The sequence below is a fragment of the Microcaecilia unicolor genome, chromosome 3, assembly GCF_901765095.1.
Source record: "Microcaecilia unicolor chromosome 3, aMicUni1.1, whole genome shotgun sequence".
NCBI lineage: Eukaryota > Metazoa > Chordata > Amphibia > Gymnophiona > Siphonopidae > Microcaecilia > Microcaecilia unicolor.
Window position 1 is genome coordinate 176,537,961 of NC_044033.1, and position 72,089 is coordinate 176,610,049.

Consider the following 72,089-nt stretch of genomic DNA (forward strand, 5'->3'; position numbering starts at 1 on the left):
GAGTTGAGTGGAACAGGTGGATGTGAAGCGTCTGTTCACGCTTTCCAAAAATACTAGGACTAGGGGGCATGCGATGAAACTACAGTGTAGTAAATTTAAAACAAATCGGAGAAAATGTTTCTTCACCCAACGTGTAATTAAACTCTGGAATTCGTTGCCGGAGAAAGTGGTGAAGGCGGTTAGCTTAGCAGAGTTTAAAAAGGGGTTGGACGGTTTCCTAAAGGACAAGTCCATAAACCGCTACTAAACGGACTTGGAAAACTCCAAAATTCCAGGAATAACATGTATAGAATGTTTGTACGTTTGGGAAGCTTGCCAGGTGCCCTTGGCCTGGATTGGCCGCTGTCGTGGACAGGATGCTGGGCTCGATGGACTCTTGGTCTTTTCCCAGTATGGCATTACTTATGTACTTATGTTAAGCTCTGGGACTCATTGCTGGAGGATATGGTATCAGCAGTTAGTGTATCTGGGTTTATAAAATGTTAGGACAAGTTCCTAGAGGAAAAGTCCAAAGTCTGCTATTGAGATAGGCATTGAGAAAGCCACTGCTTGTCCCTGGGATCAGTAGCATCAATTTTGCTACTATTAGGGATTCTGTCAGGTACTTGTGACCTGAATTGGCCACAGTTGGAAGCAGGACACTGGGCTAGATGGACAATTGGTCTGACCCAAGGAAGGATGCATCAAAGAAACATTAAAGCACTGAAAACATAAAAGTCCACATTACAAGATACCGATTTTGAAAAAAATGACCGATGCTCAAAAAAAAGCGCATGCAAATGAGCTGTGTGGTAATACAAAGGTCGATGCAGGAAAGACTCGCTAACCTGCTGACATCCACGATAGCAGTGTTGCAAAAATGAGTACACAATTGACATTTGCTAAGCACACAGCAATCTTTGTAGCTGTTGTACGCATGTCTAAAAAGATCACATCACAGACATGCGTCCTAGGCATGTGAGATAGACTCCACTCACCAGCAGAGCCCCGATCCGCACATGATTTTTTAAATCACTCTCCAGATGGTTACTGTTCTGTGTCACGTTGCTTGCATTTTGTTTTTTTTTTCTGCATGCTTTCACATTTTCGTCAGTGACTGTGAGACGTTTCTCATTTCTCAATTTCACCATTTTTTTTTCATTGGTTGAGGGGCAGGAGGGAGAGAGATGACTGTTGTCTTATCTTTGGGCTGCAAAAATGTTTTCAAGGTGGGGGTTCCATGTCGGAGCACATCCATGTCAGAGAAGTTGGGCTTTCTCCCGCGGGGACCATGTGCAGCCATGGCTTCTCCAACACGGATGTGCACATACACATGAGCGCATGCATGCATAAATAACACATCAATGACAACACTTATGTTCTCACTTTACGGACGTGCTTATGTTGACGGTAGGTGATAGCTCCTGAAGTTAGCAGCAGCCCATGAGCACCCGTTAAATATATCACATTAAAGATGTGCGGCCCTTTCTGTGCATCGCCCGTAAACGGCTGTGCATTATGTGTTGCCTTCATTTGAATGAGAATGTATAAATTACAATATATTTGCACAGCGTTTTTGTTGTGCATTTGCGAGTGCGGTAAACAGGTCGCTGTAGGCTTTTGCGCATTTGTCGCTTGATACTGTGATCGCTAAAGCGGTTTAAACTGGCTCGAAACAATCACTGCTGGCACGGTAACGTTGATGCATCCAGCCCCCAGTATGGCTAGTGTCATGTTCTTATGACACAAAACACTGCAGTTTGTTGCAGTACCTAGTAATCTCCAGCAGAGAGTGCAATATCATTAAAAAAAAGTCTAATTTCTGGCAGCTATCAGAGCTACAGGATTGTATTTCTCTTGGACAAAACTGAATCCTCTGCCAGCTCTGATGCCTTTTGTTGAACTAACACCCAAAGTATTCAAAGATAATGATGTGCATGTGCTTTCCAGACCAGGTAGGCTTAGGCGTAGTTTGACTGTTTCATTTGGGGGGGGGGGGGGCAAAGGATGGGCGGAGCATATTAGCAAATTCATTTGCATATATACATATGCAAATTAATATGCTAATATGGAGGAAGGACTTGAAATTTACAGGCAAAATATCACAGATGCACATTTCAAAAAGCTGACATATTTCAATTAATAAATTCTGAATAAAATACTTGTATCTACCTTTGTTGTCTGATCATTTAGTTTTTCTATTCGCTTTGGTCCCAGTGTCTTCTGTTTTATGCAGTGTCTTCTTTCCAGTAGGTTTCCCTCTGCTCCCCACCCTCCGAGTCCCATCCATCTCTTGCTCCTTCCCTCTGCTCACCATCCCTCCGTCCCATCCATCTTCTGCTCCTTCCCTCTGCTGTGCCTGACCTGTCCCAATCCCATCCATCTCCTGGTCCATCCCTCTGCTCCCCACCCCTCCCAGTCCCATCCATCTCTTGCTCCTTCCCTCTGCTCCCCACCCCTCCCAGTCCTATCCATCTCCTGGTCCTTCCCTCTGCTCCCAACGCTCCCAGTCCCATCCATCTCTTGCTCCTTCCCTCTGCTCCCCACCCCTCCCAGTCCAATCCATCTCCTGGTCATTCCCTCTGCTCCCAACGCTCCCAGTCCCATCCATCTCCTGGTCCTTCCCTCTGCTCCCAACGCTCCCAGTCCCATCCATCTCTTGCTCCTTCCCTCTGCTCCCCACCCCTCCCAGTCCCAACCATCTCTTGCTCCTTCCCTCTTCTCCCCACCTCTCCCAGTCCCATCCATCTTCCATCTGCTGCCCCCCACCGCGAGGTCCAAGATCGTGACTCTGTCTACCCCCCTCTCTTCCTCCCTCCCTCCGGCGCAGGCAGCAGTCTTTTCCAGCATTCCTGGCAGCGGTAGCGATGTACACGCTGCCTTTGGTCTGCCCCGGAAGCCTTCTCTTCAAGTTCCTGTTCCCACCTATGCGGGAACAGGAACTTGAAGAGAAGGCTTCGGGGCAGAGCCGAAGGCAGCGTGTACAACGCTACCGCTGCCAGGAACGCTAGAAAAGACTGCTGCCTGCGCTGGAGGGAGGGAGGAAGAGACAGGGGTAGATGGACACGCTCCTCTCCGTCCACTTGGCTTCCCTGCCCTCTCTGTCTGCGTCCAGCCCGAAAGGAAATGACGTCAGAGGAAGGCGGGACACAGACAGAGAGGGCAGGGAAGCCAAGCGGACAGAGAGGAGCGCGTGCCTGCTTGTTTTTTTTTGTTTTTTTAACTACTGGCGCGGCGGCGCCTCGTCGTCGTTTGGGGGGCACTGCCCCCCCTCACCCCCCCCAGTCTACGCGTCTCTGCTAAAATTAAAAAAAAAGGGGGGGGGGACATCTGGAGCTGGCCCACGGACTCAGCAGCCAGACAACATGCAGACCTAGTTTGATTCCCAGACCATACACCTACTCCGGGGGAGAGAACCCATCCATCACTCAGCACACCCAGGGCCAGATGCACTAAACCTTAACGACCCTCTAACAACCCTTTAAGGAAGGAAATTCCTAACCCTTGCATGCATTAAAGGCCTTTTTCCAACGAAGCAAGCAGCTAACCAAAACGGAATACAAAAGAGTAACTACCATTGTAATGTGGGCGATTCGGGATGCACTAACAATACCGACGATTACACCGAATCATTTACCGCAACATATTAAACGTATGGTCAGAGCAATTGTAAAGGCCTGACCTGTCATCTCCCCACTTCCCCCTGCACCTTAAAATTCCAAACTGGCATGTTGAAAAACAAAATAAACAACACAAACATGTGGTTCTCCGCTTCCCCCTGCATACAATACAAATGAAATGAAAACAAAATCAAAAAAGGACTGGGAGGGGGCAAGGGCACTCGTCAGGAGCGTCTTGTATGGACGGCCTTGCCCCTGCCCCCCCCCCCCGAGTTTGCCGCTGCTCCCCGCTTCTGCATGTATTAAATAAAAAACAAAAACAAAAAAACAAAGTTTAGCAGCCCTGGTCCCCCTCCCTTCCTCTCTCTGTTTTTCTCCTTCACCCACAGCCCTGCCCCCCTGAGCTCGTCGCTGCCATTCCACCCCTCTACCGGACCCCCCTCCACTTTACCGGCCCGCGCAGCACCTCTCACCTCTTTGTGAAGGCGCTGCACGGGCAAGAACAGCTGATCAGCGATCAGTGCTGCCTTCACACAGAGGTGAGAGGCGCTGCGCGGGCCGGTAAAGCGGAGGGGGGGTCCGGTAGAGGGGGGAGCGGCAGTGATGAGCTCAGGGGGGCGGGGCACGGGGGCGGAGCTGTGTTAGAAGGAGAAAAACAGAGAGAAGAAGGGAGGGGGACTGGGGCTGCTAAACTTTGGCTTTTTGTTTTTATTTGTTATTTAATACATGCAGAAGCGGGGAGCAGTGGCGACCTCGGGGGGGGGGGGGGGGGGGCAAGGGCATCCATACAGGACGCTCCTGACGAGCGCCTTTGCCCCTTTTATTTTCAACATGTTTTTTTTTGTTTTGGGTTTTGACGTTTGTGGCATGCGCAGAGCAGCCAGCATAACGCTTGGCTGCTCTGCGCATGCTTTACGGGCAGATTAACAACGGGGATTACACTTCTGTAATGCATTCAACTTACAAATACCGAACCGAACATGTGGGACTTCTGTTTTTAGTGCATTGTTCGTTCTTTCAACTTCGGTAAGGACTTTTATGTTTTTGATTTTTTAACGTATGGTTGATGCATCTGGGCCCCAGTGGCAGGAAACAACCGATGTACATTTCAAAGCAAACATAAACCATGGCTAGCTTAAAAGAGAAGGTAAGGGAAATAAGTGAAAACTACTCCATGCAGTTGGAAATGAAGGCTCCTGGTGTCCATTCTCAGGCCTTGTTGCATATGAGCTGCAAGCCCAGAAGGAGGGAAAAGCTAATGAAGTGCACATTTTTTTAATGCTACTTTAAAAAGCATCACTGAATGCTCCTATTTACTACAGAAAATTAGTTTTCAGAACTAGTCTATTCATTAGCAGTTCTGTTAAAAAAAAAATAGTGATAGGATTGCATTGGACTGCCAAGAAGTACAACAGCACCAGGCTTCCAAGAAGGCTAGGGGGAGATTTGTGGAAGGACCCATGTACCATGGTTAAAAGTCAAACTTCAATGAGCATCACAAGGCTGGATTTTTATTTACATGAATTTATTTTCTGCAGGAGTCTTACTAGCTTGGGTGGCTGTGGAGATTATTACAAAGCTTAGTAAATAAGACATAGAAATGGAAGAGGGTGTTGGTTGAAGTACAAATTGAAACTGAAGGTGGCCAGGTCTGACCTGGGAAGGTGGTAGTTGTCATCACTTTAATAGATTTTGGACATGCTTAGGACAAATATGTGCCACGCGGTAGTAGGAAAAGAGGTGAGAGGTCAAGTACAAGATATGGGGGTGAGGAGCTGGTGTAGAGTAGCATATAGGAATTTGTGCCTATACCCAAAATAGATAAATCTTAACTGGACAGACTAGATGAATCATTCTGATGTTTCTTGGCCATCATTTGCCATGTTACTGTGTCAAATTACTGGAGTGACCTTTTGAGACACTGGATCAAATTTAGATTGTGACTTCTGGATGCCTGCATATGGCTCTTCTGATTACAAGCAGCACATCAGCACCATATTTACTATTACTGTACTATTACTTATATAGTGATATCAGACCAGTGGCTTAGCCATAGGTACACCCAGGTGGGCTTGCACCCATCCACTTTGGGCTAAGCATAAGTAAATACGCATCACCACACTGGGGCAGACCGAAGGTCCATCAGGCCCAGTATTCTATTTCCGTCAGTGGCCAATCCAGCTCACATGTACCTGGCAGGTTCCTAAGAGTAAAACAGAGTTTTTATGCTGCTTATCCCAGGAATATGCAGTGGATTTTCCCAACTCCATCTGAATAATGGTTTGTGAACTTTTCTTTTAGGAACTTGTCTAAATCTTTTTTAAACCCTGTTAAGCTAACTGCTTTCACATTCTCTGGCAATGAATTCCAGAGTTTAATTACACCTTGCGTGAAGAAATATTTTCTCTGATTTGTTTTAAATTTACTATGTAGTAGCTTCATTGTGTGCCCCCTAGTCCTTGTATTTTTGGAAAGAGTAAATAAGCGATTCACATCTACCCGTTCCACTCCAATCATTCTTTTACAGACGTCTATCATATCTCCCCTCAGCTGTTAATTCATTAAGCTGAACAGCCCTAACTTCTTTAGCCTTTTCTTATAGGGAAGTTGTCCCATCCCCCTTTATCATCGTCCTTCTCTGTACCTTTTCTAGTTCCACTATATCCAGGGGTGTGCTGGTAAATTTTTAACAAAGGCAAAAAAGGAGGTAAAAAATCCTCACGACGCCGTGAAGATGAAACAAAAAAGTGAGGAGAATGGATGAGGATACCAACTGTTTTATATTTATTCACTTAAAAAATTCACTTAAAAAATTACATGTGTATAACAGCGACCCGACACGGCCGTGTTTCGGCACAATGGCCTGCTTCAGGGGTCTTTATAACCTTGAATGATGTAGTTTAGAATGTTTGTTCCAAGGGAAATAACAGGAAACAAATCTCTCTGGTCTCCTCTCTTCAAAAATAATATATATGAGATATATATATTTTTTTAAAAAACGAGCATCTAAATACTCCTCTCCTAAGAGTTATCGGCAAATTGTGAAAAAGCTGAATAAATATAAAACAGTTGGTATCCTCATCCATTCTCCTCACTTTTTTGTTTCATCTTCACGGTAAATTTTTAACAACAGGCTCTTTCTCCGGACTTAGCCAGCTCTGCAGTTGGAAGGGCCAGGGGTGGCCGGGGGGGGGGGGGGGGGGGGAGCAACACTTGCCTCTCTCTCCTCCCTCCCTTCGTGTGGGCATGTTAGGCATACCTTTGCTGGCAGTCAATAAATGGACTGCCACCACTCCCAACGTCTTCCTCTGAGCAGCATGCTGGAACTTCTCTCACATGCTGGAGAAGTCCCAGCCTGCTGCCCAGAGCTGGAAACAAAGAGTGGGAAGCAAAGTGTACGCAGCGCTGTACAAACACAGAAGAAAGACAGTCCCTGCTCAGTAGTCTATTTACTTGGCTGGCAGGGCTCAGCATCCCCACCAGCAAAGTAAAAGTGAATTCAGCAGGGGGCCCAAGCCCACATTTTGGGAGCCAGTTGTTAAGGTAGTCATGGAGGGCCCTACTTTAACAACCGGCTCCCAAAATTCTTAAAAACTTAACAACCGGCTCTTGCGAGCCTGTGAGAGCCTGCTCCAGCACACCACTGACTATATCCTTTTTGAGATGCGGTGACCAGAACTTCACATAATATTCAAGGTGTGATCACACCATGAAGCGATACATAGGCATTATAATATTTTCATTTTTGTTCTCCATTCCTTTCCAAATAATGCCTAACATTCTATTTGCTTTCTTAGCTGCTGCTTCACACTGAGCAGAGGGTTTCAATGTATCATCAATGATGACACCTAGATCTTTTTCCTGGTCGGTGACTCCTAACGTGGAACCTTGCATCATGTAGCTATAGTCTGGGTTCCTCTTTCCCACATGTATCACTTTGCACTTGTTCACATTAAACGTCATCTGCTATTTGGATGCCCAGTCTCCCTGTCTTGTAAAGCCCTCTTGCAATTTTTTACAATCTATTTGTGATTTAACAACTTTTAATAATTTTGTATCGTCAGCAAATTTGATCACTTCACTCATCATTCCTGTTTCCAGGTCATTTATAAATGTTAAAAAGCTGCTTCCAGCAGATCCCCAGGGATCCCCACTACATGCCCTTCTTCATTGAGAATATCAACCATTTAACCCTACTCTCTTTTTTTCTATCTTTTAACTAGTTTTTAATCCACCTTTGCTCTGAATGGTGGGGATCCTCAAGCTTAGCCACGTGAAGACATCCTCTGAAGATCCAAGAACTCTCGTCTGCCAAACTCGGTAATCAACAGTAGTGTTCCTCAGCTGCTGATTCTGGCACCCTGCCAATACTCAGTTCTTCTACATGAAAACTAAGCATGCCTGGGATAACTCAGGAGCACCCGCTGATTGACCAGTTGGCAGAGTGGAGTTCGTTGAGGGGGGGGGGGGGGCATTCAGAGGATGTCTTCACCTACCCAGACTTGAAGATCCCTGCCAGCTTAGGTATGTACTTTCAAAGCTGAGGTAGGGAGAGAGAGCATGGGGGAGTGATGGGCAGGTGGGGAGAAGGGGTGGGGCAAAGAGGAAATATCAAATTACCAAAATCCATAAAAACAACGCATGATATAAATAATCCTAACTACCAGTAACAAACTTTACACCAGAATTACACAAATCATAACTCTTTAATCCTGATTGTTCAAGCTAATCTATTACGATTGAAGTTTAATCTAATACCTTTTATTACTTATTATGAAAATGAATTTTCTTTATCTGACTACCTAAACCACTCTGTTACCTCCATTTTAGTATGTATTTCTCTTTTCTGGAATTGGTGATCACCATTACGGAACAATGAAAGCCACATTGAGCCTGCAAATAGGTGGGGAAATGTGGGATACAAATGCTACAGATAAATAAACAAATAAAATATGTCCTTCCCATCCAAATTTTGGACTCCAGCTACACTCCTGTATCAGACATATAAAAGGCTTTGCAGATACATATAAGAAATTCCCTTCCTCGTGGCATTTAGTCTAGTCTAAACACACAGACAAGGCACTTATAGATTCATAAAGGTGGCATCAACTAAGCAGCAGGGGAGCCAGTAGGACCTGGCACTGTTTTTTTTCAGGCAATTCAATCTGCTCTCATATTAATTCTTGTTTCATTCCTGAGTAGAGTAGCAGATAACAGCAGATAATGATTGAAATGGTCCATTCCATCTGCCCATTAAGATATCAGGATTGTTGCTACCACACCGTGTAGGTTATTTTAACCTCTCCCCCTTTCCATCTTCATGTAAGGCTGTAATTGCCACTCCTTAGACGCTACACCCCACATCTTCATTTAGAGTTGTAGCTGCCTGTCCATAAAGGCACCTTTGACATGCAAAAAGCTCTTTCACTGCAGTTTTGAGCTGAAGTGCTCAATGATTGGTTTTTATCTTCTGGGCATCCTTGGTACAGTATGTAATACTCCTTTTAAATTCCATCACCATACTTGTCTACCATCACCACACCACCACCTCTGGGAGGGCAATACAGGCATCCACCACCCTTTCCATTAAAAAAAAAAAAACAAAGAAAAAACTTTCCTGCTGTTGCTCTTGAGTTTCCTCCTTGCATCTTCATATCACTCATAGCTCTATAGCTTTCTTTAATGTGGAAAGGATTCATTTGGCAATTAAAACTTTTCAAGTGCTTTTTTAAAAAAAATCTTTGTATTTATGCTTTTCAAAAATAGAACAAAAGCAAAATACATTTAACAAGAAAAAAAGCAAGCATAAAACCTGTAAGAAACAATTTGAGGCGATGCATTTAAACTTGATCTTCATATAGTCTGAAACTAAATGTTTTCAGTGGAGGGGGGAGGGGTCTACTACTACTTAACATTTCTACAGCGCTACTAGGGTTACGCATGGCTGTACAAATTAATAACTACGGACGGTCCCTGCTCAGAAGAGCTTACAATCTAAAGGACAAAATGTCAAGTTGGGGTAGTCTAGATTTCCTGAGTAGAGGTGTTGTGATTAGGTGCCAAAAGCGACATTGAAGAGGTGGGCTTTGAGCAATGATTTGAAGATGGGCAGGGAGGGGGCCTGGCGTATGGGCTTAGGGAGTTCCAAGCATGGGGTGAGGCAAGGCAGAAAGGGCGGAGCCTTGAGTTGGCAGTGGTGGAGAAGGGTACTGAAAGGAGGGATTTGTCTTGAGAGCGGAGGTTACGGGTAGGGACGTAAGAGGAGATGAGGGTAGAGAGGTAAGGAGGGGCTGCAGATCGAGTGCATTTGTAGGTTAGTAGGAGAAGCAGAGTAAAATTCAATGCAGAGTAAAAGGGAAAAAAAATCAGGAACATTATAGTGTAGATGGCTCAGTAAACAGTTCCATATATGCATGATCTCAGAAGGCTTCAGTGGGATAGGCACTGCAGTCACCTTATTGGAGATAAAAGCTGGCAATTCATAGAGTCAAAGAAAATATATCTAGCCCCCTGATAAATGAAAATGCACTTATAAGGGTACTGTAAAATAAAAGAGGTTCTCGTCTGAAGCATCTTGGGTCTTAACAACAAGAGCTGTGTTCTCTCTTGAGTATAATAGGATATATCGGAGAGCATATAGTTCAGTTCAGAAACATGGACTCTTTACATTTTAGGGATATGCATTTATTTCAAAATGAATGGTAAAATGTGCATTTCATTTCATGTATCTTTAAATGAGTCGGATCATGGCTGCAAGATCAGAATGAGCCAAAAATAATTTCTGTCCATTTGTTTTTGGCATCACAGTGGAGCCAGTTTGGGGGTGAGGAGGGGAACAAAAGAAGCAGGAGTCACTTGACCAAACATGTTGAAACTTTTCATTAAGCAGTCACACAAGCCTATCCCAACCTCACTTCTCTCAAACCCCATGTCAGCAGGAAGCTAAAGTGACTAATTTTTGAAACAGAAAAACGTCCAAAAAGTGGCATATAAAGTATAAAATCAAACAAAAAAACCGCTCAAGTCTGCTAGCTGCCAAAAAGACAATGTTCCCAAAGGGGGCATTTTGTGGGCATGGCATGGGCGGTGTTACATAATGAACATTTGTCAATAATGGATATCAAAATGACTTCCTGGAGGCAGAAAGAAAAACGCCTGGAATTAGACCACTTTTAAAGCGTCTAGGGTAAGGCTAAGTTGTGATTTTGCTGAGTTGGAGAGGTGGAAGTAGTCATTTGTGAGAAATAGTTGAGAGTTGATGAGTGCTTTGTTACCTTTCTGTGTTTGTCCCAGTCTGAACCTTTTGACCCTCACATTTCTAGCCTTGCCTCCTCTGCAACTCACCTCCTCAAATCCTTGCCCACACCTGTTATTCCCCCCCCCCCCCCAGCCACATCCATCTCTTCCTCTGTATCTCACCCCATTCCTTCACCAAACTCTCACTGTTCCCAAACCCCCACACCTCCCTAACTGCTTGTCCTTCATCTCTTGTGTCGACTCCCAGTTTGTCACTGTGCTCTGTGTTGCAGCTGTGTCTTGTGTGTGACAAATGTGTGCTGGTGGTGGAAGAGTGAGTGCTTAATGATGCAGCTGTATGTGTCTGGATGTCTGGACTGTTTGTTGGTGGTGGAAGCAGGGGCATAGCTAGACTTCGGCAGGAAGGGGGTCCAGAGCCCAAGGTGAGGGGGCACATTTTAGCTCCCCTCCCCGGCGCCACCGACCCCCCCCCCCCCCCCCCACAGTTTTGACACCCCCCCCCCCCCCCGGCGCCACCACCCCTCCCCATCCCTTTCGACCCCCCCTCCCGCTGCCTCCAACCCTCCCCTGCCACCGCCAGGTACCTTTGCTGGCGGGGGGGGGGGGGGGGTCCCCAACCCCCACCAGCTGAAGTTCCCTTCAGCGCCGGTCTCTGAGTCCAGCGCGTTCGCTGATCTGGATTCTGTTTCGGTGAGTCCTGTGCAGGACGTCAGGACTCACAGAAACAGAATCCAGATCAACAAAGCGCCGGACTCAGAGACCGGCGCTGAAGAGGACTTTGGCTGGTGGGGGTTAGGGACCCCCACCAGCAAACATACCTCATGGTGGCGGGAGGGGGTCGAATGTGGCGGGGGAGGGTTGGCGGTGGGGGGTATGTGAAAGCAGGGGGGCCAGGGCTAAATCTGTGAGGGCCCATGCCCCCGGGCCCCACCTAGCTACACCCCTGGGTGGAAGAGTGAGTATTTGGGCAGTTGGTGTGTATCTCACGGATGTGTGCTGGAGTGGGTGCGGTAAGTGGAGGTGTGCTCAGTGTCTGGGGTCAGCGAGTTGCATCTGTGGTGGTGGGACACCACCTATGATCAGAGAACAGCGCTCTGATTGATCCAGTTCTGGGCTTATTCCCACTGTCAGCATGAACCAATAGTTTTGCTTTTCTTGAAAAAATGGGCAATACGGGATACCAGAACTACACATCCAGTCAGGCAATGGGAGTAAAACAAGAACTGGATCAAATTATCCAGAAAATTTGGAGCCAGCAGGCACTGAGAATGGAACCCAGGCCCACCAAGCTCTGGTTTTGCCACTCAGGGCTGGGAATGCCAAACTTGTATTTATTTTATTTTATTTATTTATTTATTTATTTATTTATTTATTTATTTATTTATTTCACATTTTCCCACCTTTTTGCAGGCTCAATGTGGCTTACATATTACCGTTAACGGCGTTAGCCAATTCTGGTCTGAACAAATACATGGTTTGGATTAATTCAAAGCGATATTGTGGTAGAATGAGGTACATATATGGTAGGCACAGTTGGGGGGAGCTTAGATAGGAAGAGGGGGGTAGAGTCAGGTAATGTCCATTACGGTCTTTGGTTACATTGTGTCGCAGGTGTCCAGGCATTTTATGTTGGGTCGGTGGGGTATGCTCTTTTGAACAGTTCTGTCTTTAGTGTTTTCCGGAAATTTAGGTGGTCGAGCGTAGTTTTTACTGCTTTTGGCAGTGCGTTCCACAGTTGTGCGCTTAAGTATGAAAAACTTTAAGCATCACTATCCATTTAGGAAAGGGCTGAAGTTGTTTTTATTTCAGAAAGCTTTCACTTAAGCCAAGATGATACAAGGGACATTTCTATAATATGTGTTATATGGAATTTTGTGTCTAATGCATTTTTTATGGTTTAGTTAATTTTATGTATGCTTGGTTGGAACTCAGAATGTTTAGATAATGCAGGATACAATTTTTAATTAAATAAATCAATAAATCACTTCTGAATTCTCTAAAATCCTCCTGGCTGATCCTTGGACATTGCCCACTATGATAAAGTTAAAGGGGTCTGAAGTTTAATGATTAGGAATTAAATGATATTGTGTTTGAGGCTTTGAAAACAAATACACACAGTGATTTCCAGGTCAGCACTCTGTGTATGTTTCAAAGGTATGTAAATAAATTACTTTGCTATTTCAGGCTTTAACTTGGATGTGACTGAAATCTGACAAGATATCGCCCCCGGTTTCACAATTTGGTATTTTGTATCGGACTGATGCAATCACCTGTAGCTTAAATTTTTTTCCCTGGCCCTCACCAGTGGCATCTCTAGACAGAAATATTTGGGGTGGCAACAGGGGGGCAAGCTAAGTATGGAGGGGGGCAAGTCAAAACGACATTTCCACACATCATATCTACCATATCATACACCCCTCTCCAACCCCTTTTTTTTAAATTATCAGTATAAGATACCATGAACTTTTATGCATAAAGAAGCCCTACCCCTTCAGCTAGATTCAGCTACCAGTTAAAACCACTATTGCAACTTCTATGTGGAGTGAAGTCTGGATTCTCTACAGGACTGAACAGAATCTTAATAAACCCTGTACCTCCAGTTCTATATCACAAATTCCATATTCTACAACAACAGAGTTATCCCTCTTACAACACATCATATAAGACAATATTGAAATTGTGATGCTCACCTCAGGAGCAGCACATGCTCCTTCCACTTCCAGACACTTTAATTAAAACTCAGATGAGTTTTTGTTTGTGTGGTGACTCTACAGGATGTGGAGACCATCAGCTTTGAGCATTTTTATTTTGAGTGACAAAATCCTGCTTTCAAATAGGGTCAGACACTTTGCACAATAACACAAAACCCTGCAAAAAGACACTCAAAACCTACATAGGACGTTTATCACACCAGAACAGCCATAACCCACCTATAAAAAGACAGTGCAATAAATATTACACTAGGTCCTAGAGCACCAGTATACCTACTACTGGGAAACTGGAACAAGCTGAATTGTTACAGATCCCTAGATAAAAAGTACATGTTAGCAAAATCCTTCACCTCAGCTTCCCCATCCCAGCATATCTCTCTTTCTCCCCTTCCCTCTGTGACTCTATTATCTCTCCCCCTCTCTTCCCTACTTCCTCATCCAATCTCACTATTCTCCCTACTCCACCCTCCCACCTTCTCATCGATCTCTCTCTCTCTCTCCTCACCACCACCCCTGTAGTCAGGAGTCCGTTTCCTTCCTTTCCCCGTGGGTGCAGCATCTTCCCCCCCCCCCCCACCCCTGCACGGTCCAATATCTCCTCCCACCCCAGTGGTCCTCCAACCTTCCAATAGGTTACCAGCAGCAACAGTGATTGAAGCACCCACTGCTGGCCAACAGTCTTCTCTCTGCCACGTCCTGCCTTTGTAGGAACAGGAAGTTGCATCAGAGGAGGCAGGACGCAGCAGAGAGAAACCTTCAGGAGCCACCAGCAGTGGGTGCTTCAGTCACTGACGCTGCTGATAACCTATTGGAAGGTTGGAGGACCTGCCGGGGGGGAGGGGGGCAAGGAAGTGGAGAGAGACTAGAGAGAAAATGCTGATAGACACAGGAGAGGAACAAATGCTGAACTTCTGGGGAGGGCACATAGAAATCTTGACCCTCATGCTTTAATGAATTTAGGGTGGCAAGCCATTTTTTGGGGTGGCAGTTACCACCCTGTACCACTTCATAGCGATGCCTATGGCCCTCACTGATATGCATGATAGCCACTTAGCACTGTGTCATAAGGGCTAGACTAACCCAACCTGGTTTTAAAATGTATAGACTCACTCATTACATCTTTCACCTGGCTCTCATTAGTGAGTCATCCTGTATTTCCTTCCATGCTCCCAGAGCTATTGGAGCTGTTGGAAAGGTGCCAATATGTTTCAGTTGACTGCTGCCACCACAGTGGTTATGGAACAAGAGCAAGAGTCCCTGAGGTCTTATGCAGCTGCATCTTCTGATGGAGGTCCAGCTGGCCAGTGGCATCATCTAATGGTGATAAGTACATAAGTATATAAGTACATAAGTACATAAACATCGCCATGCTGAGACAGACCAAGGGTCCATCGAGCCCAGCACCCTGTTTCCAACAGCGGCCAAAAGAATAAACAATTTGTCCTGCCCATCCCAGAAATAGTGGATTATTCCCACGTCCATTCAATAACATTCTATGGTGGTTTCCTCCAGGAAGCCGTCCAACCCTTTTTTAAAGTCCGCTAAGTCAACCGCCTTAACCACTTTTTCCGGCAACGAATTCCAGAGTCTAACTATGCGTTGAGTGAAGAAAGATTTCCTCCGATTTGTTTTAAATTTACTACACATGCTTCATCGCATGCCCCCTTGTCTTAGTATTTTTGGAAAGCGTAAACAGATGCTCCACATCAACCTGTTCCATTTCACTCATTATCTTATAGACCTCTATCATATCTCCCCTCAACCGCCTTTTCTCCAAGCTGAAGAGCCCCAGCCTCTTCAGCCTTTCCTCATAGGGAAGTCGTTCCATCCCCTGTATCATCTTTGTTGCCCTTCTCTGCACCTTTTCTAATTCCACTATATCTTTTTTGAGGTGCGGCGACCAGAATTGAACACAGTACTCGAGGTGCGGTCGCACCATGGAGCAATACAATGGCAGAATAATATCCTCATTTTTGTTTTCCATCCCTTTCCTAATAATAACCAACATTCTATTTGCTTTCCTAGCCGCAGCAGCACATTGAGCAGAAGGTTTAAATGTATCATTAACGATGATACCTTGATCCCTTTCTAGGTCCGTGACTCCTAACGCTGAACCCTGCATGACGTAGTTATAGTTTGGGTTTCTATTTCCCACATGCATCACTTTGCACTTGTTCACATAAAACGTCATCTGCCACTTAGATGCCCAGTCTCCCAGTCTCGTAAGGTCCTCTTGTAATTTTTCACAATCTTCCTGCGATTTGATGACTTTGAATAACTTTGTGTCATCAGAAAATTTGATTACCTCACTAGTTACCCCCATCTCTAGGTCATTTATGAATATGTTAAAAAGCAGAGGTCCCAGCACAGATCCCCGAGGGACCCCATTAACTACCCTTCTCCAGTGCAAATATTGACCTTTTAACCCTACTCTCTGTTTCCGATCTTTCAACCAGTGATCTGTTCCCTGTGGCTAGCCCAGACCACCTGAAGCAATGGTAAGCCTAATGACAGGTAGCCCTCATGCACAATGCCTTTTATTGCTCCTTTCCAGGGGCCTTTCAGAAGGAGCCTTCATTTCTCTCAACTTGCTAAGGCACCTTTGAGAGAGGCATTTTTATTTTACTTTTAACACTCTTGATTTAGCAGTTCTCAGAGATAAGAGGCTAATGCCACCAGTGGCTTAAGTTCAAATTAAGTGCTCCCAAGCAGGTACATTTTGGTTGGGGGGAGGTGGGGGGAGGGGCAAGCTCTCCAAGTCCTAGATCCAACCCCAATTTCTTAATCACATTTTAATGCAAATCATATAGAGGATACTTTTATACCAGGTTGTCTAGGTCTAGAGGGTAAGCAGGCAACTACTTTTAAAAACACATAGGAGCAGAAAACTCCCCCAACAATAGGTATGGAACAGAATGTTTCTCTTTACAATTCAACATTACCCGCTAATTTACGGTCTTTATCTACCTATAATACGTTTAAGGAGGGTTTCAAGACTTTACTGTTCTCCGAATATGTGATTAAGAAATAGTTTGCTATCTGTGCCAAATTTTAACTTATGTGACATCCTAGATGTACTGTGATTTAGATTCTTGCTGTAATCCACTTTGAGCTATACAAATGGAATTAGCGGACTATAAGAAACCTAACTGTAACTGTAAAAAAAATTCTATTCAAATTCTGGTGTGACATCAATAACAGCAACATAAACTCCAACTACTGCCAGATACTGTGAACTTACATAGGGGCCCTTTAACCAAATAATGGTAAAAAGTGGCCTTACTGCACCCTTATGTGGGTCCTTCCCACGTGCAAAGGCCATTTTTACAGGTTTTCTATTTTTTTAATTAATGGCTACATGCTAATTATACAAAATATTGAAGAGTCCAGTATTACTGCAAGATATCTATCACTACTCTTGCTTAAAACGAGGAAAAGACCTCAATACACCCAAACGCTTACTTAGATTTTACCATCTTTAGCTGGGGTTGTGGTGATCATCATCGGTCTAAAAACCTCGTGGTATTTATTTTCTATTTTTTTCTCAAATTCGGTTTTATTTATTAAATTTTAATCCTTAGTTTAAAGCATATTTTTTTCTTATTTCTTTTCTTCTTAATTTTTCACTGAAGACAGCATTCCTTTATTATTTGTTCACAATCACTTTATATTAAACTTAAATTTTTTTCAAGAAAAAAAGTCAAGCACTCAGCGCGCCCTACAGTATGACATTGTATGTTGCAGTAAGATTTGTGTAAAGGCTCCGTACTGCATATGTGCGAGGAGGGTGAGCATATGGATAGACAAGGGCGCGGCTCCCACTTTCACATGTAACTGACAGCTCTATGGCTGGTTTAACTGCAGGTGCATAAGTGGAGGCCATTATAGGTTAGACTTCCCATCATGCATCCTTGGGATGCCTAAATGCAGGCACCCAGTTGTAGAATTGTCCCATAGAGATGATAACAGCTTTACTGATAGCTAAGTGATTTTCTGTCCAGACTTAAACCGCTTGGCTATACAGATTGAGCTGAGCATCGACGCTGCCAATCGTATAACTGTGCAAATACCATCACTCCACCCACTCAAAGTGGTCAGAGGATTTTTCAGTGGCACTATAAAAATTCATGAATAGGCAACTTACATATTTAGCAGCTGCTGTTCAGCATGAGCTCCTTTGACTATTGGACCCTAAGAAACTACAAATTAGAAACAATAATACAGGCAAAAAATTGAATAGGAAACCCTAGAAAGCAGACTCTGTAAGCAGTGGAACACTGAAGATAGAAATAGAGATGCATGTCTTCTTGTACTGTGCGAGAATACAAGGAAATGCTCATTTTGCAAGCTGACATATTTCATTTTCTCATAGCTGAAAATAATTTTTTATACATTGTTTTATTTTTCCAGCTGGGTTTGCCCTGGTCTCTTTTTACCACCTCTTGTTGGCTTTCTCCTAAGTTATTTTCCAGGGTCTGCTTTTCATTTTCTGTTTATTCAACTGAGCCTGTTTTATTCCCTTTTTTCCTTATCTCTGTCTCTAGCATTAATCCTTCTGTTACGTTTTTTTTTTTCTCTCCGTTTCTCTCACCTGCTTTTTTGTTTGCCTACAGCTGGATTTCATTCCTCCTTCTTCCCCTCCAGTCCTTAGTCCCTCTCTTTTCACCTTTCACCTACTTACCAGCTTTCCACTTCCTATGCTTACCTCCCTAGTCCTCCCATTCCCACCGTGTCTCTAATTCCTTTTCCAGCCTTCTATTCCCCCATTTCCATCCTCTGTATTCATCTCTTCCCTAGCCTCATTTACCTCTGCCTCTCATTCCCTCATCAACCCTAGCTCCTATCCCATCACTCATCCCCTCTCCACTTCCAGTCTCTTCCTTATGTATTACCTCCTTATCCCAGCTCCTATTCTTCCTTCACCATACACATTTCCACCTTTTCTCACCTCCTTCAAAGCCCTGTCCCCTTCCTTTGTTTCTCATCCTATTCATAGTGCTCTGTTTCTCACCTTCCCTCAGCAATGATTTCACATGCCTCTTCCCCATACCACTTTCACCCCTTCCCCTGCATCCACCCACTCACATCCTTTTACAATATTCATTTATTGTGGCTTTCCTCCTTACCCCCATCATCTATTCCTATGCCTCTCTTTCTCCACCTTCCCCTGCATATGCCCCTGCTTCTTCCCCATAGTATCTGTCATCCTTTTTTTAATCACTCCCCTAGTGTCAGCCTCCTTCTCCATTCCTCAGTCTCTACATCAGCTCCTTTTCCTAGCTCCATCTGACCCTTCTCCCCAAAGCCCCAATGTGTATCCCCTGCATTAGCCCCCTGCCACATTATCAGACCTTTCTCCAAACATCAGCCCTCAGTTCCCTTCTCCAAGCCTATGCATTAGATTCTCCCCAAATCAACCCTCTTCTTCTCCAAACTCAACCCCCAGCCCCAGCATCTGCTAATGTCAGCCACCTTGTCTCTCTCCTCCACTTTGCAGTCCAGCATCTCGCTTCGCTCTCTTCCCCCATCTAGCATCTGTCTCACAATTCCTCCTATCCCACTGCCCAGCCTAGAGGAGTAACCTAATGATTAGAGGAGTAGGCTGAGAACCAGGAGAGCTGGGGTTCAAATTCTGCTGTTCCCACTGACTCTTCTTGGGACTTTGGACAGGTCACATCACCCTCCATTGCTTCCAGTAAACTTAGAATGTAGGTCCACTTGGACTAAGAAATAACTTGCGTACTTATTTGTAACTTGCCCTGAATAAAATCCAAATCCAGTCCTCCTTTATCTCCCTATCCCCCATTCCACCATGTCCAGCATCTCCCTATTCTTTACCTCTTCCTCTCCTCCCTCCCATGGCCCAACATTTCCCCTCTCTTTCTTCCATAACCTTTCTAACATGATTCAGCATCTCTTCCTCTCTCAGACCTCCCTTCTTACCTCCCACCCAGGCTCTTTCATCTTACCAGGCCTGTGGCTGGAACAACAACAACAATAGAAATGGTGGCACCTACCATGGAGCCTTTGAACCCATATAATCTTTTTTTGGTCCTGTTGCATCCCACACCCTGTGAAACATACTTTTTGTTGCTGTGGGGTCAGGATGTAGCAAGGCCTATCAAGAGTGCATGGGCTCAAGGGCTTCATACTGCATGCTACCATTTAAAAAAAAATTCTGCCCCTGCCGCAGACCCAGCAAGATGTGCTGGAGGCAGCAGCAGAAAGGAGGGAACTGTAAAATTTAAATGGGCCAGGGCCTCTGTGGCCTACTCAGTCCCGACACTGTGGCAACTATGGAAAGTTTAACAAGAACAGTGAGGGGGGGGGGGGGGGGGGACGAGGGCTGTCCACCTCAGCTGATGTGGGAGCTGCTGCCAGTGGTCTCCCTTCTTCCTTGACCACTTCCCTGCACTGCAGGGACTCCTTGAATGGAATTTATGCCTCTGGATGCCATCAAAAGGGGAGGAGGATACCGAACAGCTTTAACAGACCAGGTTTCAAAGAACTTTACATCTACTATAATAAAACTCACCCTCAACGTTCTGAGGACACTGACATCAGTGAAGCCAAGCCCTGACTTCCTTCAAAAAGGTTCGAAGGTTCGTGGTGGTGAAGCCACCAAAATCGCTCGAGGGCGGAGCAATGGCAGAACAACGACGGGGTTGGCAGGGAGGGAGGCAGGGAGGCAGGGGGTGGGAAATCGCTCCGGGCCCCGCCCTCGCGTCAAACGTCATGACGGGGGCGGAGCAATGGTAGAACAACGAAAGGGTTGGCCACAGGGAGGGAGGGGGGTGTTGGCGACGAAAACCTTGCTAGCGCCCGTTTCATTTGCTCTGAAACGGGCCTCTTTTACTAGTGGTTAAATATTTTAGCTATGTAACAATGGTTTGGAAAATTGTCACCCCCCCCCCCCAACCATTTAGCTATGGGAAAAAGGGGACAGGGTTAGGTCTGGGGATGAAAAGTATTCAGTGCATAGTATGTGCAAAGTCCATGGGTACTTCTGTATCTGCACTGTGCACATTGACCCATTCTTTCAAAGGGTCATTCCATAGGGAGTTCATATCTGCAAGCAACACAGAGAAAATGAACATGGCCCCCATGGTGTTTAAATTCATTTCTTCTACATAATAATGTACTTCAAAGTTAGAGCTGCCATCTGATTCCCTGTCATAAGGAACAGGCTAATCCTATCCTTGTTTTACACTATTGCATGCATGGTTAAAAAGCGAAGTGAAGGAAGCTATTAGAGCCAAAAGACAATCCTTCAGAAAATGGAAGAAGGAACCAACTGAAAATAATAAGAAACCGCATAAGGAATGTGAAGTCAAATGCAAAGTGAGATAAGGAAGGTAGGTGTCACACAAGAGCAGTCTTGGCTACAATCTAACCTGGGACAGTGAGGTCTTCATTAGCCATGTTCCAGCCCTAGGAAATGTTATGATTCTGCTAAACAGGCAGGGGAATGGCTGGAACCCGCTCTGCTAAATAGGCAGAGGAATAGCTGGAACTTGCTTCTCATTGGCCTGTCAGGGATTGAGCTGACATTTGTAGCTGCAGATGTCAGAAGCCAAGATCTACTTAACCTTACCTTTGCCTACAACCTTTGCTTTAGCATTGGTTGCTGCCAGCTGAAGCCTGCTCACTCTCTTTCTCTGTTTGTAATAGGGCACTTTCTGTATCGTAGCTTGTTGATTGTGTGTGTGTGTGTGTGTGTGTGCGTGTGTGCGTGTGTGCGTGTGTGTGTGTGTGTGTGTGCGTGTGTGTGTGTGTGCGTGTGCGTGTGTGTGTGTGTGCGCGTGTGTGTGTGTGTGTGTGTGTGCGTGCGTGTGCGCGTGTGTGTGTGTGTGTGCGTGTGCGCGTGTGCGCGTGCGTGCGCGCGCTGGGTATTCCCAGCATTAGCTTGACTGCCTCTCTATACTGCACCTGTGTCTGTTCCCTGCTTGTTGCTGTGGTCTGGTCTGTGGTAAGCTTGTCCCTTGTATCGTTCCAGTTCCTTTGTTTAGTTTCCCTTTCCTCAGTGTAACCCTTTATGTGCTGTATTTACCTTCTGTATTTGCCTCCCTGTCCTTGTATTTACTCCTGTTCGTTTGTTGAAGTTTTCCTTTCTTGCCTTATCTCTGTCTGCCATGTTTGCCCTGCTTCCTGCTGTTTGGTGTCAGAAGCAGCCTTCCCTTTAGCATGTTTTTTCCCCTTTGTTTGCTGAGTCTATCTCCTGATTTTGGGGAGCATTGCTCCTTGTCTGATCTGTGTATGTTAAGGCAACTTTCTCTGTTTGTTATCCTTGTGTGCTGTGTGGCACAGCCTTGTATATTCCTATAAGCAGCTTCCCTTTACCCTTGTGTGCTGTGGGGCCGGCCTTGTGCATTCTTGTGTGTGAATTCCCTTTACCCTTGTGCGCTGTGTGGCACAGCCTTGTGTATTCCTATTGGTGGCTTCCCCTTACCTTTGAATGCTGTATAGTACAGCCTAAAGTATTCCTTTGAGTTGCTTCCTTTAGCCTTGACTGCCATGTGGTACAGCCTTGTGTATTCCTATAGTAGCTTCTGGCTGTCGCCCTTTCCCTGGTGTCTCTAGCTTGCGCTGTGTACGTTGCCTGTGCCCCAGTCCATTTGGGGACCTCTCGTTGTTCTTTCTCCCTACCCACTGTATGACTCGGTTCCTGTTCAGCCATGAGGCCTGCCCGCTTGGGCTCTGTACGAGTGGGTTCCTGATAGAGCATTCAGGTGGGCCTCACGGCCTATCTCTCATTTTCCGGTGGTGCTAGTTGTTTGTGTTGTGTGTGCGGGGCTTGGTGGCTGGGTTTGTGCGTAGTGCCTGTTTGGTTCACCCTAGGCCTTGGCCAAGATCCTATGCTAGGCCTTGGCCTGGGCTCAAGGGCTCACGACCAGATTAACAGGAAACATATGGAGCAGAAGCTTGAGCTGGGAAGGATCTAAGGTTGCCAACTGACTCCAAATTGCCCAATAGGGTTTACTCCATTGAATGCAGGTAAGTGTAGTTCCTATATTCCTGATTTTCCCTAAGTAACATAACATAGTAGATGACGGCAGATAAAGACCTGAATGATCCATCCAGTCTGCCCAACAAGATAAACTCATAGGAAAAGGTCAAGGAAAAGCAAGATTGCAAATTCATGTAAGCAGTGATATAAATTCTAGACTGAACTAACCCTATCAGTCCATTTGGCAACTCAAGAAATAACCCAAGCACACTTGACTTACAAAGTGTGTCCTCTTGCTAATAGCAGTTTAGCATACTTACCTGCCACCTTGCTGCCAAAACCAGTGGTTTATTTATTTATTTATTTATTGATTGTATTTGTATCCCACATTTTCCCACCTCTTTGCAGGCTCAATGTGGCTTACAATGTATCGTTCTTGGTGGTAATAGATTAGAACGTAATCACTTATTGTTACATAGAGATATTGAATAACATATTAGAACTTTAGAGCAAGCAGATATTATAAAAGTAGTTACTTATTGTTAAATATAGATTTTGAGTGATATAGTGGAAGTATAAAGCAAGCAGATATTATAAAAAAAGTTCTGAGTAAGGCGTGGGAGATGTATACATATATATTTGTTATTCTGTGTGGTATGCCTTTTTAAAAAGATGAGTCTTTAGTGATGTTCGAAAGTTTGTTAGTTCGTAGATCCTTCTCAAGTTGTGCGGCAGTGCGTTCCATAGCTTGGCACTCAAGTAGGTGAAGTTTGCTGCATGCAAACTCATATCTTAAGACCCTCTGCCAAGTCTTAGTTATCTGACGCTTCACCATTAATATTCATGCAATGTGTCCATAAATATTTGGCTTACAAGTCAGGTTAACCTTCATATTTTGGTTACTGTGAATAGGGCAGGATTAATTCTTCTTTGGTGGGCCTTAGGCAAACAAGCACATTCGACCCTTCTCTCCATCAGAGGGGCGTAGCTACGGGTGGCCACCCAGTTTAGCCTCAAGCCCACCCACCCAGAAGCAGAGTCCGTGTCTACCCTCTCCCACCCCAGTCGCAGCCCGCAGAGCTTCATTTAATGCGGTCGGTGCTGCTGTTGCACCTCACAGTCTCCCACCCCCGCGGTGGTGCTTACACTTCGCTATGGCGCTGCCTGACAGCAACTCAACAGATGCGGCACCGACGGATGTCCTGCTCCGGGGCCTTCTGCGTCCCGCCTCCGTAAACAGGAAGTTACATCAGCGCGGCAGAGGGAAGGCCCCAGAGCAGGACGTCTGTCGGTGCCACATCTGTAGAGTTGCTGTCAGGCAGCGCTATAGCGAAGTGTAAGTGCCGCCGCGGGGGTGGGAGACTGTGAGGTGCAACAGCAGCGCGGACAGCATGATTAAACCTCGCAGGGGTTTCCTCTCGCTTGCAAAACATGACAAAATCGGCAGTTGAATTTGAAAGAGTGACAAGAAATCCTCTCAACAAAACCTTCTATGCCACCCTGGACTCTAGCGGAAAAGTCTCATGTCGTGCCCTTGGCAAACGTGAGCGGCATACTCTCCACATTGAATGGAATACCTAACTCAGCTCATCAGCATATGTTTTAGTACAACCTGTGGCTGTGTCTTCCACGGGACTTAACACCCCTGCATAACTCCTCTCTGCCTTGTCCAGAATGTGTAATGTACGTTCAACCTATGGTAATCTACAGCTAAGCCAGGGGCGGACTGACCATTCAGACAACTGGGCAGTGACCGAGGGCCAATAGGCTCTAGGGGTCCCAGAGGCTCTGCCCGGATGCCTTCGGGGGCAGGAAAGTTTCTCTGCAGTGCCCAGGTAAAATTATATATATTATAAAATGGTAGTGGGCTTCTGGGTGGGGGTGGGCTCTGCAGTGCTCAGGCAAAAAAAAAACCCCTTTTGTTGGGCACCTGGGTGGGGATGGGGGATTGTGAAGGGCAAGGCTGATGCCATGCTAAAAGGAGGGATGTGGGGGTTAGGATTGGGCAGAGCTGATCGCAGGCTAGAGGGAAGGATGTGGAGGTAAGGAAGGGCTGATGCCGGACTAGAGGGAGAGATAGAGGGTGGAGGGAAGGGCAGGGCTGATGCTGGGCTAGAGGGAGATTATTATTTAGTATTATCCCAAGAAATACTACTCATTCCTATATACATAGTGCCCACCCATATTAGCTCTGGGCCCACCCAAAATGTCAGGTCTGGCTACGGCACTGCTCCATCATAACATAAATACATTTTAAAACTCTCACAAATGGGTCTCGGCATGGTTCTAACTGCAGAGGAAGAAGTAGCAGGTAAGAAGCACTGCTTGCCACAACTCATACTGCCAACTTGAAGACTGCGTACGGGGGTGGGGAGAATGGATAGACCTCTGAGGGCAGATGTGTCTCTGGTTCCCCTCCCCCCTCCCCACACACACACCACCACCACCACCACTTTCTTTTCTGCCAGCAGCTTACTAACCAGGGCAAAAATGTTCCTTGGGAGCTACTGAATTAGCACATTTGTCAGGGCCCTCCTAATTTTTTAGGCCCTAGGCATGTGCCTACTGTACCAATGTCTGCCCTGACTGTGAATACCAGAGCTGGTTGAAGGTCTGAAGGACAAGATTTCGTAACAATGGACCAAAAGTACTCAGGGGATAACTTTTTTTTTTCTCCTCAGGGGATAACTCCCCCCCCCCCCCTCGGAGATAACTTTTATTTCTAAAAGGTCCCGCACCATCTAGGGGTCCTTTTACAAAGGCACGTTAGTGTTTTTAGCACATGCTAAATGCTAGGAATATATGGGCATCTCTAGCGTTTAGCGCACACTTATTTTTAGTGTGTGCTAAAAACGCTAGTGCACCTTTGTAAAAGGACCCTCTAGTGCATCAGTCTTTTTGTGTGCAAGTGAAAGAGCTGGAGGAGAAGGTGATGGTAGAGGAAAGGGGAATATTATTGTCCATTAAGCAATTCTACACCTTGGAAAGTTAATCAGTGACTGCAGAGTAAGACAACGCCAAGTGGGACAAAGGGGACTGGGTTTTCAAGCAGAGATGCCAAGGGTCAAGGCGGAGGGGGGGGGGGGGTCTTATTTGGGACATTTTGTGAAAGTCTTGGGACAGGTCTTTGCCCATCATTGAAATGCATTGAACTGGAGAAACTGGGACAGAGGGCAAGGGACAACGTGTTTGCAGCTGTGCTGGAACTGGATTTTATTAAAAGTGGAATTTTTGGAGACAGTGATCAGGATGGCATGAAGCCAGTGTGACCTTGGGCTTCAAAAACATCTATTTTTCAAAGCTACGATGCTTAGTAAAGGTAAATTAGTCTTTCTTCTGACTCTCAAAGTAACTTGGTCAATTTGTTCACTCATATGTTACTGAAAAATTAGTAGAAACATACTTTTGAACAATGATTTTTGATGTAGGGTTCTCAAAATACCAGTGACCCCAAGGACTCCTAGTGCAACAGTGGCCCCCTTTTTTAACAGCCCATAGAAGCAGAGCAGAGAGCTATTTTCTTTTTGCCATGGTAGTCTTTCCCAGCAAAAGTCAGCGTTCTCATTTCCTGCATCAGCTTAAGACATCACTACAACATCCAGCAATGCCTGCGTAGTGGATTCATCACTCCTGTGGGCCATGCATCAGCTAAGGAGGATTGAGAAAGAGATAAACTGTTTATGATATGATGTCATTTGCACATTCTGGTCCGCAGTGTTACGATTTCACATTGGAGGATATCTATTGGCTCTTCAAATCTCTCGGATCCAAAGCGGCCCTCACTTAAAAAATCTAGAAGATATTGTAAAGATCCAGTGTAAATATGGGAATTAGTCTAGTGCATATCTGCATTTCTCCTTTCAGTTTGTAGCTGTGCCTCTCCTTGTGCTGTGGAAAGTGAGATTCCATTCTAGTGGTGCTTAAAGCTGTCCTGGGGGAGCACCAGCCAGTCAGGTTTTCAGAATGTCCACAGCAGTGGCATAGCTAGGACTGAATGAGCCCTGGGCAGAAAAACTGAGCTGGGTCCCCTATAACATCATCTCTCCCAATGTGGTGAAGAGTTAGGGGGGGGGGGGGGGAGAGAAGACACCCTTTCAGACTCGAGCTCCGGTAAACAAATCCTGCAAAAAGCAAACCTTTTTGCACTACTGGAAATTGGAATGCAATTTCCCAAAGGTGACATATTACAATTAATACATTCAGAAGCAAAAAAAAAAGTTATTTTTCTATCTTTGTTGTCTGAGCATTGGTTTGGTCCCAGTGTCTCCTGCTTTTCTCTGTTTTTTTTCTTAACTCTTTCTGTGGTTTCCTGGCCCTTTGACATTTCTTCTTTCTACGTCCATTATTCATCTTTCCTCTGCATCCCTATCCATACTATCCAGTGTCTTCCCTCTGTGTCCCTGGCCCTATCCTCCTCCACGTTCACTATCTCTTCTGTGTTCTTATCTTACTCTTTCCAGCATCCCGCCCTGTGTCACTGTCCCTCTCCTTATATCCAGCATCACCCCTTTGTGTCTATGCTCCCTCCATGCCCAACATCACTTGTCCCTCTCATTCCCTATGTCCACTCTCTTCTCTTTCCTCTTGCAACCTCTAGCCCTGAACTCCCCCCTCCAAGGTCCAGTGTGTGTGTGTTCAACCCTCCTTCCTTGCTCCTCGGTCTCTCTCTCTCTTCCCTTTGCTTCTTCCCTCCCCTTCTTCCTTGCAGGGTCCATGATGTGTGTGTCTCTCTCTCCTTCCCTCCCTCCAGAGTTCAAGGTCTCTCTCTCTCTCTGCCTCTCCTCCTCCCCTCTCCCATACCCAGGGCCGGCACTTTTCACTCGTTCCCCGTTCCTCGAAAGGCCACAACAGATAATGCTGAAAGCTGCCCCTTTCTGACTGCGGGGCCTTTCCTCTGTCAGGTCCCGCCTCTCTGATGCAACTTTCTGTGGGCAGGACCCAGCAGGGGAAATGTCCCACCAGTCAGAGAGGGGCAACTTTCAGCGTTCTCTGCCACGGCCTTTAGAGGACCAGGGTGTGGATGAAAGGTGCCAGACCTGGGAGCGGGGTGTGGGGGGGGGGGGGGGGGAGAGGAAGAGAGGGAGGGATCAGCTGTAGATGGCTTCTACCATTGGACAGCCCTGGGCATTTTGCCAGGTTTGCTCAATGGTAGCTACACCCCTGGTTCATAGTGAATATTCCTGAGAAATTTGCAAATCTCATGAATATTCCTTCTGAGCTAATATTAACCCAATCTCCTAGAATGCTTTAGGGGACACTCTTAAAGTTGAGCCAGAACTAACCTAATACCCCAGCATGATGTTAGAGGATGCCCTTAGTACTGCCCTAAAGCCCTAATATTTATATAGGACCAAGAAACTGGAATTAATAATATGAAGGTGCTATTAAAGATTTATCCAATAAAGTTATTTAATGATGTTTTTCTATATTCCTTTCATCTTATTTGTTTTTCATTTTTAATTCTATCCACTTCTCTGCCTTTGGTCAATCCCTGCCAAGGGCTGGGGTTGCCACTTGCCTATCTTCTACCCAGTGTGCCTGTATCTCCAGAACACCTGTCTCTTAATGTTGTTAAACCAATAGGCAAGTGTTTCTCAAGTCTGTTCTAGGGGAGCACCAGCCAGTTAGGTTTTCAGGATATCTGCAATGAATATGCATGAGGCAGATTTTAGTTAAATAGATGTGCATATACTGTCTCCATTTCATTCATATTCGTGGTGGACATCTTGAAAATCTGACTGATTGGTGCTCTCCCAGGACAGATTTGAAAACCACTGCAACAGAACCAGAAGAAGAGACATGAGGAGGGATATAGCCCCTGCATTGCAGTGCCTGATGCTCCTTAATCCCTACAGAAAGTATCTATGGGTGCAGAGATCAAAAATCCAGTCCTAGATTCCTGGACACTGGGTCAGTTCTGGCCTGGGAAGAGTGCCCTCTAGCACCATCCTGGGACATTGGGTCAATAATGTCTCAGATAGTAAGAGTGCCCCTAATGCTGGGAAACTGGGTCAATGCCTGTCCCCCACCGAGCCACCCAAAACAGTTCTGCCTCATGCTCAGGGTCTTAGATGTTGCCCATTGAGATTCTGACCAGGTCCAGCCCTGCTTAGCCTAAGAGATCACCAAATCCTGGCTCTGTGAAGCCATGTTTGGGACCTTACTCAGAAAGAACATTTTCCCCATTCTGAGTATAATTTTATAAGGGACTTGGGCATGTAGAATATCATTTTACATGCTCAAATAGTCTCTTGTAAAATTCCACAGGGTATATGTGTGGAAAAAAAAAATGAATAGACATTTATTGCTATGGGAATTCTGTGCAACTGTAGAATGCAAAATTTATATAGAATGTCCTCATGCCACAGAATTTATCTTTTTTCTTGCAGAAAAGTGAAGAGTCAGCTCTGTGGGCCACTGGACAAGAAGAAGTGTAAGCCCTTAGGATTTATATAAGTGTGGTACATGAAAAAATTGGCTGGCAGACCCGCAAGGAGAGGAGGGGGAGCTGGTGCACATGGGAAGAAGAGGAGGAGTTGGTTTAGCTGAAGAACTGGTTCTTAGTGTGGAATGATAACTTAAAAAGGTAAAACAGGAACTGGGGAGATCAAGCCTGGTGGAGAGGGGTAGAGAAAAAGAAATGGGGGAGGGGGGGGAGACGATCAAGCTTGGGAAGAGGGAAAGAATGAGAAGTGGCAAGGGTCAAGCTGAAAGAGGGTGCTAAGATGTTAGCCTAGGAAGAAGCAGGAGCTGGGGGTCAAAAGTGCTGATATTGAACCTAATAAAGATGGCTCTGGGGAGAAAGGGAGAAACAAAGTGCAATAGGGTGAAGGCGGGGGGGGGGGGGGGAGAGGTTAGGAAAAGAGCTAGCTGGAGTGGTGGAGCCAATATTAGGGTGGGATGGGATTGGAACTGAAACTTAGGGAGGGAGACAGTGGGTGAGAGAACAAAGTTGGGGAAAGACCTGGGGAGAGAACTAGAGGGGGGATTGGGGAGAGAGAGCTGAGTGGTTAATGCATGGGTGGGGAGAGTTGAGTTGGCTGAGCCTGTCTGGGTATAGAGGAACAGATTTGAGGGGCAAGTCCTACAATATACTTTTAAGGGATATATGCGCAGACATTCCTGTAGGAAGGTATGAATGGGTGGCGAAAAATGTGCTAAGGTGGTGGCTAAGGTCAGAAGGATACTTAGCTGCATTGAAAGGGGCCCAAGCAACAACAAAAATGGTGATAATGCCCCTGGCTTGTACAAGTCATTGGTGAAACCTTATTTGAGTACTGCGTTCAGTTTTGGAGGCCACATCTTGCCAAGGACATAAAAAGACTCAAAGCCGTTCACAGGAAAGCAACCAAAATGGTATGGGGTCTGTGCCGGAAAACACCTATGTATATCCTAGAGGATAGGAGAGATGTGATACATTTAAATTCATGAAGTTAAGCAACCTTTCCAAAATGAAGAGCTTATAAGGAAAGAAATGCCATTAACTGATAGGACAGAAATCAGTCACGCCACTAGTAGAGTGGAAAAGTCAATAAACATTGAAAAAGTTGGTTAAAACTAATCATTAGCAAGGTTAAGTGTTGATGTATATTCTGAAGCTGCAAAATCAGGGAAACATGGCTTAGGAAGCAAATCCGTAAGCCACTTTTAAAAAGTGGGTCTTCAAAAGGGATTTAATTGTAGGTGGTCAGTATAAAGTTTGGGGGCTGTATAAAAAAGGCAGAATTTCTGTTACACTTGAAATGAGTCCTCGTGGGGGTAGGAGAAGACGATGGGCATCTATAGATATCAATAAGTGGTTGGGAGTTTACGGGATGGTTATGGAGGAGAGGTACTGAGAAGAGCTGAGGTAAAGTGCTTTATGGGTGCGACAGGATTTTTCAACTGGATGCGTAATTGAACAAGATGCCAATGCAATTTGGCCAATAAAGAGGACACCAGGTCATATTTCCTCACTCTGCATAGCAGATGTGGTGGTGCATTTTGCAGTGTTTGAAGACGACATAGTTGAGATCTCATGTTCTTATGAAGGAGCGATGGTGATAAATCCTCATCCCACCTTGCTCCTACCCCACTTTAAATGGACAACAGTGCAGCGTCTTGGGAGTGCTCTTCAGCTTGGAAAACAGACAGATAAGGGGAGATATGATCAAGGTCTAAAAAATCCTGAGTGGCGTAGAACGAGTAGAAGTAAATTGATTTTTTACTCATTCCAAAAGTACAAAGACAAGGGGGCACTTGAGGAAGTTACATGGAAATACTTTTGAAACAAATAGGAAGAAATATTTTTTCACTCAACAAATAGTTAAGCTCTGGAACTCTTTGCCAGAGGATGTGGTAACAACGATTAGTGTATTTGAGTTTAAAAATGGTTTGGACAAATTCCTGTAGGAAAGGTCCATAGTCCACTATTGAGACAGACATGCTTGCCCTGGGATTGTAGTAAGGAGTATTGCCACGATTTCGGTTTCTGCCAGGTACTTGTGACCTGGCTTTGCCACTGTTTGGAAAACATGGTGCTGGGCCACTGGTTTGACCCAGTATGGCTACTCATGTTGTTATGCTAGATAGTATTACAATAGTTGAGTCTGAAAATTAAGAATACATGGATTAGAATGTGTAAAGAAGAGAAATCAAGAAAATTCCAAATCAAGCAAAGTCTACACAAGAAAAGGAATCCTAAATTAACAGCCCGTGATATCTGGGTGTCAAATGAAAGTTAGAATCAAAGATAATTTCCAGGTATCCAAAGGAGTCAATGGTAGATATAGGCAAATTAAAAAGCAGTGGAATAAAAGAAGTTTGGGATGGGATCCAGTAATCCAGCAGGTAGTAGTCTTAGTGGCATTTAGAATTAGCTTATGGGAAGCTAACCAATGAGCGAGGGTAATTAAGCAATCCTGGAGACGACTAAGATCAGGGGAGAGCAGAGAACCAGGACAGATCAGAAGAATGTCATTAGCACAGAAAAAGAATTTAAAGTCCTGTACTAGCATTACCAAGGAGCTCAAGAAAATATTAAAAAGCAATGAGGATAGAATGGACCCTTAGGAGACCCCACAGGGTAGAGAACGTTCAGGTGAAACAGAATTGGAAATAGCAACAAAAAAGGATTGGTCATTAAGATACAAAGAGAACCAATATACTAGATAAACCAGAGGAGACAGAAGGATTGAGTAGTTCACTAAGTCAAATGCCGCAAATAGGTCAATGGAGATCACGAGAATAATATTGCTCCTGTCTAGGGGCAAAAGAAACTCACTGAGGATGACTGTGACTGTAGTTTCATTTCTGTTGTGATTCCTAAAACCTGATTGAGTGGATGAAGTATTGATAATTGATTACAATCATAGGCACCAGTTCTGTGGATGCTAGGGTGCCAGATTTGGGACAGCAAGCTCAACGATGCAGGGTTACAGGAAAGCACAGGAAGGAAGTGCTTCTGTATCTTAGCAACTACTCCCTCCTCTCCCTGCAGCCTGACTGTGTCTGTCCAATAGACTGCAGAGGGAGGAGGGAGTTGCTGTAGTCTAGCAGCTGACAATGGGGAAGGAAATGTGGCAGTCAGCACAGCCCACTGAGAAACAGAAGAGACAGATTCACTTTATTGGCATGGCAATTTTAGGTTTGTTGAACAAGTAATACCTATAGCAGTTAAGGTTAAAAAAAAAAGCTGAGAAATAGTGGTAGAGGAATAATAGGGGCAAGGAAGGGGAGAAGGGAACTGGTTAGGAGAAACAATGCTGCTCTGAAATGCTGGAAGAGGTAGAAAGGAGCTGTAAAGAGAAGAGAGGCTGGGTGATGGTGGGGACAGGGACTGATAGTGGAGCTGTGGGAGACAGACCTAACAAGCCTCCTGCATTCAGCAGGAGACTCCCGCATTGGCGGGTCATCTCCCACATTGCTGCCAAAGTGGGAAAGTCTCCCACTGAGACACTTCCTGCCATCACTGCTGCTGCTGCTGCCACTGCTCCTGTTCCCGATGAGCAGCAGCGGTTGCAGCAAAACAACAAAAAATGCAAGCGCGGGGCCGCAGCAGCAGCCTTCAAACATGTCAGCTCTGCCTGTCTTCTGCCCCCAAAATGGGAAGTTGATGTCAGCGGGGGCAGAGGACCGGCAGAGCCGACAGCGCAGTGCATGTTTGAAGGCTGCTGCTGTGGCCCCACACTCACATTTTTTGTTGTTTTGCTGTGGCCACTGCTGCTCATGGGGATACTGGGTGGAAAGGGGAAGGGGGGAAGGATGTGGAGAGGGAGGCAGAAGGTGCTAAAAGAGAGCACAGTGGAGAAAATGGTAGAAGAGTGGGGAGCTGGATGGAAGAGAGGTACAGAAAGATGAGTGCAAAGATGATAGGGAGAGAAAGAGGGGACATGGAAAAGGGCAGGAGAGAAAGTAGCTGCTGAGGAGAAAGGGGGAGACCCTGGCTAGAAGGATAGAGAAAGAAAGATGGGAGTGAAAGAGGGAAGATGCTGGATGGAAGGGTAGGGGGAAGAGGAGATACACTGGAAGAATAGGGAGAGAGAGGGGACATGCTGAATGGAAAAGGACAGAGAGAGAGAGAGAGACCCTGGGTGGAAGGACTGGGAGAGAGGATCGATGTTGGATGGAAGGATGGGGAGAGAAAAGGAAGACAGATGGAAGGATGAGGAGAGAAAGAGGGAAGGCGCTGGATAGAAGGGTAGGGAGAAAGGGGAGACACTGGATAGAAGGCTGCAGAGAGAAAAGGGGAGACACTGGAAGGATGGGGAAAGAAAGAGGGGAGATGGATTGAAGGGTAGGGAGGGAAAGAAAGAGGGGAGCTGCTAGATGGAAAGGGGAGAGGATAGAGTCAGTGAAAGAGTGGAGAATAAGAGGAAGGGGCATGGGGAGTACAAGGGTGAGGGAAAGATGAAAAGCCATATGTAGATGAAGTAAAAAGAGGGAAATTAAAGACAGGAAAAGCCATAGGTTGATTATGTAAAAAGAGAAATTAAAGACTGGATAGTAAGGATGAATTAAACCTGGACAGAGAGAGGCAGAAAAATAAGTTGAAGAAAATAAAGAAAAAAGATAGAGAAAAAATGACAAATGGACAGGAAACACTGGCGAGAGGGAGAAGACGAAGGAAAGCAGAACCAAGAGACTGGGACCAACACAATTAGAAAAAGTAAAGGTACAGAAAATAATTTTATTTTGAATTTAGGATAAAGTAATGAAGTAGCTGTGTTAATAAAGGTTAATAAATGCAAATAAAATAGAAAATAAGGTGATACCTTTATATTGGACTGGTTTTAATACATTTTTGATTAGCCTTCAGAGACCAACACTTCCTTCCTCAGGTCAGGTGAGGATACCATATCAACAGTATACTGTCCTGACCTGAGGCAGTAGATTTTGGCCTCTGAAAGCTAATTGAAAAAGGTATTAGGCAGCGCTGACAGCGCAAGCCTGAAGGCTGCTGCAGCTCCGTGCTTGCTTTTTTTGTTTAATTAGTTTTTTTTTGTTGTTTTTGCAGCTGCTGCTGTCCAACTGGAGAAGCAGCAGTGGCCAAGAAACGGATACCGGGTGGAAGGGGGAGTGGGAGGTACTGAATGGAGAGAGTGGGGAGGAAATGATAGAGTGAAGACACTGGATGGAAGAGGGGGTACAGAGAGAGAAATGAGTGGAAAGAAGGGGAGAGAAAGAGGGGACATGGAAAAGGGCTGGAGAGAGAAGCTGCTGGAGAGATGGATGGGGAGAAAGGGGGGATCCTGGCCGGACAGATGGCGAGAGAAAGAGGGGAGATGCTGGATGAAAGGAGGGAGAGAAAGGGGGAAGACGCTGGAAGGATGGGCGCAGAAAGAGAGAAGATGCTGGAAGGAAGGGTAGGGAGAGAAACAGGAGAAACACTAGAAGGATGGGGAGGGAGAGAGGGGACATGTTGAATGGAAAAGTATAGAGAGAGAGACATTGGATGGAAAGAAGGGGACAGAGCGAGAAACACTGGATGGAAGGATTGGGAGAGAGAGAGAGAGAAAGACGCTGCATGTAAGTATAGGGAGAGAAAGAGGGGAGATGAATGAAAGGATGCAGAGAGAAAGGGGGAGACACTGGAAGGATATGGAGAGAGGGAACACACTGAACAGAAAAGGGGAGACAGAGAGAGAGAGAGAGAGAGAGAGAGAGAGACACTGGATAGAAGGAAGGGAGAAAGTGTGTGAGACACTGTATGGAAGGATCAGGAGAGAGGGTAGATGGGGAGAGAGAGAGGGAAGATGCTGGATGGAAGGATGTAGAAAGAAAGAGGGGAGACACTGGAAGGATGGGGAGAGAAAGAGGGGAGCTGCTGGATGGAAAAGAGGAGAGGATAGATTAGTGAAAGACTGGAGAATAAGAGGAAGGGGCATGGGGAGAACAAGGGTGAGGAAAAGATGAAAAGCCATAGGAAGATGAAGTAAAAAGAGGGAAGTTAAAGACTGGACAGAGAGGCAAAGAAATACATTGAAGAAAATAAAAAGGAGAGAAAAAATTACAAATGGACAGGAAACCCTGGTAAGAGAGTTAAGAAGAAGGAGGAACACAGAATCAAGAGACTGGGACCAACATAATTAGAAAAAGTAAATGGCCAGGCAACAAAGGTACAGAAAATATTTTTTATTTTGAATTTAGGATAAAGTAATGTGGTAGCTGTATTAATAAAAGTTAATAAATGCAAATAAAATACAAAGTAGAAAATAAGGTGATACAACTTCCTTTTATTTATTTACTTACTAGTAATGAAGGCCCGTTTCTGGCAGCAATGAAACGGGCGCTAGCAAGGTCCTCCAATGCCCGGCATAGGCCCCGCCCATCCCGTGGATGTGCACGGTGGCCCCCCCTCCAAAATTGGCAACCCCCCCTCTACTACCCTCCCCTCCTCTTACCGGGGTCCCAGCCGCAGCGGCAGAACTGAAGGGCAAGGTAGTTCGGAGATTCTGCTGCCTTCCGTTGTGTTCACTATGAGCTGTGTGCCCTGACTGTCTGGTCCCGCCCTCATTTCCTGTTGGGCGGGACCAGAGAGTCAGGGCACAGAGCTCATAGCGAAGACAACGGAAGGCAGCAGAATTTGCGAGCTACCTTGCCCCTCAGTTCTTGCGCCGGGACCCCGGTAAGAGGAAGGGAGGGTAGCAGATGGGGGCTAGCGATTTTGGAGGGGGGCGACCGTGCACGTAGGGGGATGGGCGGGGCCTATGTCGGGGAGGGGAGAGTCGTTGCGCGGTTGGAGGGATGGCTGAGAGACAGATGGGAGTGGTTTGTCGTTTTTGGAGGGGGGTGACGTGCAGGGGCATCTCTGAGAGTAAGACAGGGGGGGTTGGATTTTGGAGGGGGGGCGACGCTTAGGTACTGTATGGGAATGACGGCTGCTTTGGGGAGTGGAAAGAGAGATAACAGAATGGGCTTCCTACCTTCGTGTACTTGTGTTCATTATGACCCGCCCTCGACGTCATAACGTTGTGACGTGAGGGCGGGGCACAGATAGAAGGTTACTAAAAGTGGTTACAGAGCTTCGAACTTACGAACCCTGAAGCCAGAAAGTGAGCCTTAGAACGTTGAGGTTGCTTTTTATGTGCAGATGGGGCGTAGCTGAGGGCGGGTCTATGAGTGAGGGTGATAGCCTAGCCTACAAACAGTACAGGAGTTCAGTGCTTCACTGTCAGGGAGTGAGCTTCAGAACATTTGAGGGGGGATTTGAGCTTCAGAACGTTTGAGGGGGGATTTTATTTATATAGAATTTATTTATTGCATTTGTGTCCCACATTTTCCCACCTATTTGTAGGCTCGGTGTTGCTTGCATGGTTACAGAAAGATGATTAAGAACTGCAGTGTTAACAATTACAAGGTGATAGTATGATTAAAATGGGACTATTATGGTTTGCTCACACCGGGGAAATGAGCAACTGAAGATTTGTGTTACATCCATGTTGTGTTTTAGTGTTGTGTTTCAGTGGCCGGACGTTTATATTGGTTCTATCGGGTAAACCTTTCTAAAAAGGGGAAAACATTTTAGAGAGGATCTGGAAAACTGGTCAAAAACCTGGGTGACTCTCTAAAACTCGGCGTCTGCCTGAAGACGATCCTAAGAGCTCCTTTAGATCTCCGTAAGCATGCTGCAGACTTAAATATTCCAAAAGGTATTGACCTGGTAGGCTATCTTCCTTTCAGAAGCTTGTCAAATGATTTCCAATCAGAGTTCCTGGTCCTCCTCAGCTGCTCATTCTTCAAAATGATGGGGCCCCGGTCTATTCTTTGCAGTAGATGATTGGAGGGTGGTTGTCCCAGTTCTTTGAGGAGTGGACCAATGGGTTCTAGAACTTATCAAAGAAGACTACAAATTAGAATTGTCCTCTCTAATTGTAGATTTTTTTTTCTTGAAATCCCCATGCAAGAGTTTTTGCAAGCGGGCGGTGATTCTTTCCACTTTTATCTTTTGAAGGGACATTGGAATGGTGGTTCTAGTGCCCTTGTATGAGCACGATCAAGGCCACTACTCCGTTTACTTTGTGGTACCAAAGAAAGGAGGGATTTACTGTCCTGTGTGCAACCTCAAGAAGGTCAACAAGTTTCTACATTTTCGTATGGAGACCTTCTGCTTGGTTATGGCGACTGTTCAGCCTACAGTGTATCTCACTGGACTAGATCTAAAAGAAGCATACTTACACATTTCCATTTGGCCAACTCATCAGGGCTTCCTCGGGTTTGTGATTTCTAGGTCAGCACTCTCAGTTCTAGGCAATGCCCTTTGACCTTGTGACAGCTCCTGAACCTTTTCCAAGATTATGGTAGTAGTGGCATTTCTGAGGAGATCAGAGTACACCCCTATTTAGATGACTGGTTGATCAGGGCTTCTTCAGCTCAGAAGAGTCATTGAGCTGCTGCCAGGGTGATTTCCCTCTTGCAGTCCCTAGGTTGGGTGAACAACTTCCCCAAAAGTTCCATCTGGGAGTTGGTGGAGATGAAAACGGTAACGGAATTCAAACATGCGTGGAATATACATAAAGGAATCCTGTGCAGTAGGAATGGATCCTCAGAAGCCTAGCCGAAATTGGGTGGCGGAGCAGGTGGGGGAAGAGGGGTTGGTGGTTGGGAGGCGAGGATAGTGGAGGGCATACTTATACGGTCTGTGCCAGAGCCAGTGATGGGAGGCGGGACTGGTGGTTGGGAGGCAGGAAATACTGCTGGGCAGACTTGTACGGTCTGTGTCCTGAAAAAGGCAGGTACAAATCAAGGTAAGGTATACCTCTGTATTGGACTGATTTTAGTACATTTTTGATTAGCCTTCAGAGACCAACACCTCTTTCCTCAGGTCAGAAGAGGATACCATAACAACAGTATACTGTCCTGACCTGAAGCAGTAGGTTTTGGCCTCTGAAAGCTAATTGAAAAAGGTATTAGGCTAGTCCAATAAAAAGGTATAATCTTACATAAGTACATAAGTATTGCCACACTGGGACAGACCAAAGGTCCATCAAGCCCAGCATCCTGTTTCCAAAAGTGGCCAATCCAGGTCACAAATACCCGGCAAGATCCCAAAAATGTACAAAACATTTTATGCTGCTTATCCCAGAAATAAGCAGTGGACTGTCCCCAAGTCAATTTAATAATAATGGTCTATGGACTTTTCCTTTAGGAAGCCGTCCAGACCTTTTTTAACCCCCATTAAGCTAACTGCCTTTACCACATTCTCTGGCAATGAATTCCAGAGTTTAATTACACGTTGAGTGAAGAAAAATGTTCTCCGATTCGTATTAAATTTACTACTTTGTAGCTTCATCGCATGCCCCCTAATCCTAATATTTTTGGAAAGAGTAAACAAATGAATCACATCTACCCGTTCCACTCCACTCATTATTTTATAGACCTCTATCATATCTCCCCTCAGCCTTCTTTTCTCCAAGCTGTAGAGCCCTAGACGCTTCAGCATTTCCTCATAGGGAAGTCATCCTATCCCCTTTATCATTTTCGTTGCCCTTCTCTATGCCTTTTCTAATTCCACTATATCTTTTATGAGAAGCGGTGACCAGAATTGAACACAATATTCGAGGTGCGGTCGCACCATGCAACAATAAAAAGGCATTATAACGTCCTCACTTTTGTTTTCCATTCCTTTCCTAATAATACCTAACATTCTATTTGTTTTCTTAGCTGCCACAGCACACTGAGCAGAGGGTTTCAACATATCATCAACAACGACGCCGAGATCCCTTTCTTGGTGACTCCTTACGTGGAACCTTTGATTACGTAGCTATAGTTCGCGTTCCTCTTTCCTACATGAATCACTTTGCACTTGCTCAAATTAGACGCCATCTGCCATGTAGATGCCCAGTCTCCCAGTCTCGTAAGGTCCTCTTGTAATTTTTCACAATCCTCTTGCGTTTTAACAACTTTGATTAGCTTTGTGTCATCAGCAAATTTAATTACCTCACTAGCTACTCTCATCTCTAGATCATTTATAAATATGTTAAAAACCAGCAGTCTCAGCACAGACCCCTGGGGAACCCCAGTAATTACTGACCATTTAACCCTACTCCCTATGTTCTATCTTTTAACCAGTTTTTAATCCACAATAGGACACTACCTCCTATCCCATGACATTCCAATTTCCTCTGGAGTCTTTCATCAGGTACTTTGCCAAACGCCTTTTGAAAATCCAGATACACAATATCGACCAGCTCATCTTTATCCACATGTTTGTTCACCCCTTCAAAGAAATGTAATAGAGTGGTGAGGCATGATTTCCCTTCACTAAATCCATGTTGGTTTTGTCTCATTAATCCATGCTTTTGAATATGCTTAGTAATTTTGTTCTTTATAATAGTCTACCATTTTGCCCGGCACCGATGTTAGGCTCATCAGTTTATAATTTCCCAGTTCACCTCTGGAACTCTTTTTAAAAATCGGCGTTACATTGGCCACCCTCCAATCTTCCAGAACCATCTGGTCCAGGAGATTTGCTAATCTTCAATTTGTCAAATTGCACCATTACATCCTCCAGGTTTATAAAGATTTCTTTCAGTTCTCTGACTCGTCAGCTTTGAATACCATTTCTGGCACCAGTACCTTTTTCAAATCTTCCTTGGTGAAGACCAAACAAAGAATTCATTTAATCTCTCCGCTATGGCTTTGTTTTCCCTGATCACCCCTTTTACCCCTCAGTTGTCTAACTGTCCGACCGATTCTTTTGCCGGCTTCTTGCTTTTAATATACCTAAACAATTTTTACTATGTGCTTTTGCCTGTAGTGGAGGAGTGGCCTAGTGGTTAGAGCACTGGTCTTGCAATCCAGAGGTGGCCAGTTCAAATCCCACTGCTGCTCCTTGTGATCCTGGGCAAGTCACTTAACCCTCCATTGTCTCAGGTACAAACTTAGATTGTGAGCCCTCCTGGGACAGAGAAATAGCCAGAGTACCTGAATGTAACTCACATTGAGCTACTACTGAAAAAGGTGTGAGCAAAATCTAAATAAACATAAACAATCTTTTTTTCAAAGTCCCTCTTTGCCTTCCTTATCAGCGCTTTGCATTTGACTTTTTTTTTTTGTTACATTTGGACCCTGCGCTTTCCCACTCATGGCAGGCTCAATGCGGCTTACATGGGGCAATGGAGGGTTAAGTGACTTGCCCAGAGTCACAAGGAGCTGCCTGTGCCTGAAGTGGGAATTGAACTCAGTTCCTCAGGACCAAAGTCCACCACCCTAACCACTAGGCCACTCCTCCACTTGACATTCCTTATGCTATTTCTTATTATTTTAAGTTGGTTCCTTCTTCCATTTTCTAATGGATTTTCTTTTAGCTCTAATAACTTCCTTCACCTCACTTTTTAACCATGCCGCCTGTCGTTTGGTCTTCCTCCCTCCTTTTTTAATACAATATATTTGGCCTCGGCTTTAAGAATGGTATTTTTGAACAGCATCCATGCCTTATGTAAAATTTTGACCCTTGCAGCTGCTCCTCTAAGTTTTTTTTTTCACCGTTCTTCTCATTTTATCATAGTCTCCTTATTTTCCATTTTGAAGTGCCTGAACTGAGCATATGCGATAGGGCTGGCATCAGCGGCTGAAGCACACTGCCAACTGCTGCACTGCTCAAATAGCACGGTATGGGGCTCATGCAGTGGACCTCTTCAACTAGCGGGGCTCAGGCAGCTCCACCAGCGATTCAACCAGTGCCACAATTTTGGGGTGGGTTTACGCTCAAGGTGGGGGGGCAAGGCCCCCTCATGGTTATGACCCTGGGGGTAAAGATGCAAAGATGCTGGATAGCGGGTGTAAGAGAGTGAACTTAAACATTCCCTCTTACCATCCCTGCTGTCACTAGTGTAAATAAAATATTTTCTGCAATGGCCGTGGAATTGAGGTGAAGGGGGTGGAGCCATGAGGTAGAGTGGGCGGATCCAAGGCAGAGTGGCGTGGGGCTGGGGGCATGTACTAAAATCTCCCTCTCTAAAATCGAGAACCCTTGGAAGCTCTGTAGCTGTGTTTTGCCTGTATACTCCTTCCATGTAGTCACCAGAATTAATGACATGGAGGAGCAGGAGGGAATTGTGCCAGTATTTGATGCCATAATCTGAAAATTATCTCTAAAATTGCTTCTGTTTGGCAGCTCTGTAATGCAGATACCTATGACTGAGTCTCAGATTGAAAGGACACCATCTCCTTTTTTGCAGAAAAATAAACCAGTCATTCCCCCATTACATTTTATGGGAGACAGTGGTGTTGGACTAAGTGGGCTCTTTACGTTGTATCAGCATGGCAGCAGCTGAAAGAGGTTACAGGAGAGATAGGCGGAGTTTGGGAGGGGGTAAGAGGTACACTGCCCTCCAATTACATGTGTTTCATGATTTAGTTTTCCTCTTGGCTCAGCTTCTAAGCCCTGACTTTTCATTCTCACTCCCAGCATAGTTCTGCTGCTCAACTTCTGACTCAGGCTAGTTTGGATACCGCTATGGTGGTTTTGCTACTCCCATATCCTTCCACATCATTTTGAGCTAGAGAAAGAGGAGAGTGTGTGTGTCGGGGGGGGGGGGGGGGGGGGGGATAATAGTTCTGGACAGAGAATGGAGGAGAAAGAAGGGAATATTTGATAAAAGGAGAAAGAGAGAGGGATGTCGTTAGTGGCATAGCCTTGCCTCCCCCCTCTTTGGGCTTGGGCCCCCTCCAGAATTTCAGCATCCCTTTACTTTTGCTGGCAGGGATGCTGAGGCCCCCAATAAATACAATTCTGCCACTCCCCTCTTCCTTGCGCTTAGGGTTACCATATTTGCCTTGACAAAAAAAAAAAGACACCAATAGCCACGCCCTCTTCCCATCCCACCACGCCCTCTACCACGCTCCTCCCTACCCCTGTGCCACACAGTCACCTTGATCCTACCCCAAAGAAAGCCTCCCTCACCTTGTACCCCTACCGACATTCCATCCATGATCCACCTCACCTCCCCTACCTTATCATGCCCTAGTGGCCTCTTTGGGGCAAGATGGAACCCCACTCTTTCCTGCCCGGCGATACTGCTGGCACCACTTCAAAATGGCTGCTGAGACCAAGCGGTGACCTCTCAAGACTTCTGTGGAAGTCTTGCGAGGCCACCACTTGAAATCTTGGCATGCCCTTTTGAAGCAGTGCCGGCAGCGAGCGGGCGTGGCATCGCCGGGCAGGAAAGAGTGGGGTCCTTTCCTGTCCTGAAGAGGCCACTAGACCACCAGGGCACGATAAAGTAGGGGAGGAGAGGACACCCTGAGGCCTGCCAGTTCTAGCCTGCCCATTTGCCTGCAAACCCAGACAAACGGGCAGGCTGGAAAAACCCGCCCAGACGTCCTGCAGTGTCCTCAAAAAGAGGATATGTCTGTGTAAAACCAGACATATTGTAACCCTACTTGTGCTGCTTCCTTCCTGCTCCGAGCATGCCGGAAGTTTTGTATATGCTCTGAGCAAGAAGGAAGCAGTGTGAGGAGGAGAGGAGTGATGGCATTGTATTTATTTGGGTGGCGGGGCCTCGGAATCCCCGCCAGCAAAAGAATGCATTGCCCCCCACTCAGTCCACTCCTGGACACTCCCAAAATTGCAGGGCTATCTATGCTACTGGACATTTTGCTGGAGTTACCAGTAATAAAGGAGGGGGCATTGTACCACAGCAGCTACCACCAAATGAAGTGCCACTTTCCATTTTTGCAGAAAGCAATCGTTAGCCTAGATTCAGTGTTAACTCAGCTCCCTGAGCCAGCCACTTACTCTGTGATCACTAGAGCTTTAGCAGGTGGACTGGCACCTAGTTGGCTGCTATAAATACGTGCATTTGGGTCATTGATTTCCTGCTTAGCATGCGATCTTTGGGGTTTTCAGCCTGAGGGCAGGAAGCACTATATACATACTTAACCATGGGGCTGAGGCGCAACTGACTGCTGAGTTTCCAAGGTTTGTGCATGCAGCTCATAGAGCCTTTTTGGATGTGGAACTGCTATTGTACTTCAATCTGTGATTTCCATGGGGTAGAGATGCTCTGGGAAGACAGTAGGAATGTGATTCTTGCCAGGAAGGGTGGGAATAAAAAATTTGAAACATGAGATGAATCTGCTTACCAAGTATGAGGGTGGGTGAGACTAGCCTGCAGGGGAGGGGAACTGACCAAGGTGGAGTGAGAGGGAACCTAATGGCAGGAGGTATTAGTAGGGGCAAGGCAGCTCAGGTCAGGAAGAAGTAGGGAGCAGAGAAGTATAGAATGGGGGAATTGAGTAGGTATGGCAGGGAGGGGTATTAAGCATCCTACCCCAACACAAATGTCAAACTGTACATTGGGAGAAAGAAGATGAGAGGAGGAAGAAGACATACTAACCATGACATACTAATACATACATATACTATAATACTTCGGAGTAGGAAGCACTGTTCTCAAATGGTTCAAAGGATTCCTGACCACAAGATCATACCAAGTAACAACAAATGCGGACAGATCGCCACCATGGATACCTGAGTACAGAGTCCCCCAAGGATCCCCTCTCTCACCAACATTATTCAACCTAATGATGATACCTCTAGCCAAGCTACTAGCCAATCAAAACCTCAACCCCTACATCTATGCAGATGATGTCACAATTTACATCCCATTCAAACAGGATCTAAGGGAAATCACCAATGAAGATCAACCAAAGCCTCCAAATAATGCATACCTGGGCAGATGCATTCCAACTAAAACTTAACGCAGAAAAAACAAAATGTCTCGTACTCACCTCTCAACATAACACAAAAAACTACAACACCATAATCACACCATACTGCTCCCTTCCAGTCTCACAAAACTTGAAAATTCTGGGAGTCACCATTGATCGAAACCTCACTCTTGACACCCATGTGAAAAACACAAGGAAAAAGATGTTCTACACCATGTGGAAACTTAAAAGAGTAAAACCTTTCTTCCCGAGATACATCTTCTGCACCCTGGTACAGTCAATGGTAATAAGTCATCTGGACTACTGCAATGCACTATACGCTGGATGCAAAGAACAGATAATAAAAAAAACTCCAAACTGCCCAGAATACAGCCGCCAGACTCATATTTGGCAAAACTAAATATGAAAGTGCAAAACCACTAAGAGAGAAGCTTCACTGGCTCCCACTTAAGGAACGCATTGCATTCAAGATCTGCACAATTGTACACTAAATCATTCATGCAGATGCCCCAATCTACATGCTAAACCTCGTGGACCTACCTCCCAGAAATGCCATAAGATCATCCCGCAAATTTCTCAACCTACACTACCCCAGCTGCAAAGGTCTCAAGTACAAGCAGATGCACGCCACTACCTTCTCTTACATGAGCACGCAGATATGGAATGCATTGCCCACAGACCTGAAAGCAATCAAGGAAATAACCATCTTTCGAAAGTCTCTAAAAACATTCTTCTTCAACAAGGCCTACAATGAGAACATAGAACCTCACTAAGTCACCTCACCAGTCCAATCAATCATGAAAACCCACCTCTAAAACTAACCTAATCACTCTCTTCCTTCTTCCCCCTTCCCTTCCGGTACACTGTACCAACCATATTTGTTTCCCTGATATGATAACATTAACAAATCTATGTAAGCCACATTGAGCCTGCAAATAGGTGGGGGAATGTGGGATACAAATGCAATAAATAATAATAATAAATAATTAAGGCAGAGAGGAGTTGGTCTGAGAGAAGAGAAAGTAACATGGAGGAGCATTTTTGAAAGAAATGTGCAAGTTGCGATTTGGACGTCCTTGCAAAACGGCAAAATCCAGGGGCGGGGAAACCCATATTTTCGAAACAAGATGGACGTCCATCTTTCGTTTTGAAAATACCGTCAGAGACGTCCAAATCTTTAAATTTGCGCTGCTTCTTTAGATTTGGGTGTCCCTAGACATGGACGTTTCAGACTTTCAGCGATTTTCGAAACCAAAGACGTCCATGTCAAAAACATCCAAATGCAAGCCATTTGGTCATGGGAGGAGCCAGCATTTGTAGTGCACTGGTCCCCCTGACATGCCAGGACACCAACCAGGCACCCTAGGGGGCACTGCAGTGGACTTCATAAAATGCTCCCAGGAACATAGCTCCCTTACTTTGTGTGCGGAGCCCCCCAGAACCCACCCAAAACCCACTACCCACAAATGTACACCACTACCGTAGCCCTTATGGGTGAAGGGAGGCACCCAGCTGTGGGTACAGTGGGTTTGTGGTGGGTTTTGGAGAGCTTGATATTTCACCCACAAATGTAACAGATGGGGGGGGGGGGGGTATGGGCCTGGGTCTGCCTGTCTGAAGTGCACTGCAGTACCCACTAAAACTGCTTCTGGGACCTGCTTGTGCTGTCACGGACCTGAGTATGACATCTGAGGCTGGCACAACATATTTTTAAAGATGTCTTTTGACGGTGGGAGTGGGTTACTGACCACTGGGGGAGTAATGGAAGGTCATCCCCGATTCCCTCCGGTGGTCATCTGGTCATTTCAGGCACCTTTTGTGCCTTAGTCGTAAGAAAAACAGGTCCGGGTGAAAATATCCAAGTGTTCGTCAGGGACGTCCTTGTTTTTTTCGATTATGGGTCAAAGACGTCCAAGTGTTAGGCACGCCCAAGTCCCGCCTTCGCTACGCCTCTACCATGCCCCCTTGAACTTTGGACATCCTTGCGATGGACTGCAGTTGGAGACGTCCAAAATCGGGTTTTGATTATACCGATTTGGATGTCTCTAGGAGGAGGACGTCCATCTTCCGTTTTATATCGAAAGATGGACGTCTTTCACTTTCGAAAATGAGCCTGATAATAACATAGTAAGCCCAACAGACACACTCATGAAAAATTCATGATTAAATCAACAATGAACATGATATTTTATACTTGATCATGTTCTTTCTTTGGTGTTTCTGGGACATAGACCGTAGAAGTCCATCCAGCTCTGTCCTTATGTTCCAGCTACTGGAGTTGCCGTCAAAGCCCACTCCAGCCTATCTGAATCTGTCTTGTCATTTGCGGGATCCAGACCATAAAAGTCTGCCTAGCACTATCCTTGGTTCTAGCTACTGAACTTGCCATTGAAGCCCTTTCTAGCCAAACTGGATTGCCGTATACAGAACACAGACCTACAAAGTCTGCCCAGCATTGGTCTTAGTTCTTCACAGCCAAAGTCACCATCCAAGCATCACTCACACATCCATACTGTCACAACTGTGGTCGTGATCCCTCTCTGACTCACCTTACTACTACTACTACTTATCATTTCTATAGTGCTACTAGACATACGCAGCACTGTACACTTGCACATGAAGAGATAGTCCCTGCTTGACAGAGCTTACAATCTAATTAGATAACACTCTACCTTTAAAAAGGCTGTGTGCACGGTTTGACAAAAATCGTTATAGAAGACTCTGGTGCAGGAAATATATCTCATTAAAGAGCTACACAGCTACTTGGCGTTCGCTGACAATCAGCGAACGCCAAGTAGCTGTGTAGCTCTTTAATGAGATATACATATATAACACAGTGTTATCGAATAAAGGTGCGTTTAATTGAATACCCTTCAAGGACTGATATTACCAGATAATACATACATGATGTAACAGACTCCTGACGCAGGCCAGTTGGGCCGAAACACAGCTGTGTCGAGTCATATCACCTTAATAAATTTATTTAGTTTTTTTCATTTTGCTTGTGTCGTCTCTTTTTGATTTTTATTTTTTGATTATTTTTTGGTCATTGTGTTGTCCTTAGAGTTTTTTCTTTCCTTGTGTGAATTTTGCATTTTCCAATTTTTTAATTTTCTTTTTTCCACTGCTTTTTATTTACTTTTTGTTTTTATCTTTTGTTTGTTTTTCTTTTCCATTTTTTCCGTTCTTTTGCGTCATCTTCGCTGTTCTTGATTATTTTTCTTTTTGATACCATCCATTTTCTAAATAGAGATCCTCTGTGTTCATCCCTAAGCCTTTTCGAATTCTTTCACTGTTTTTGTCTCTACCACCTATCTCAGGAGGGCATTCCAGGCATCAACTACCTTCTCTGTGAAAATAAATTTCCTGACATTACTACTAAGTCTACCACCTCGCAACCTCAGCTCATGTCTTCTAGTTTTACTATTTCCCCTTCTCTGGAAAAGATTTGTTTCTATATTAATGCCTTTTAAGTATTTAAACATATTTCCCCTGTCTCTTCTTTCCTCTAGGCTATACATATTCAGGTCTTCCAGTCTCTTCTCATACGTCTTATGGTGCAAGCTCCATATCATTTTTGTCACCTTCTTCTGTACCGCGTCTAGTGTTTTTACATCCTTAGCAAGATACAGCCTCCAAAACTGAACACAATACTCCGGGTGGGGACTCACCAGCGACTTATACAGGGGCATCAACACCTCCTTTCTTCTTCTGGTATACCTCTCTTGATGCAGCCTAGCATCCTTCTGGCTATGGCCTTCATCTTGTCACACTGCTTGCTTACTTTAAGATCCTCGGACACCATTATCCCAAGGTCCCTCTCCCTGTCTGTGCATATCAGCCTCTCACCTCCTAGGACATACAGCTCCCTTGGATTACTCCCCAAATGTATCACTTTGCACTTCTTTGCATTAAATTTTAATTGCCAAACCATTAGACCATTCTAACTTTTGCAGTCATGTTTTCCACTCTCTCCATGGTGTCCACTCCATTATAAATCTTGGTATCATCTGCAAAAAGTTACAGGTTAAGTGTACATAGGTTAAATAGGGAAGAGGGACTATTGAGGACTGGCTGGGAGGGGAAGAATATGGGTTGCATAGATGGGCCAGGGTGGACCGGAAGGCATAGCATGAGTGTGGTGTAGATGGGCTGGGAGTAGGATAGTAAACTGTGGCGATGAGTTGGGGTTGGGGAGGAAAAGAGACTGGTGGGACTTGCAGTGCTTCCCCTAGCATTTCTTTTACCCACAAGTCCTCCCTGTATGGCACCACCTGCTGTGCTCATTTAAAGTCAGCCTGACCAGTTGTATTCACAACCCACCATGCATTAATTTCCTTTATATGGACTTGGTAATTTGTTCGGAGTTGAGCACCCCCCAATTATTTTGAAAAGGTGGCCTCTATGATATCAATGACAGACATGTTGATCAAAGACAAGGAAGTTGCAAGTAAAGAAACTTAAAAGCAACATCAGGAACTATTTCACCAAAAGGATGGTGAATGCCTCGAATGCTCTTCCATGGGAAGTGGTGAGGTTGAAAACAGAGACAGAATTCAAAAAGGCATGGGATAAACACAGGGGTTCTCTATATGACATGAAGATGGAATAAAAGTATAAAGCATTTCCACACAGTTAAAATAATGTTCAAACTTTAAAAAAAAAAGAGACATAGATGTGGGTAGACTACAATGGGACTCAGTTATAACTCTACAGAGAGTCACAGGTACAATCTGGGCTGCTTTTCTGGGCAGACTGGATGGGCCATGCTGGCCTTTATCTGTCGTCATTTACTATGTAACTATTCTGTAAAGGCACATAGGTGTTTAATATCTATAATAAAATTACTCTTTCTCTGTGTAAAGGAAAATGTCTTTATTGAATGAAGTACTTAGTATAGACAGAAAGATAGATATAGATACATGACAGTGTATAGAATGTCTAGGAATATCAATAATATATGTTCTATATACACTAGCCTACTGTGATTAAAAGAAACATGTTTCTCATATGAAGCATAAATTCTCTCTTTGCTTGGACACTGCATACAAGCAGAGGGACACATTAACAGCATGGAAACATGCCACAGAATCTGTACAGCTTTGCCTGAGACAGTTTGGGGCTGTCCCGCAGCCCAGATTCTCGTAAGACTGTTCCAAAGTGCCGGATACCAGTCACGGATGGTGTTTCCTGCAGAGACTCCTGCTGCTGTTTGAATACACCACGCAGAACCTTTGCTCCCTCCTGTGATCCAGCAGGTGACATCACTCGCTGCAGACACAGCAGCCAAAGGTCAGCTACTGAGTGCAGCTCTCACTCTGGGTTGAGAATCACGTGCAGACAGCGCAGGCTGAGGGTGGCATGGGGGCAATGTCTGCAAATGAGTTAATGTTGTGTGTACAATGTCAGCAATGAACCGAACTCCTAAGCCAGGGCATCTGAGGTATGATCTCAGTTTCTCAAATTTTCTTGCATTGTGCCAAAGAGAGCTTCCTTCTGGAGATCATAACTTATCCAGGTGTACTTGGAAACTGCTTACAATAAAGCCTGTCCAGAAAAAAAGCACAGCGGGCTCTCCAGAAAAGGTACAAGTGTGCTTTATTAATGACCCGACATGGGCCTTGGTTCGGCGTAAAACAACGCCTGCCTCAGGGGGGCGATTCAACAGGACAACACAACTACTAATACTCAGAGAGTAATCAATCCGCTCTAGGAGCGGTGAACCATTGACTTGATGTGGTACAAACCGACATGAAAGCGTTTATGCGACTGTTAGATACAGTGGAGCATCCATTTTAGAAATATACATTAAATGTAAAATATCAATGGGGTAAAAAAGGGCACATAAATGTATGTTCTGAAATACAAACACACAAAAAAAATGTACAAGGGGTTGCAAACTTTCAACATACCCTCAAAAAGCATGAAACATGCAATTTGCTAACAAAATAAATGGTGGGGATAGTGCTGGGCAGACTTATACGGTCTGTGCCAGAACCGGTGGTGGGAGGTGGGGCTGGTGGTTGGGAGGTGGGGATAGTGCTGGGCAGACTTACACGGTCTGTGCCCTGAAAAAGACAGGTACAAATCAAGGTAAGGTATACACAAAAAGTAGCACATATGAGTTTATCTTGTTGGGCAGACTGGATGGACCGTGCAGGTCTTTTTCTGCCGTCAACTACTATGTTACTATGTAAAATGGCTAACACAGACGATGGAAGGGGGGGGGGGGGCTACAAACACCTCAAAATTTAAATAAGCAAGGCCTCAAAGCTCAGAGAGCATTGGTCTGACCAAATGTGTCAGTTTTCCCATAGGAATTCCCATATATTATCACTGGCCTCAATAAATCATCAAACTCCAGAAAAGGAGAGCAACCCAAAAACTCCCAATAATAGGGGAAAAAGTTGCTCACAAAAAAACCTGAGAAAAATAGCCAAAACCCACACAGACTATTTTAGTCATCAAAAACAAAAATTTCTACATCAAATCCCCATTAGTTCCAACAAATACCACTAGTAATTCACAAATTATATCAAAATTTATCCCCACCTCTTTAATTCCCTTACCTCTTAGTTGTTCTGTCTGTTTGCCTGTCCTATTTAGATTGTGAGCTCTTTGAGCAGGGACTGTCTTTTTATGTATGGTGTACAGCGCTGCGTTATGCCTAGTAGTGAATTACTAGTTCCATAGATACTTAGCTTGAAAAAGCATTCTGTCCCCATACCAGATCGTCAAAATCACAACTGCTCCGGTGCAAAAGAGAACTCTCGTCCAGTGTTGTGATACATAAACATATTCCAGCTGTCCAGAACCTCCACAAGGGCCTTGTTTTGGAAACCCGCTGCTTCAGGAGGTGGAACCAAGATTCAAAAAAATACAAATATACATTGTATATGCTGGAACATACACATTTATGTCAGCAATTTTAGAAGCATACATGTATATTTTCCTGATGCTGTTAAAGATCCTGTTATCCCATCCTAGTTTCACTTTCAGGAGGGGTAAAAACTACTAGGAGATTAAGGGGACAAACTCCCCTATTCCTTCCAGTGGAGTACTGCTTAATACGAGCACTTTTCTGAAATCTAGATATCCCAGGTAGCAGGTATAAATCCCAAAATTGAAACTGCTTGGACATAGACATGCATTCCCCTTCTGAAATGGAGGATATACATATTTTTTAATTCCACCCTAGTCCAAAACACATCCAGACCACACCCCTTTCCCAGATGCATTTTTAAAGTTTTAGACGTATATATCTCGGCATTGTAAAATTGGGATTTAGATATTTATGCAATATAAAAACATAAGCATCATTATACTGAGACAGACCGAACCTCCATCAAACCCACTAGCCTGTTCCCAATAATGACCAATCCAGGTCTCAAGTACCTGACAAGATCCTAAAACAGTAAAACAGATTTTATGCTGCTTGCAGCTCCTTGTGACTCTGGACAAGTCACTTAACCCTCCATTGCCCCTGGTACAAAATAAGTACCTGAATATATGTAAACCGCTTTGAATGTAGTTGCAAAAACCTCAGAAAGGCGGAATATCAAGTCCCATTTCCCTTTCCCTTATCCTTGAAATAAGCAGTGGATTTTCCCAAGTCCATCTTAATAATGGCTTATGGGTTGTTGTTTTTTTTAAGGAACTTGTACAAATGGGGGGGGGGGGGGAAAACCTTTTACGAATCTGTGGAAAAAGGGGCCTGGCGTGTTTTTTGACACGCGTCGAGGCCCTCTTTTACCGCAGCGGGTAAAAGGCAGGTCTTTGTTTTTCTAAAGAAATAGCCGTGTGGCAAGTGAAACACTTGCCGCATGCCCAGTAAGAGGGGGAGCCCTACCGCCACCCATTGAGGTGGCGGTAAGGGCTCCCATGCTAACCCAGCGGTAACTGGGCAGCATGTAGCACTGCCCGATTACCATTGGGTACATACCGGTGCTACAAAAATTAAAATATTTTTAGAGCCAGAAATGGCGTGCTCTGGAGGTGGGAACTACCACCGGGCTGCTGCGGTAGCCCAACGGTACTTCCGTTTTAGCAAACGGTAATCCCGCATTGGCTTACCGTCGCTTTGTAAAAGACCCCCTGGGTGACCTATTATAAAAAATTACCTCTATAGTAGCCTGAAGAATTATGGATAGATTTAGCGATAAACAAGTGACATTCCTTGTCGTAAAGGAATAAAAGGATATAATGACTGCAGTCTCTGTACTTTTGCTTTAAAAGTATTATTTATATCAATACATTTTACCTTTTACTTACGTAAAAGTTTTGATATACACTGAAATTGACATTTCCTGGTACATCAGTACTTTGGCCACTACTTTTGACAAGACTACGTAACAATTGGCACTGTTTCCTGAGCACTGTTTGGATAGAAAGACACCCCTTTCCCTGGTACCCTTTCACCTCTTCCTTTGAATGCTTTTAACCTTTCCTGTGCTGACTCCTCATCTGCACAAATAGATGTCTTTGATTCAACAGGAAAAGGTACCCAGCAATAACACTTCTGCTCCAAAACAATGACAAATTGTTGGGTCAATATTCAGTGTCAGCGATCAACATAGTAACAAAATAAATGACGGCAGATAAAGACCTGAACGGTCCATCCAGTCTGCCCAACAAGATAAACTCATTTTACATGGCATGTAATACTTTATATCTATACCTGAGTTTGATTTATCCCTGCCTTTCTCAGGGCACAGACCGTAAAAGTCTGCCCAGCACTGTTCCTGTACTAAAAGTTCTGAAGCTAACGTCGAAGCCCCTTAAAATTTACACTCCAGCCCATCCATATCTATTCAGTCAAGATCAGGGCACAGACCGCAGAAGTCCGCCCTGCACTGGTTTCACTCTTCAAATACCGGCGTTGCCACCCAATCTACTACTCCTCCTCCTCCTCATTTCTATAGAGCTACTAGACGTACACAGCGCTGTACACCTGAACATGAAGAGACAATCCCTGCTTGGCAGAGCTTATAATCTAAGTAGGACAGACAAACAGGACAAACGAGATAAGGGAATATTAAAGTGAGGGTGATAAAAGTGAATAAGTGAATAAGGGTTAGGAGTTAAAAGCAGCATCAAAAAGGTGGGCTTTTAGCTTAGATTTGAAGACGGCCAGAGATGGAGCTTGATGTACCAGCTCAGGAAGTCTATTCCAGGCATATGGTGCAGCAAGATAAAAGGAACGGAGTCTGGAGTTAGCGGTGGAGGAGAAGGGTGCAGATAAGGGAGATCTACCCAGTGAACGGAGTTCCAGGGGAGGAATGTAGGGAGAGATGAGAGTGGAGAGGTACTGAGGAGCTGCAGAGTGAATGCACTTATAAGTCAATAAGAGGAGTTTGAACTGTATGTGGAAATGGATAGGAAGCCAGTGAAGTGACTTGTGGAGAGGGCTAATATGAGCATAACGACACTGGCGGAATATTAGTCGTGCAGCAGAATTTTGAACAGATTGAAGAGGAGAGAGATGGCTAAGTGGGAGACCTGTGAGAAGCAAGTTGCAATAGTCTAAGCGAGAGATATTAAGAGTGCGGATGAGGGTTCTGGTAGTGTGCTCAGAAAGGAAAGGGCGAATTTTGGTGATATTATAGAGAAAGAAATGACAGGTTTTAGCAGTCTGCTGAATATGTGCAGAGAAGGAGAGGGCCCCAAGGTTACGAGCTGATGAGACAGGAAGGATGAGAGTGTTATCCACAGAAATAGAGAATGGGGGAGGAGGAGAGGTTGGTTTAGAGGGAAAGATAAGAAGCTCAGTCTTGGTCATGTTTAGTTTCAGGTGGCGCTGAGACATCCATGCAGCAATGTCAGACAGGCAGGCTGATACTTTGGCCTGGATTTCAGCTGAGATTTCTGGTGTGGAGAGGTAGATTTGGGAGTCATCAACGTAAAGATGATACTGAAACCATGGGATGAGATCAGAGTACCAAGGGAAGAAATATAGATGGAGAAAAGAAGAGGTCCCAGGACAGATCCCTGAGGTACATCAACTGACAGTGGGATAGAAGTAGAGGGGGATCCACTAGATTATACACTAAAGGTACGTTGGGAGAGAGAAGAAGAAAACCAGGAAAGAACAGAGCCCTGAAATCCAAGTGAGGGCAGCGTATCAAGGAGTAGGCTGTGATCAACAGTGTCAAAAGCAGCAGATAGATCAAGAAGGATGAGTCATCTAAACCCTTCCACTGAGGTCCTAAAAAAATTCCTTTCTAATATATTGTATAGTTAAGGGTTTATGTGTAAGCTCATCAGTTACATCTAGCTTTTATGCACTAACTAGTAAAAAAGCCCCGTTTCTGATGCAAATGAAACGGGGGGGGGGGGGGGGGGGGCTAGCAAGGCTTTCTTCTGTGTGCATGTGGGAGTGTGTGTGTCCCTGCCCTCTGGCCTCTCTCCCCTCCCCCCTCTGAGTCCTTCACTGTTACAGAGCCAGCGATTTGATTTCGTGCTTTGCTGTTTTCCTTCACTGACTGTTTGTGTTACAGAGAGGGCGGGGCAGACACTCATGGGGAAACCGGATATCTCTCCCCCTTCACACTTCCGGCTGGAGGCTTCATAGAACGTTGGTGTTGCCTTTTATATAGAGAGATGTTGCCATTACCACATGAGCATTTACCGCCACCCATTTTGTAGGTGGTAAGGGCTCCTGTGGTATCCATGCGCTAACCAGTTAGAATGTTACCACTAGTTAGCCCAGAATGCCCACTCTCCAGCTTTGACACGCCCCTTCAAAAAAAATTAGAAAAATTATTTAGTGTGTGGTTAGCACACACAGATTTCCACGTTACTGCACAATGCCTAAACATGTCCTGCAGTACTTCATTTTTTGCTGCAATAGGCATGCATTAGCGCCTAAAGCAACTTAGTAAAAGTACCCCTTATTTAGCAGGAAAATAAATGCTAAATTTACAACTTATAAACACCTAACAACAGAAGCTCTACCTCTAAAATTGCCCCATAATGCAAAGAAAAAAAGAGAGAGAAAATTATTTAGAACTGATTTTGTTGTTTGATACTGTTTTATATCAGTTATTTTCAGAATTCTATGGTCGTTTTCCAAAATATTTTATGTTGTTTTAATTTATCTCTTGTTTGTTCTGTCTGTCTGACCTAATTAGGTTGTAAGCTCTGTCGAGCAGAGAATGTCTCTTTATATTCAAGTGTACAGCGTTGCGTACGTCTAGTAGCGCTTTAGAGATGATAAGTAGTAGTAGTAGTAGTATGTCATTTTTATAGGAATTTTCAGTATTTTTTCATAGAGGGGTCATTTCACTAAGGTGCACTAACAGATTTAGTGTGTGTTAAGGGCAGTGCAGCCCATAGGAATACAATTATTATTATTATTTATGACATTTATATCCCACAGTATTCCCACCCATAGGCAGGCTCAATGTGGCATACAATAATTAATAAGCAACAATAGTACAAAGTACAGTAGACAAGGTCACAGGAGAGAAGAGAAACAACGAAGGAGGAAGAGAGGGGAGGAGATAAATCAGCAAGGAAGGAGTCGTGGGCTAAAAGGGTACAGCACCTGTAGGGCTCTTAGCGTATGCACTGCCAAAGAGGAAGGTCTTGAGTCGCTTCTTGAAGGTCAGGTGATCAGAAGTGAATTTGACCTCTTGAGGCAACCCGTTCCACAATTGAGTACTGAGGTAAGGAAAAGAGGAGCCATAGGTGGTCTTATATTTGAGGCCATGAGGGGCAGGGTAGTGGAGGTTGAGGTACGAGCGGGCCGACCTACGGGAATTCCTGAGCGACAGATTAATGAGAGTGTCCATATAGGAAGGGGCATCACCATAGATGATTTTGTGCACCAATGCGCAGGTTTTGAAGGCGATGCGGTCCTTTACAGGAAGCCAATGCAGCCACTCGCGCAACGGCCTCGAACTGTCAAATCTAGACTTGCCGAAAATAAGTCGGGCTGCTGTATTCTGAGCTGTTTGCAATTTTTTCAGGAGCATACTTGAACATCCCCCATAGATGCTATTGCAGTAATCGAGACGGCTAATCACCAGGGACTGGACAAGACCACGGAATACATCTCGAGGGAAGTATGGCTTGATACGCTTAAGCTTCCAGAGAGAGTAGAACATTTGCTTGACTGTAGAGTTCACATGCTGCTCTAATGTCAAAGATCTGTCAAGCAGTACTCCCAAGATTTTTTAGGGATGACGAGATAGGCAGGACAAGCTCAGGAGTAATCAATGTAGGGGGCCAGAGTTTGTTATAGGGAGAGGAGAGGATCAAGCAGTGCGTTTTTTCAGTGTTGAGTTTGAATCTGAAGGAGTTGGCCCAGTCGAGCATGATGTTAAAGCCTTGACGTATCTGATTGGTAATTTCAGTGAGGTCTTTCTCAAAAGGGAGGAAGATCGTGATGTCATCTGCATAGATAAACGGGTTCAATCCCAGTTTGGAGAGAGCCGTTGCCAGAGGGATCAACATCACATTGAAGAGGGTAGGCAATAGTGGGGAGCCCTGCGGCACACCGCAGCCTGCTTTCCAGTGGGACGAGAAGGTGGAGTTGGCTTGTACTTGGTACTATCACGTAGCATTTAGCGGGCACTAATTGTTAGCGCACGCTAAATCCGTTAGCATTCCTTAGGAAAATGACCCTACGTCTTTTCTCCTATTTTGTGTCTATGGGGAAAATACTTAGGAGTCGATATTCAAATCAATTTAATCAGCCAGAAATAGCTCCTGGCCAATCAAATCACCTGTTGAGAGCTAACCAGTTAGTGCTGCTGAAAATGATTGGTTAGCGCTTAAAGCAAAACTGACTATTTTGGGGGCGTTCTGGCAGCGGAGTCAGCACTTGGCCAGTAAAGTACCAATATTCAGCACCACTGTTCCCTCTAAGCTCTGCGGCCGCACACCTTTTTTTAGGTTGTTGCACAGCAGTTCAGTACTGCCATGCAGCAAAATCAGCAGGCTCTCACCTCTTTCCCACCACCACCACCACCCCGACTGCTGTTGCTGCTTTTTCTGACTAGCAGCAACAGCGGCAAAACAGCAGACATCATTCACGGGACCCATTGTTTCTCGACCTGCGGCTGCCGGTCCCACCCCCTTTGATACCACCTTCTTGTTCCAGGGTAGTGCTGTTAGCTGTGGGAAGAAAACCAACGTCCCCAGGAGTGATGTGTGCTGTTTTGCTGCTGCTGCTGCTGCTGGTTGGGGAAAGCAGCAACAGTGGTGGCTGGGGTGTTCTGAGGTGGGGGAGGAGGAATCAGCCACCAACATAAGGCAGAGTGGGAATGACAGCAGCATGGAAGAGACAGATTCTACTACGGTCCTGGTGCCAAGGTCTCACCTCTCTCACATGTTCTAAGGTCATAAGCATCTGTTTGAGTTGAAACATCATATAGGCCCATGATGTTAGCTAGAAGAGAAGTAGCCCAATGATCAAAACTAATAGTGCACATAAATTTGAATGCTATTAGTTTTGATCATCGGGGCACTGTTTTTCCCCGTGCTGTTCCAGCGATAATTTTATAGCGCTGTGCGGGGAAACTGATCATTAGGACCCATGTGCCTTCACACTTAAGCGCCATTTTATGAACTTGCACATTGCCCACAAATTTGCATTTATGCATGTAAGTGCATACATATGCTTATATATGCCGGTTTTCTGGTTATTTACATGATTAATTGTTGGTGCCCTCCTTATGGAATTATCCCAGTACTGCTTTGAGGTAGTCTTTCTGTTCTGAAGTTGTATGGCGTTAGGTGAATACTGCGTAGTCACATGTCTTACATTTCCTTCATCTGTGTCTGTAAACTCTTTCACTGGTACAAGTTCTGTTGTGCTAGTGGTCTCCCAAGTACTGGGCATTTATTCCCTTATGACCAAACATGACAGTGCTCTTCCCTACTCTCTGGGCTCCTTTTCCACACAGGTTCTCTCCATATGGGATACTTTTCCTCACAATATCTTCTCCTGCAGTTAAGCTCCTGGTTTGGGCTTCTCTTCCTCTTCCTTTGACTTGTTGTTCAAGCTCCTGAGTTTATTCGTTGCTTCAGCAGTTAGACAGAGAGATGGGGAAAAAACTCTGACTTTCAGATGCATTTCACACAAAACACTAACTTAAAACTCAAGGGACACTTTACTGGACACAACTAGATTCAAAGGCGGAGTCCTAAATACACACTGCTTCTTTCAGCAAGTACACAAAAATCCACCAAGAGATATCCACACCGGCCCTATGAGCCTCTGGTTTATATGGGTAGAACCACTGCAGCCATCCCAGCAGGGGGTGCTGTAACAAGATGGCTTACACGTCCTTACTACACCAAGATAGTACGGTCTTGAAACCAAGAGCATACTGGGCTAGTGAGGGACCTGAAAGGATCCTTACATATTATAACAGTTATAAGTCTGTAGATAAGCACCAAACTTTGCCTTCCTTTTGATAAAATAGGACCATTCTGGGTTCCAGCTCCAAAAGTATCTCCTAATTTGTGAAAATTGGTGATGGGCTTTTATTGCAATCCCAATTTTAGGAAACGGTTCCCCTGTAGCTTTTGGAGGAAACTAAAAAAAACCTGTGTAAGGAGAAGATAGGGTTCTTCCTTCCAAAGCAACCTGCCCTAAAGGAGGTCAGAAAAGCAGGAAGAGAGACTGAAGGAGCCTAGGGTTGGAGCAACAGCTTGGTGAGTGTATCCTGGAATTGCTAGCAGGTGGTCACTGCACCTTAATCCTAATTGGCATAGCCCTAGAACTAACAACTTTAATTCTGAGAAGGAAGAAAGGAGATCAGGAGGGATTAAAAATATATATATATATATCTCTGGGGCACCAAATGGAGGTTTTTGGCTTTTGAGCTCTCATAGGCTTGTGTATTGACTATAGAACGCTTACGATGCAGCTATAGAGGCTGTGGAACTGACTTTGCAGATCCACTACAGGAAGAGAAGGGGGATCTCTCTAAGGATCCAACAACGATTCACCGAAAGAACCAGAAAGAAAATCAAGCATTGAGTTCAAGGACTAATTGACGTCATTATTTAGACTGTATCAAGTGCTTGTGATATTTTTTTACTTTTTTAATATTTTTAGTGTACCCTGTTGTTTGGAATTTACCAACTAAAGGTACCTTCCCTCGATATTCAGTTCACAGCAGTCAGCATTTTTTATTTATTTGGATTTAGCTCACACTGTTTCAACAGTAGTTTTAAGGCTGTTGGACCACTACAGACTCAATCTGACCCAATATTCAATGCCAGGCCACATCCAGACACTGGCACTGAATAGCTGGGTCAGCTGTTATGCAAGTGGCAACCAGTTTTCAGCGCTGGCACCCACATAGGTAACTGGGCAAAGTAAGAACTGCCTTTTGTGTGGTCCAACTTGCCTGGTTAGCTATGCAGGTACCAGAACTGAATATGCCAGCCCTTTGGTAACTGTGCTCACGGTTACAGGTCAATGGGTTGCCCTTTTGTCTTGCTGAAGAAGGTGTTTTCCAATTTGAAAATAACTAGTAATGTTTCAAGCACCTAGTCAAAGACAGAAGCAATGATTAACTCTGAGCTTGAATGCGTGTGACTTGGTATGTCTGAAGGGGATGGAACAACTTCCCTATGAGGAAAGGCTAAGGAGGCTAGGGATCTTCAGCTTGGAGAAGAGATAGCTGAGGGAAGTTATGATAGAGGTGTATACTGAGTGAATTGGGCAGATAAATGTGCAGACATACCAAGTCACACGCATTTGGCATGTGACTCACGCATTGGGCCCCTGACTCCAGCTCACACGCCAAAGCCCCCTCCTCTCACGATTTGAGAGGAGGAGGCTTTGGCATATGGTTGGGCAGCAGCAATCCCCAATCACTGCTTCCTGTGCTGGCTCCGCGGTTTGAAATGGTGGCCGCAAACTCTCACAAGACTACTGCGAGAGGTCGCAGCCGCCATTTTAAACCACAGAGCCGGCATGGGCAGCAATGACTGGAGATCACTGCTGCCTGACAGTACCCTAGACCATCAGGGCAAGGAGTGAGAGGTGCCAGCATGGGGTGGGGGAGGCAGGAGTGAGAGATGCTTCATCAGGGGAGCAGGAGTGAGAGGTGCTGCATCGGGGAAGGCAAGAGTGAGAGGTGCTGCATTGGGGGGCATGAGTGGGAGGTGTTGCATTGTGGGGGCAGAAGTGAGAGGTGCTTCACTGGGGGGCAGGAATGAAAGGTGCTGCATCAAGGAGGCAGGAGTGAGAGGTGCTACTTCAGGGGGGGCAAGGAGTGAGAGAGGTGCTGCATCAGGGTTAGCAAGGAGTGAGAGATGTGCTGAATCAGGGGGACAAGGAGGGCGAGAGGTGCTGGACAGATAGGGAAGAGAGATCTAATCAGGAGGTGAGGAACAAAGAGGGTGCAGAGAGGGAAAGAGGTGCTAGGCATTAAGGGGGAAGGACCACGAAAATGGAGGTTTCAGGACCTGTGGGGAAAGAAGGAAGAGGGGAGGTGTTGGTCCTGCAAAGAGGAGACAGAATAGGAGCGACGGAAGAGAATGGAACACTTGCTGGACCCCGGGGGGGCAGAGGGAGGAAAGAGAGAGGGAGAGATGCTGGGAAGGAAGAGAGAGAGAGAGAGAGAGAGAGAGATGCTGGCATGTGGGGGGAGGGGGAATAGTGACACAGAAATAGGAGATGCTCGACATGGCGGGAAGACAGAGGTGATACTGGATCAGACAGAGATGCAGAGAGAAGATGGATGGTGGACATGGAGAGAAAAGTGCCAAACAAACCAGGAGACTCTGGCAAGACAGTTAAGAAAAGAAAGAAGAAAACAGAGACTAGGACCAACATAATAAGAAAAATAAAATGACCAGACAACAAAGGTAGAAAAAAGAATTTTATTTTCTATTTATTGAATGGAATATGTCAGTTTTTGGAATGTACATCTGCCTGTGAGAAAAACCTAACCCATTGGCCTTCAATCTCCAGCACTGTGGTGGTAAATCTCCAGCATTAGGATGGGCCACCCTTGGTGTTTCTGGATGTTGAATCACTTGTTCACTCTTTCCAAAAATACAAGGACTTGGGGGCACACAATGAAGTTACTAAATAGTAAACTTAAAACAAATTGGAGAAAATAATTTTTCACTTAAAGTGTAATTAAACTCTGGAATTCATTGCCACAGAATGTGGTAAAAGCAGTTATCTTAGCAGGGTTTAAAAAAAGGTTTGGGCAAGTTAAAAAAAAAATAAGTCCATAAATTATTAAGATAGACTTGGGAAAATCTATTGCTTATTCCTGGTAGCACTATAGAAAGGATTTGTAGTAGTAGTAGTAGTTATTCCTTGGATAAGCAGCTTCAAGTCTGTGTTACACTTTTGAGTTCCTGCCAGATACTTGTGACCTGTATTGGTCATTGTTGGAAACAGGATACTGGGCTTGATGGATCTTCAGTCTGTCCCAGTATGGTGATGCTTATGTACTTTATGTACTTAAGTTATACATTTAAAGTTAGGCATGGAAATGGGTCATACACGTATTCAATTAAATGAATACCTGCAAAATAGGGTGGGGGCATTTTTCTATTTGGCTCCCTACCTTGTGGAATGTTCTTCCTACAGCAATACAGGCAGAAGGGTCTTTGAGACTCTAAATGATTGTTAAATGGGTATTATTTTGCTACTGTGTGTGGAGCCTCCTCCCTTGGGATTAATTGGCTGTTGAGTCCTTGGTACTTATTCATAGGAATGGGTGGTCTTGACAGAAGGTGCTTTCGTGTCAAGTTTTGTAATTCCTTTCTGTATTCTGTTGATCTTGTATTGTGCACTGCCATATTCTCGTACAAAGCCAAGTAGTATAGCACGTTGAATAAACTGTAACTGTAAAGTTGGCTACCCTCTGAATATGAGGCAAACTATTTATTGTACCTATTGGGTATTAGATATATAAATATGTATGCAAATTGTTGTGTGAGCTCATTTTCTGGAAGTTTCCTCTTTTTGGGACTTGGAACATGGTAGACTTAAACAGGCAGCAGTTTAAGGGATGGGGCCTGGGGGCGGAGGGGGGGGGGGGCAATGAGGAGAAGCAGATAAGGAAGGGAGGTGGCAGCTTCTTTGCACCTCTCATCTAACTCAGCTGGTGGCCACTTTGGTCCTGCTGCCCACTAACTGTGTGCTTATTAGCATAACTGGCGAGAAGTAAGAGATGCTGTTCAAATCCAGCTTTTATATTGTTTGTTTTGAACTTTTGCCAGCATCCAGCTTGTCGGGAAAAAATTGGCCAGGTCAAGTGAGTACTGGCCAGTTGACAACCTTATTCTGAAAATAGCTACATAGCAACACAAGAGCAAACAAACAGAACTAGAGAAAAAAGGCATTGGAGAGGACGGCTAGGGTGAACCCCTTTCTGTGTCTATTTTTGGGGGGGGAAAGACTGACAATTTTCTCCGGTTCATTTGGACTTCCAGATGAACTGGAACCAGACAGTCCTCAGCCTGAAGCCATGCTCCAGGGCTCCTCCTAGAATTCAAAGCAATCACAAGCTCTTAATTTGGCCACTAGGTTTCACTGTTGTGCAATGGCTGTTATTCCTCCCCTCCAGCAGCTGCAAACATGGCCTTCAAAGCTATCTCAGTCTCGGCCAAGTTAGTCTGGTGAGTGGAAGACTTGATCCATAAACCAAGCCCAGATTCATTACATAGCAATACGTAAAGTGCCACAGATTCTGCAAGTCAGCCCTGTCTATTTTGAGAGAGTTTCTTTGTTGCTGTATAGTCCCTAATTTACTATCAGAATTTGTCTTTACGTAATCCCACATTATAATGGGCATTATTAAGAGTCAGAATGTTAGAACTCTCCAGAGTTTTCTGAGGGGAGAGTTTGGAATTGTGGGTGGTAAAGGATCGAGTCCAAGAGAGTGGGTACCTGGATAAGTTGTAGAGGGAAATGTTTCTGGTTGTTGAGTGACAGTGAAGAAGGGGTTAGAGTTAATAAATAATGTTGACGGGGAGTGCGCAAGGTCTTTGGTTGCCTTTGCCCCTACCGGGACCCTTGAAGAGAGGGGGAGTCCTGGATGGGTTCAAGAAACTAAGACCCCCTTTTACTAAGATGTGCTCACGTTTTTAGCGCATGCTAAAATTGAGCGCATGCTAAATGTTAGAGATGCCAATGCATTCCTATGGGCGTCTCTAACGTTTAGCGCACGCCCAATTTTAGCGCGCTAAAAACATGAGGACACCTTAGTAAAAGACCCCCTTAGGCTGACCAATTGGCAGTTAAAAAAGCATTTAGCATATTTAAAAAACTGAGACAAATATACCATTGCTTTAAGAAAGATAATTTTAGAATGTTGGTACAATCTTTAACTGTAGGGTTATAAACTACATTTGAAGAAGATACACCATATCCCTGAGTTTGCTCTGGATTTACAGTTTGCATTTGATATCAAGTTGGATTACAAATTGACTGAGATAAAAGGATTTGAACTGCCTGGTGCTGAATTCAGTAAAGTTTGAGTTGGCATAAAATAACATCCGTGGTGTGCAGAGTATTTCTTGGAAATGAGAGTGAAACCATTGCTCCTGAACTGATCCAGAGTACTCAAACAAGTCCGGATTAACATCCTATGGCCTACCCAAGTAAGTCCAGCTCCGGCCTGTGCCAAGCTCATGTGATTGAGACCAGACACTGAGTGAGAGAGTGTTGGTGGACATTTAATTTTTTTGTGGGCCAGGTAGAGTAGAGTGAGCTGGTTGGTGAGTCCCGGGTTACAGAAACTGGTGCCCAACATGGGGTGATGGAATTTAAACTGGAGAGACTTTTTTGACCAAAGATTACAAACTTAACTGTCCAGTGTTGGAGAAGGTGGCGTGGGGCAATAAAATAAGCCCAGAGAGACTGCTTGATTCAGACCTAGGACTTTTGCAAATATTCCAGTACTGGAGCAGGACATTTTAATTGAGGACTATAAGTTTGAATTTTTTTCTCCCAGAAAGACTGTGAAACTGGCAACACCAGTGGACCTGAAGGATAACATCTGAACTGCAAGTACTTGGGGAGAGTGGCGGGAAATATCTGAGGGAGCATCATGGCTGCCGTTCCCATGCTTGATGCATCGGGGGGAATGGAAGAAAGTGTACTCCCGGACTGATCCAGATACTCAAGCAAGCCCAGCTTAACATACTACGGCCTACCGAAGTAAGTCCGGCCCCGGCCTGCGCCCAAGTTCATGTGATTGAGAGCACATACTGATTGAAGAGGTGGGCTTTGAGTAAGGATTTGAAGATGGGCAGGGAGGGGGCTTGGCGTATGGGCTCAGGGAGTTTATTCCAAGCATAGGGTGAGGCGAGGCAGAAAGGGCGGAGCCTGGAGTTGGCAGATCGAGTGCATTTGTAGGTAAGTAGGAGAAGCTTCCGATCAGGTACCGCATACAGTTCAAGCTTCTCCTACTTACCAACAAATGCACTCGATCTGCAGCCCCTCATTACCTCTCTACCCTCATCTCCCCTTACGTTCCCACCCGAAACCTCCGCTCACAGGTCAAATCCCTCCTCTCAGTACCCTTCTCCACCACCGCCAACTCCAGGCTCCACCCTTTCTGCCTCGCCTCACCCTATGCTTGGAATAAACTCCCTGAGCCCATACGCCAAGCCCCCTCCCTGCCCATCTTCAAATCCTTACTCAAAGCCCACCTCTTCAATGTCGCCTTTGGCACATAACTATTATACCTCTATCCAGGAAATCTAGACTGCCCCAACTTGACATTTCGTCCTTTAGATTGTAAGCTCCTTTGAGAGCAGGGACTGTCCTTCTTTGTTAAACTGTACAGTGCTGCGTAACCCTAGTAGCGCTTTAGAAATGTTAAGTAGTAGTTAGTGAAGATTGTGTTTGTGGTCCAGGTAGAGCAGGATTGCGACAGCCAAAAAGGCAACTGCTAATTGTAAACAGAAAAGAAGGAAATCACAAAACTACCACCCACAAGGTTTAGAAGATGTATCGTTACTGCTGATTCATTCTCTGCCTGCATCTCTGAGGTCCTTGCTGAAGCTGATCATCTTACACGGGAACTTCCACAAAGTTTCTGGTTTTAGTTTGCTAGAAATTTGGCAGATACATTCCAGTACATGTATGTGGACACTATCTATTGTGAAATGGCAGCTGGTAAAATCCCTCAGGAAGTAGCTACAGGAATTGGTGAAATTGCCAGGCTGAACCTCTGAGGAGCATCTGGGAAAATGAAAGTTTTATTGATAAACTATCACAATCTTCATAGTAAATCAGCAGTAAATTTGAGAGACTGAATTCATACTCCACATACCCTGGCTTAGGAGTGAAGTTCATTACTGTCGTGGTATGCACAAAACTAACCAGATGAAAAAAGAAAGGCAATCCCAAACTGCAAAATCAAGGCAGATAAATAAAAGGGGCAATCTGGAAGCTCAAAAAAGGTTCAACCGAAGCTTTGTGAAAAGGTAATCGAAAGAAGTTCAAGGTACTTATATTCAGATTTCAGCATTAGTTGTAAAGACAGCTCAACATTTTTTGGCATTCACAGCTCCTCAGCATCAACTATTTACAGTAAAGAGAGTCAAATAAAATGAAAGTAATATCCAGCACTTACAGTCCCTTTTTGTTGTAGATCTGCTGATCCCTTGACCTTAGAAGGGGTTTTTGGCAAAAGCCCTTCAGAGCTGTTCTCTCTTTCAACCCTGGTTCCAGAGAGTTTCTGCCTTTTTAGTACATAGTTTCTTGGTGAGCTGGGCTCTTTACGCTTGCAGGTTATCTTTGTAGAATACCATTTACCTGGTGGGAACGCACTACTGTTGCTTCTCCTGGATAGGTGTTTCCACTGTGCTTCTACTTATTTCTCCTCTGAAGGCAGAGTTGGTGTTCTGGTCCCCATTCCAGACTAGGGTTGCCAACTGGATCCAGATTCACCCGACAGGCTTACCCCAATGCATGCAGGGACTTGTGGTTCTGATTTCCTTATTAGATTCCCTAAGAAAAACCAGGCCACAAGTCCCTAAAGGCGTTGGGGTAAGCTTGGCTAAATCTGGAGCAAGTTTTCCTCTTTCATTGTGTCTTTGTCTATACTTGTTCATTTACTATTGTTATGCTGTTAACAAAATTGTACATTTAATGTTAAACTGTACCTCCTGTACACTGCCTTGGATGAATCTATTCATAAACGCAGTTAATAAATCCCAACATATAAAAATAAATAAGATGGTAGCCCCAGTATTTCAGAAAGACAGGTTTATGTGTGGAATTATATAATATTAGACCAAGTCTTTGAGGTGGATCCAAACAAGGTGACTATCACGCTTATTTTCGAAAGAGAAGGACACCCATCTTTCGACACAATTCGGGAGATGGGCGTCCTTCTCACAAGGTCGTCCAAATCAGCATAATGGAAAGCCGATTTTTTGACACCCTCGACTGCTTTCCGTCGCAGGGACGACCAAAGTTCATGGGGGCGTGTTGGCAGGGTAGCGAAGGCGGGACAGGGGCGTGATTAGGAGATGGTCGTCCTCGGCTGATAATAGAAAAAAGAAGGGCGTCCCTGACGATCTCTTGGCCGACTGTACTTTGTCCATTTTTTTTCATGACCAAGCCTCAAAAAGGTGCCCCAACTGACCAGATGACCACCGGAGGGAATCGGTGATGACCTCCCCTTACTCCCCCAGTGGTCACTAACCCCCTCCCACCATAAAAAACAAGTTTTAAAATACTTTTTTGCCAGCCTCAAATCCCATACTCAGGTCCATCGCAGCAGTATACAGGTCCCTGGAGCAGTTGTAGTGGGTTCAGTGTACTTTAGGCAGGTGGACCTGGGGGGGGGGGGGGGGGTTGGGGGGCTCAGCACCCAAGGTAAGGGAGCTATGCACCTTGGAGCAATTTCTGAAGTCCACTGCAGTGCCCCCTAGGGTGCCCGGTTGGTGTCCTGGCATGGGAGGGGGACCAGTGCACTACAAATACTGGCTTCTCCTATGACCAAAGGGCTTGGATTTGGACGTTTTTGAAATAGACGTCTTTGGTTTCCATTATCGCCGAAAACCGAGGATGACCATCTCTAAATGTCAAGATTTGGGCGTCCATCTTGTTTCGATAATACGCATTGCCCAACCCCTTCGCGGCACAGTCCTTAGAGTTGGGCGCCCTTAGAGATAGCAACCCCATTCAAAAATGCCCCTCCACGAGAGTTAATTAGCCTATACCCAGGGGTTCTCGTCAGTCCTCAAGACACACCCAAGTCAGTCAGGTTTTCAGGATATCCACAAAGAATATGCATGAGATAGATTTGCATGTATTACCTTCATAATATGGAAATTTCTCTCATGCATATTCATTGTGGATATCCTGAAAATGACTAGCTGTATGTATACCGAGGATCGCATTGAGAACCACTGGCCTATATCCATGAGCCTCAAGGGTCTACAGTGCTCTCTGGAGTTGACCAACTACCATTGATGCTCTATTCACAACTTCTTAAGGGTAGCAGCTTTGCTTATAGCCTTGACCCATAAAGGAACTCCAAAAAATGCCTGAAATCTATAAGTCCAGCAAGCCTTCAACAGACTAATGGAGCTCTTTCTATCAGCCCTGAGTCTGTGTCATCCTACCACAGCTTAGTCTTTCATATTGGTGTGAGAGCGGAACTGATGCAAAGGCCAGATCCAACTTCTTATTTCCACCCCTATGGTTATCTTTCTTTTAAAAAAAAAGGCTGTTCAGCCCACTGTAATTATGATGTTGAGAACTGTGAGAATCGAGCTACAAAATGGCTTGGGCCTTCAGGCTGGATGAGTCTTCCTCTCACATGAAGGTCAGCAGCCAGGGAAGCAGATAGCCAAAGACAGAGATTTGAACTGAGCAGTGTTTTATACTCCCGGACTCTGAAATTTATTGGCAGCTAATGGTGTTCTGGTAGTACTGATGTAAAAAGTCTAGGGGCCTGCTAAGGGGTACAACAGTGACACCTAGAGACTCAACTAAAATAATAAACTTTTATTTAGGCACCAGAGTAAAGTATCTTCCATAGTGGCCAGTATTTTAATGATGGGAGGAGATTTGATTTTGAAGGGATCTTCCCTGAGGTATAAAACCTTCAGGGGTGATATGATACAGACGTTCAAATATTTGAAAGGTATTAATCCGCAAACGAATCTTTTCCGGAGATGGGAAGGCGGTAGAACGAGAGGACATGAAATGAGATTGAAGGGGGGCAGACTCAGGAAAGATGTCAGGAAGTATTTCTTCACGGAGAGGGTGGTGAACGCTTGGAATGCCCTCCCGCGGGAGGTGGTGGAGATGAAAACGGTAACGGAATTCAAGCATGCGTGGGACAGGCATAAAGGAATCCTGTGCAGAAGGAATGGATCCACAGAAGCTTAACTGAAATTGGGTGGCAGGGGGAAGAGGGGTTGGTGGTTGAGAGGCTAGGATGGGGGAGGGCAGACTTTTTATACGGGGTCTGTGCCGGAGCCGGTGATGGGAGGAGGGACTGGTGGTTGGGAGATGGGAAATACTGCTGCACAGATTTATACGGCTGTGCCCTGGAAAAGACAGGTACAAATCAGGGTAAGGTATACACATATGAGTTTATCGTGGGCAGACTAGATGGACCGTGCAGGTCTTTTTCTGCCGTCATCTACTATGTTACTATGTTACTATGTTCAGCTCAATTGAAATTCAGTTCTTTGGCTCCTTGCCTTCCTGACCAAATGACCTGCATGGGATGGGAGAGCCCATCCAGCTCATAGGCCCAAGCAAGTAAGGGAAATAGAGATATCTGGCTGCCCTAGTCAGGACAGTCTACAGACTGTAAGGACTGTAAGGAGAAGTCTAGGAGAAATTGCAGTAATGCTAGCTGCTTAAGAGGACCAGTAGGGAAAGGGAAATCTGCTGTACCCACACCTAGGAGTAAAGGAGGAGTTGGAATAATTGTGTATTTCCAGCAGGGTGACCAGGACCACCTATCTTTTATACCAGTGGTGTAGCCACGAAGGTGGGGTCTGGGGGCCTGATCCCCCCAGTTTTGGCTCAGGCCCTCTCCACAACTGGAGTACCCTTAGACTAGCTGGCGGGGATGCCCAATGAGATCTGCTGCCAGAAGTGCCCCAGTTTTGCCTCAGTAGGGAAGAAGTCAGCTGCCTCCCTTCCTGCTGCTATTGGCACTCTTCATGCATGCACAGTTTGCACATGAACTGAACATGCGTGAGGAGTGCCGATGTTGACGGCAAGAAAGAGAGGCCGCCAACTGCTTCCCTACAGGGGCAGTTCCGGCAGTGGACTTTATCAGCTGGCAGACATTGAGCATCCCCGCCAACAAAAGTAAGGAATGTGGGTGAGTAGGGAGGGGGGGAGAGGAAATGCATTGCCCCCCCCCCAGTCCACCCCTGACCCCCCTAAAAATCCAATGCTGGCTACGCCCCTGATTTAGACAGGTTCGTGGAACAGCTTCAGAGACTGAAGAATAAACTACAGAGGCCTCTTACAGCAACAAGTCTCCTAGGGATCAACACATATCCCATCAGGACCAAACCACCTAAGCATTGCTTTGGAGTATGAGAACCTCAGAGTATCTCAGCATATCAGGCCACAAAAACTAAGTGGCAGACTTCTTTGAAGCATACATTGAAGCTACATTGTTAAAAGCAAGCATTACAGAGAGGATATCTCATCAGGAGTAAAGGATACAAAGGAGAAAAGGAGACTTTGTGACTATTATTTGTTACTGCCTCTACCAAAGTGAATACTTCTGCTATTGTTACTCTCCCAATTATTTAAAAGATTTTCAAGTAAACAAGTTGAACACCATCGTTGGAGTGGTCTGACTTATTGAGTGGAGAGTGCAACATAAGTGGAGTAACTGCTTACAGCCTTCCAACATTTGTAGGTTACATAAGAATACAAGTGTTGTAATACTGGCACAGACCAAAGGCCCATCAAGCCCAATATCCTGTTTCCAACAGTGGCCAATATAGGTCATAAGTACCTGGCAAGATCCCAGAACAGTAAAACAGATGGCTACCAATCAAAGAACGCATCACTTTCAAAATCTGCATGACTGTTCACAAAATTATTTACGGTGAGGCACCGGGATACATGACAGACCTCATCGACCTGCCAACCAGAAACACCACAAAATCTGCACAATCATATCTAAACCTCCACTACTCAAGCAGCAAAGGACTCAACTACAAATCCACCTATGCAACCAGCTTTTCCTACCTAAGCGCAGAACTATAGAACACATTGCCAAAAGCAGTAAAAACTACGTTCGACCACCTAAATTTTCGGAAAGCACTAAAGACAGACCTGTTCAGAAGAGCATACCCCACTGACCCAACCTAAAAACACGGGTCACTTGCGACACAACATAACCAAAGACTGCAACAGACATTACCTGACTCTTCTTCCCCCTTTTCCTCTCTAAGTTCCCCCCAACTGTTTTCTACCATACATATACCTCATTATACCACAATATCACTTTGTATTCATTCATATTATGTATTTGTTCAAACCGTAATTGGCTAACACTGTTAACGGTAATATGTAAGCCACATTGAGCCTGCAAAGGGTGGGAAAATGTGGGATACAAATGTAACATAATAATAATTATCCTAGAAATAAGTAGTGGATTTTCCCAAGTTCATCATATTGATGGCTTATGGACTTTTATTTTAGGAAATTATCCAAACCTCTTAAACCTGCTAATCTAAATGTTTTAACCATGTTCTCTGGAAACGAATTCCAGAATATAATTACACATTGAGTGAAGAAATATTTTCTCTGGTTTGTTTTAAATTTACTACTTAGTAGCTTCATTGCATGCTCCCTAGTCCTAGTATTTTTGGAAAGAGTAAGCATGCGATTCATGGTTACCCATTCCACTCCACTCATTATTTTATAGACCTCTGTCATATGTCTCCTCAGTCATCCCTTCTCCAAGCTGAAGATCCCTAGCCACTTTAGCCTTTCCACATAGGGAAGTCATCCAATCCCCTTCATCATTTTTATTGCCCTTTTCTGTACCTTTTCCAATTCTGCTATATCGTTTTTGAGATGCGGTGATCAGAATTGCACACAGTATTCAAGGTGTGGTCACACCATGGACCAATACAAAGGCATTATAACATTCTCATTTTTGTTTTCCATTCCTTATCTAATAATTCATAACACTCTATTTGCTTTCTTAGCTGCTACTGCACACTGAGCAGAGGGTTTGTCAGCAATGACACCTAGATCCTTTTCTTGGGCAGTGACTCCTAATGTGGATCCTTCCATTATGTAGCTATAGTTCAGGGTCCTCTTTCCCACATGCATCACTTTGCACTTGCTCACATTAAATGTCATCTGCCATTTGGATGCCCAATCTCCTAATCTCATAAGGTCCTCTTGTAATTTTTCACAATCCTCTTGTGATTTAACAACTTTGAATAACTTTGTGTCATCAGCAAATTTAATTATCTCACTAGTTATTTCCATCTCTAGATCATTTATAAATATATTAAAAAGAAGCAGTCCCAGCACAGACCCATGGGGACGCCCACTATCTGCCCTTCTCCATTTAACCCTACTCTCTGTTTTCTATTTTATAAACAGTTTTTTAATCCACAATAGGACATTACCTCCTATTCCATGACTTTCTTATTTCATGAGGTACTTTGTCAAATGCCTTTTGAAAATTCAGATACATAATATCGACCGGCTCACCTCTAGCCATAAGTTTATTCACCCCTTCAAAGAAACATAGTAGATTGGTGAGGCAAGATTTCCCGTGACTAAATCCATGTTGGCTTTTGTCTCATTAATCCATGCTTATGTATGTGCTCTGTAATTGTTCTTTATAATAGTCTCTAGCATTTTGCCAGGCACCAACATCAGGCTCACCAGCTATGATTTCCCAGATCACTGGAATTTCTTTGGTTCTGGGTCATGGTCCCAACCAAAGAAATTTGTTATATGAGCAGTGCCCCCTACAGTCTGATCATAAGCAATGGACAAGCTTTACACCAACTTGAACTTTTACCAAGCTACAGAACAGTGTCAGTACATGGTGGAGGGATGTTGGTGGAAGAAACATACATGTATGGCTTTCACTTTGAAATTCATGCATGCTTTTGCCACATGTATTGCACCTGCATCAATACAAGATAATACAGGAACCAGAATGAGAGAGCTCTGATTGGTGGATGGTTGCATTTTCATAAAGAGTTCCCATGCAAGGTTTCCCTTTGAAAATGGGCTTGCAGGCCCTCAGGTATAATGAGCCCATCAACTTGCCATCCCTTGTAGCCGTTCTGAAAATTGCCTCCAAAAATTCTACTCAGTATATTCTACAGTAACTAGGGATGTGCATTAACTTATAAAGTAACACATGGAAAGTAGATTTGTATATAGTAAAATGTTCTTGCACATGTTATGAAGTTTTCCTTAATACAAGTATCTGAAACACACTAACAGTA